General features: G+C 62.9%; 1 protein-coding gene and 1 long non-coding RNA gene across 7 annotated transcripts; both read left to right on the forward strand.

Moving 5' to 3' along the window:
* The first annotated feature begins 1,405 nt into the window (after positions 1 to 1,405).
* Positions 1,406 to 5,880, forward strand: LOC147912088 (uncharacterized). The gene is made up of 3 exons (XR_015550175.1): positions 1,406 to 3,012; positions 3,292 to 3,381; positions 3,755 to 5,880. It is a non-coding gene; the product is annotated as an uncharacterized LOC147912088 (long non-coding RNA).
* Positions 5,881 to 19,692: 13,812 nt separating this feature from the next.
* ADGRL1 (adhesion G protein-coupled receptor L1) lies at positions 19,693 to 60,678 on the forward strand. 6 transcript variants are annotated; one of them, XM_087425324.1, is made up of 24 exons: positions 19,693 to 20,334; positions 34,285 to 34,447; positions 37,399 to 37,612; positions 40,862 to 40,971; positions 44,449 to 44,466; positions 47,936 to 48,736; positions 49,593 to 49,907; positions 50,628 to 50,731; positions 50,999 to 51,184; positions 51,503 to 51,541; positions 51,687 to 51,870; positions 52,057 to 52,179; positions 52,662 to 52,876; positions 53,162 to 53,332; positions 53,779 to 53,988; positions 54,070 to 54,290; positions 54,436 to 54,502; positions 55,155 to 55,246; positions 55,795 to 55,963; positions 57,344 to 57,472; positions 57,658 to 57,754; positions 57,848 to 57,976; positions 58,119 to 58,136; positions 58,614 to 60,678. In XM_087425324.1, exons 2-24 carry the CDS (start codon positions 34,378 to 34,380, stop codon positions 59,351 to 59,353), a joined length of 4,422 nt encoding a protein of 1,473 aa, XP_087281450.1. In that variant the 5' UTR covers positions 19,693 to 20,334; positions 34,285 to 34,377; the 3' UTR covers positions 59,354 to 60,678. The 6 variants fall into 6 exon arrangements, with proteins under 6 accessions (XP_087281450.1, XP_014652368.1, XP_087281451.1 ...); XM_014796882.2 differs by having other exon boundaries at positions 44,452 to 44,466; XM_087425325.1 differs by lacking the exon at positions 58,119 to 58,136.
* Positions 60,679 to 60,977: the final 299 nt, after the last annotated feature.

Consider the following 60,977-nt stretch of genomic DNA (forward strand, 5'->3'; position numbering starts at 1 on the left):
CCACGAAGTGGGAAGAAGTGGGCAAGTTCAGGTTCTATTTGAAGATGGTCATCATCCTCGGCTTAGAGGGAAGTGAACCTCAGAGAGGTTAAGTGACCTGCCCAAGGTCACCCAGCTAGAAAAGGAGAAAAGGCCAGAAAATCCAATTCCGACCTTCTTTCAGTTACACAAAAGATGTCACGTTGTGGGTGGCGTGACCTCAGGAAACCTAGAGATGTGCGGATCCGGCGTGGTGGGGGGTTAGGGGGGCAGGGCCCTGCAGACCCAGAAAACCCACTGTCCTTATGGGGTCCCTACCTGCCCTGGGCCGCGGGGCAGGCAAGCGGCAAGCTGCAGTGTGCAGAGACCCAGCGGAGGGACCCAGCAGACACGGCCCGAGCTAGCCTGGACCCCGTGTGCCCAGCAGGGCCCACTGGGGGAGATGACAGGGGCCCTGGACCCTCAGGAGAGCCCAGAAGCCCACTGGGTCCGAGTGTGTGTGTGTGGGGGGGGTAGTGTACTTGGGGCCCCCCGCCAGCCCCGTTAGTGGCGCCGTCATTAGCCCAGATGTGTGTGTGAATCCCGCTCCCCACCGCCTCCCCGTCGCTCCAGCGTCGCCCCTGGCTGCACACGACTCCCCGGGAAACAGCCGCGCAGCCGCCTGCCGCCGGGCCCTGAGCGCAGGGGAGGGGCTGTGGCGGGCAGTCAGCGGGGGGGAGGGGGGGAGGGGGAGGGGCGGGGGAGGGCGGGAGTGAGGCAGCAAGATGGACGAGCAGAGGGGAGGCACAGGGCCGGAGGGGAGCGGCGGGGCGGGGGGCCCGCGGGCTCTGGGCGTGGGGGACACGTGTCCCCGGGGGCTCCTGCGCCCTTTCTGGCCACTGCCGAGGCCGGCGAGGGCGTCTGCTGGGCGCGCTCGGTCCAGGAGCCTCTAGAAAGCCGTGCGCCCAAGCCCTTCTCTGGGCCCCCGCGCCCCGGGCCGCCGGCCGGCCGGGCGAGCCCCCCGCGGGGCGGCGCCTGCGGACCCCGGGTCTGGGGGGCGCCGGCTGCAGCGCCCCACGCACCCTCCCCCGCAGCCCCGCCCCGCGCCGCCCCCCTATTCCGAGGGGGTCAATGCCGCGTGAATGCAAGACGTCCAGGCGGGCGAGGGGGGCGCTTCCCGAAAGAGGGGTCGCGTGCGCGGCCGCGCCCGCCCCGGCTCCCGGCAAGATGGCGGCGGCCCCTCTCCCGGCGGGGGGGGGGAGGGGGGAGAAGGAGGGGGGAGGAGGAGGAGGAGGAGGGGAGGAGGGGGCGGAGGAGGAGGAGGGAGGAGGCGGGAGCCGGTCAGAGGGAGCAGGGGGAGGGGGAGGGGACGGAGGCAGCCAGGGAGGCGCTCCGAGGAGGCCGGAGGCAGGCCGGGCCGGGGGGCCGGGGTGGGTGGGCCAGGAAGGAGGGGAGAAGGAAAAGGGAGAAACAGGCAGAGAGGGGAGCCGGCGGGGAAGGCACCCCCCACAAGCCGTCCGCAGGCTCCACCTCCTCCCGCGCGCTCCCTGCCCGGCTCACCCCCGGTTCCTGTGCCCCCTCCCCGGTGGGGACGAGCCCAGAGCGCCCTCCCCCGACACGCAGGCGGCGGCCCCCCTCGGCCTGCCTCCCCGCCCGCCTTCCCGCCCAGACACCAGGGGCGCCAAACCCAGAGGCTACAAACCTCCTCGTCCGTCCCCTTTGCTGCTCAGGCCTCTGACAGCCCCCCACCCCATGCCCGTGGCCCGGCTGCCCTGCCCAGGGGCTGGCATGGGGCAGACCCCCACTGTCCCCAACTCCAGGCCTCCAGGGTCGACCCCGAAGAGCCCCCCTTTCCTTAGCAGGGACGGAGGTTTGTGTATACCTGCATGGGTCCTACCTTCCGGAGAGGGATGCAGAGGTTTAGAGACGGGAAACTAAGGCAGAGGAGAGCCGAGAACACAGGATAGGTCTCCTTACTCCCCAAACGTCCCACCCTTGGTCCCACACCACCCTCAGTACCCCTCCGCCTGGCCTATTCCTCTGTCCTCCATCGACAACCACGATGAGAGTTTCAAGCCCCCCCCCCATTCCAACCTTCTTGCTTCACGGCAGGGGAGCTCCCAGATGCCTGAAAATATCTTTAAATTAGGAAAAAGAGCTAAGCCGCCAGGGTCCTTTGGTCTATTAAAGGAGGAGCAGAGGCCACCGGCACCCCCACCCCCCTTTACTCTGGGCTCGCATTTGAAGCCCAGACAGCGGATCCAGCCGGAACAATGGTGGGGCTGGGGCCCCAGCTGCTTCCCTTTCAGTGGCCTGGGCCCCCTGCCAGGTGTGCCAAAATTAGGACGGCTCCCTTCTAGGGCCCTTTCATCCCCGCGGGGCTGCTGGGGCGTCCGCCAGGCTAATGAAGCTCCCGTCACCGCCTTCCTTTTAGGCCGAGCTGGCCGGGAACTGGAGGCAGGGCGGTGCCTCGAAATCTGTCCTCGAGGAACTGCCCACAGGAATGTATTCCTGTGCCCTGCTCACTGAGGGTCTCCAGCAGCACCTGCCCGTCCCCCGCCCTGCTCCTCCCACCCTCCAGGCCCTGGTGACATCCGCCTCCTCCAGGCAGCCCTCCCAGCCTGCTGCATTTGCTCCGACTGTTTCTCTTGGGGTTGGGCACTGGGGTCAGATCCTAAGCCCCTCCTCTTTCTGGCTGTGTGCTCCCCCGCAGCTCAGTTAACTGCCCAGAGCCTCAGTTTCCCCATCTGTCAGATGAGGACAATTACAACAACCTCTGTCATGAGACTTTTACGATCCTGAAAGGAGGCGATAGGTGCAAAGTGGGTGCAACAGTCCCTAGTCCTGTGGCTGCGGCCACACTGGCCCCTCCCTGAGCCCCACACATGCCTGTGGGCTACCCACCACAGCGCCCTCTTCCCTTGATTCACGTCTCTGCTCGGATGTCACCTCTTCAGAAGGAACTTCCCTTGCCGCCTAGCCCACGTCACCTGTCTTACCGCCTCTGACATCGCACTGATGACCTCAGCACAGGGTCTGGAGCCGGGGGCCCAGGTTCAAATCCTGGCTTCACAGTTATTGGCTGTTTGACCTTGGGCGTGTTACTTAACTTCTCTGAGCCTCAGTTTTCTCATCTGTAAAATGGGACGATGGGCTCACAGGTGTGGAGGGTTCCACGGGACAAATTTTAGAAATGTTTCACGCCGGGCCTACAGCATAGTACTCACACTTGGAGGGCGCTCGATAACCTCATCTGGATGGAGAGGTGGGGAGAATTGCGGGACACGCCTTACTGCCTCCAACGCTCACGCTCGCTTTCTCCTTCGCAAATAGGGTGCTCGCCCGCTGAGTGACCGTCCCGCTCTGTCCTGCCTCTCAGCCTGCCTTGCTTCTGGGCGCGGCCGCGTGACACGCTTCCAGCCGGTGAGACCCAAGCAGAAGTCAGCAGAGGGACTGGGGGAAGGAGAGGGGGCTTGTTACTATCCGAGCCTTAGTTGCTGCATCTCTAAAGTGGGGATGAAAACAGCCACTCGCCGTGGTGAGGGTCCGTGACCTAGAGGGACATCCAGGGGACCAGGGGAGCCTGGTGCCATGGAGCTGCTGGCGGCCCACAGCTGCAGGCGCCAGACGCCGGGTCGTTTGGTGAGGAGAAGGCCAGCTTTCTGTTGAAGCCTCGGCCACTGCGGTGTTTTGATACTTGCAGCCCGATGATTCCCAAACGACGAGACTGAGGTTCTCCGGGCCTCTGAAAGTGCTCGGCACCGGGAGCTCGCCACTGGTTTTTGTTAACTTGCAGATGCAGACTGAGGCTGGGCCCCACGGCATGAAAACACGGGAGCGTGGATGCGCTTAACTGCGCAGCCCAGGAAGAGGCGACAAGAGACTGCACAAGAGATGGAGAGTGTTGTGGGCTGAACTGTGTCCCCCCAAAAGACACGCAGAAGTCCTAACCTGTGGTGTCTCAGAATGTGACCGTGTGTGGAAATGGGGTTGTTGCAGACGTATTTAGTTAGGACGAGGTTATACTGGACTAGGGTGGGCCCCTGAACCGATGTGACTGGATTGTGACTTTATTCTAAGAGAAGAGACACAGATGCAGATGCGCGAGGGGAGAAGACCACGCGACGGTGGAGGCAGAGAAGGGAGTGATGCGCACACAAGCCAAGGAGCACCAAGAGCTGCTGCGCCCCAGAAGCCCGAAGAAGAAGGGCGGATCCTCCCTGGAGCCGTCGGGGAGTGTGGTCCTGCGCACACCTTGAGTTCAGACTTGTGGCCTGCGGAACGTGAGAAAAAACATTTCTGTGGTTTTAAGCCCCCCAGTTTGCGGTCCTTGGTTGTGGCGGCCCCAGGAAACGAATGCAGGCGAGTTCACGGCACTGAGCAGTGCAGAGGCTCACTGCATGACCTGCAGCCAGTCACTCGCCTGGCCTGTGTATGCTCAGCAGCCTCCGCAGGCGCAGGACACAAAGATGGACAGGAGGGTCCTCGTCCGTGGGCGCAGCATCTCTCCATGCCCGGAAGCCCTTGCAGCCTTCCAGAATCTCCCCAGGGGGAATTATCCATCCAGGGGCCCTCAGTGCAGGTTGAGGTGGCTGTGGTCATGACCGTGGATTTAAGGTTACCCATGCCCCGGGCTCCCCAGCCAGGACGCAACCTCCTTGAGGGCAGGAGCGGCCTCACTGGTTCAAGACAGGACGACCTTCTGGACAAAACCAGGGGTGTAACCCGCCTAGGTCTCCGGGCACTCAGACACATCAGCAGGTGGAAAGCGAGGGAATGCACACATGGGACACGAGCTCCGAATCTCAAGGAAGACCCCGGCGCTGGTGTTGAAAGTGCCTGGGATCGAATCCCAGCCCTGCCAGGGACTGGCTGAGTCACCCTTGGGCCACCGGCTTCGTTGTGCTGTGCCTGTTTCCCTGACTCTAAAATGGGGACAATGACAGCTCTACCTTGTAGGGCCACTTCAAGGATTAAGTCTTCAATCCGTTTCGAGTTAACTGTTGTGAGTGGGGTGAGAGAGGGGACTGGTTTCATCCTTTGGCTTGTGAATATGCCAATCTCCCGGCACCCTTTATGGGGAGCCTGTCTTCTCCACTTGGCTCCCCACTCCTTCTTGGCTCCCTTGTCAAATATTAGTTGACCCGAAATGCACGGGCCTATTTCTGGGCTCTCGGTTCTGCTCCGTTGGCCCCTGTGTGCGTTTTTCTGCCAGGACCACGCTGTTTTGATGCCTGTAGCTTTGTAACAGAGTTTGACACGGGGATGCGTCACGCCTCCAGCTTTGTTCTTGCCCAGGCTTTCTCTGGCTCATGTCAAGGATTAAACGAGATTCTGCCTGTCAGGGACTCAGAAGTCAGGTGCAGACAGTATGTGCTTAACGAGTGTCCGTCCCCTGGCTGCGCGGCCCTGGCTGAGCATGTGCGTGGAGGAAGACGCCGGAAGAACTGCCCCCTGAGATCACTTCCCTCCCTGTGCGTGTGCTGGAAGGAAAGGGTGACCAAAGGCTTCTGAGAGAGACCCAGTCTAGCCAGCCTCCCTCCTGAATTCCTTTCGTTATTGAGCACCTACTGTGTGCTGGGATCTGGTTTGTATTCGAAAGCCCTCCCTGGCTGTGGAGAATCAGCTGGATGGAAACTGCGGTGGGGGAGAGACCCTTGCTTTTATGACAGTGACAGATGAGGATAGCTTGACCTGGGCTGGTGGCAGTGCAGGTGGTGAAAGGTATATGGATTCCGTGTCCTCTTAGAAGGACACCCGTCTTTGGTTTGGGGCCCACCCTGGATCCAGTAGGATATCATCTCAAGATCCTTAGCTAATGATGTCGGCAAAGACCCTATTTCCAAATAAGGTCACCTCCCGAGGTCCCAGGTGAACGGGGAATGGGGGGGGCGTTATTCCACCCACCACACCAGTGGAGAACAGTGGTGCCATTGGCTGAGATGGGGAAGACGGGGTGGGGGGCAGATCTGGGGTGAGCAGTGGGGTCGAGAGTTCTGTTCCCCGCGTGATACTTGGGCGTGCCCACCAGGTTTCCAAGTGGAGACACCGGGGGCAGCTGCAGGTCAGCGGAGAGGCTGCAGCTGGGATGTCATTGGGAGATGTCATTGTCAGGCACGAGTGGCATTTAAGTTCTCGAGACTGCTTGAGGTCACCAGGGAGGTGAGTGTAGCCGCAGGGGAGGAGAGGGCCAGCTAGTGGCTCGCTCTCCGACACCAAGGTCAGGGGACGAGGAGGAACCAGCAGAAGAGCCTGAGAAGGGGCGGCTGGGGAGGGGGGGACTCGGGGAGCACAGGGCCCTGGAGGCTGAGAAAGGACCATAGAGTTTGGCGGGATAGAGCCCTTTCCCTGGCGGGGCGGGGACAAAACCCACGTGGAGAGGGACGCAGAGAGGACGAGAGGCCACCAGCAGAGCCGGGAGGAGGGACGAGTCTGGAGGATTTGCAGAGAGAGGGAAGGCACCTGTCTCCTGCAGCTGCTGTAACAAACAGCCCCGGACTGGGTGCCTTGAAAACAACAGAAAACAAACACAAAAGCCCACAGAAGTGTATCCTCTCACGGTTCTGGAGGCCAGAAGTCCAAAATCAGTATCACTGGGCCGAAATCAAGGTGGCCCTCTGGAGGCCGGGAGAGCCCGTTCTCTGCCTCTTCCAGCCTCTGGAGGCTCCAGGCGCCCCCTGCGTGTGGCTGTGTCTCTCCTGTCTCTGCCTCCACCTCCACGCGGCCCTTCTCCCTGTGTCTGTGCGTCTGTCTCCCTCTCTCTTCTCTTCAAGGACGTTTGTCAATGGATTTAGAGCTCCTCCTAATCCAGGATGACCTCATCTCAAGATTCTTAATTTAATGAAACCTACAACCACCGTTTTTCCAAACGAGGTCACAGTCACGGGTTCTGGTGGTTAGGACGTGGACACATCTTTCTGGGGGGCCACCATCCAACCCGATACAGGGAGGAGGGGACCAGGGTCGGGGAGGGGGAGGGGTGGGGGGTGACCTCCCAGGGCTGCTGCCCCAAGTCAACAAAACAAGGACTGCGTTGGCCTTGAGACTAAAGGGCTGAATGTGCTCAGGACAGTCAAGGCCGAGTCTCAGTGCAGGAGGAAACTTCTCTGCCCAGAAGCAAGGGAAAGCCGCCAAGGCTCTGGCCGCGGACCCAGCCCCCAGACGCACGCGGTTCCTCGGCACCCAGCGGGCCCCGTCCACACTGGCCCCGTGCTTTTCTCCTAGGTCTGAGCCTGCCCTGCACTCTTTCACGTCTACAGATGTTTGTCCAGAAGTTCCCTCCAGCCACACGGCCTTCCCTCCCACCACTCTGTCCATCTGTCTGTCCCTCACATTTCAGCGTGAGGGTCTCTTCCATGGGGGGGGCGGGGTTTAGTTATGCCAAGATCCCATTATCTGTTCTGTGCAACGCACACTTCCTCCAAACAGTCTCCATAATTATAAGTACATAGTCTTGTGTGATTACTTTTTAGTGTCACTCTCTCCCCTCCTAGAACATGAGCCTGGGGAGGGGGCGCGTGGGAGGCCACCGTGTCCCTTGCACCCAGCTCAGACATGGCACCTAGGAGGTGCTCCATAAACGTTCCCAGGCTGTGTCCTTTGTCCAGGTGAGGGGATGTGCTGGGCATGCCCCACACAACAGGCCACTTGGTGTCTCAGCAGGATGTTCCGGAATCTTCTCTAAGGTGCTGGGGACACCGTGCACGCACATGCACAGAATGAGCCCCCTCCCCCCTCCTCGATTTCTCGATGGAATATTTTTCCCCGGGGCAGAAAATGAACCATTATTAAAACAACACGGTGACGGCCGGGAAAACCCATTTGCAGCGACTGATAACGCAGCTGCGGCCTGAGGACGCGGCCGGAGAGCGGGCTTCAGCGCCAGGAAGAAGCAGCCCCGTCGGAGGGGACAGGCGGGCCTTCTCCCCTGTCTCCCCCGCTCGGCTCCAGGCAGGGATCCGGGTCAGCCACGGGCTTGTTCCTGGTGGTGTCACCAGGGCGACTCCGGAGGAGGCCGGGCAGGCGCTGCGGCCGGGGTAGGGGGGGCGGCTGGGGACCCACCCAGGCCCGTCCCCTGCCTGCGGCTCCGTCTCCCGCGGTGGCCGCCTGATCTAGCCCCTTTCCCCAATCACCTTTCAATTTTACATCTTCTTCTCACCCCTGGGCTTCCTCTCCCGGCGTCCTCCCTCACCCTTGTCCCTTCCCTTGGAGGCAGGGCCACGTGCTGTCCCCGCACCATGGCCGGAGCACCCAGCAGGGCTGGAACAGCCGCAGACACGAGCCAGCCCCCACCGCCCTGGCCCCCACCGCCCACGCCGTCCTCCCCAGGGCTGTGAGCCGCTGGAGGAGGGGCTGGTCCCTGTGCCTGGCTCGTTTATGGGTCCACAGCCTTCATCCAGAGGAAAGCCATGGCCCCGCCCAGCGTGGGGGTGAGGAGAGGACACGGACACCACTGGCTCACCCGGCTCTCAGAGCCATCAGTGGGTCGCGTGGCTCCAGTGCCCGTCCCCATCTAGACCCGAAACACCTGCTCAGTCTCACCCGCCAACACCCCGCACTTGCCCCGGCCCGGGCACCTTCTCCTCACGCCCGCTGGCCCACCTGTGGCCCCATCTCACCACGACGCTTTGAGCAGCCGCCTCTCTGAACATCCCGGTTCACACCTGGCGGCCCTGCCCTCCGTGTGCACCTCCTGAGCCCAGTCTTGACACCAGAGCCCAGTCCAGCCACGCATGTGATTTGATTGGCCCAGGCCAGGTTTTAAAAAATTGTAATGAGTTGCTAGCTTTTAAATATCAGACGATTGTTGCATAAAAATCTGGATTCCTGGCTTTCCGTCAGAAGACGCAGCCTCTGCAAAGGGGAGGCCACACTCCCCACGGGCTGCCCCCCGCCAAGAGGGCACGGGGTGCCAGCTCTCGCGTGGTGAGTGGTCAAGGGGATTCTGGACCTAGACTGCCAGGGTTAGAATCTCTCAATCTTCCTGTTCTGGAATCTTCCGCTTCCCCACCTGGAGCCATTCTCCTCATTTCTCCACCTCGCCTGGTGTCCTGGGAGCTGGGCTGTGGGCCCCGCCAACGGGCTCCTGGATCCTCCAGCTCAGGTTGGGTTCGGCCAGTAAGGACCCCTGTGGAGGTGGGGGCAGTGGGGGCATTTATTCCCCAGTTTTACCCCTTCACCCTGTGACCCCTGTGGGTGGGCTGCGTCCCTCTCAAAGGTCATGGGTCCTCGTCATCCACACAGCTGTGATGTTTCCACACTCTGGTAACTGCCCCCTCCCCTCGCCTCTCAGACCTAGGGGTGTTAATGGCTCCCCATTTTTACTAGCCCAAGGCGTGGCATTATTCCTTGTGGTTCCCTACATCTGTCCACACTTGGTACGTTTGTCCCTTCACTGACTCTGCTCAGATGACCCAATCTGAAGTATCATCTGTTTCCTGCGGGGGCCCTGACTGATAACAGCCCCCAGCCCTCAGTTAACCCGCCTGGTAAATGGGGACAATGGTAGTTCCTGCCCCTAGAGTTGAGGCAAGGATTCAGTGAGTTTTTTTTTTTTTTTAAAGATTTTATTTATTTTATTTTTTACCCCCAAAGCCCCAGTGGATAGTTGTGTGTCGTAGCTGCACATCCTTCTAGTTGCTGTATGTGGGACTCGGCCTCAGGATGAACGGAGAAGTGGTGCCTCGATGCGCACCCGGGATCCGAACCCGGGCCGCCAGCATCGCAGCGCGCGCACTTAACCGCCAAGCCACAGGGCCGGCCCGGATTCAGTGAGTTAATACCGTGTAAGGAAAGGGCTTAGGAAGAGCTGACAAATGTTAACAATTGTCATTGTTCTCCACCACAGTCCCCACCACTCCTTATTGTCTCCCTGACACTGAAGCTGAAGGTCACCGGCGCCATTGCTGATGCAGTTGGCCGTCTTGACTTGGCTGCTTGGCGTGTTTACATTACTGCTGTCGCCTGTAGGTGGTGGCGTGCTGCAGGCCCAGCTCTGTGTCATCACCTCACTGTAAAGAGTTCCCAGGCAGCCCTCCACCCCGCTGCATATGCGTCCCTCCACGCTCTCCTCCAGCATACTGGAATGATCCATTTGCGTGTCTGCTTTCCCCACTGTACCGCAAGCCCCTCCAGGGGCTTCGTAACGTTTGCAGAATTGAATGCAGGGCCTGTATTAGTTTCCTGTGGCTGCTGTAACAAAGGACCATAAACAGGGGGGCTTAAAACAAGGAATTGATTCTCTTACTGTTCTGGAGGCCAGAGGTTGAAATCAAGGTGTCGGCAGGGCTGCGCTCCCTCCAAGACCCTGGGGAGACCCTTCCTGCCTCTTCCAGCCTCTGGTGGTCCTTGGCTGGGACCGCGTCACTCCAGCCTCCGCCTCCGTCTTCACAGGGGCCCCCCTCTGTGTGTCGCCGCCCCTTCTCTTCTCTTCTGAGGACACTTGTCATTGGATTCAGGGCCACCCTCATCCAGGCTGAGCTCCTCCAAGATCCTTAACTTGATTAGGTCTGCAAAGACCCTGTTCCCACGGAAGGTCACATGCACAGGTCCTAGGCAGACATACCTTGTGGGGGGCCGCCACAGCCCAGCCCTTGACCCCTGACCCCTGGGGGTGGGCAGCTTCCCTGCCAGGGGGGAGGCAGAGGCCCAAATGCCAGCCCTTGCCCTCAGTTCCCACTGCAGGCCGAGCCCTCAGGAAGCCTGCTCTTCTCAGGCTGCAGAGGAGCTTGGGTGAGCCCTGCCCTCCGCAGCTCACAGAGAACACCCCGGCCAGCATCGCTTCATCGTCGGCCGGGCTGCGCGGTTGTGGTTCCCTCCCCCGCGGTCCCTGCGCAGTCCGCCGCTGGCCTCTGACCTGCCGCCGTCCTTCCAGGCCTGAGGGGCTGGGCCAGCAGGGAGTGCTCCCCGGAGCCCAGCCATGCTTTCTTGCCTCCAAGTTGCTTCCACTGCATGAATAGACCCCAATTTATTTTCCATTTGCTGGGCCATGGCCATCTGGCTTGATGTCCAGTGTCTGGCAATGACGATGAAGCTGCTATGAACATCACGTGTGTGCCTTTGGTGACCAACGTGCCCCTTCCCATAGAGAATCAACTGAGGAATGGAATTGCTGGATCGTCGCAATCGACATAGTCAATCAGCGTGTGAGAGTTAGAGCTCAGGAAATTTTCCATAAAATCCCTGACTTCTCTTGCAGAATCCATTCTGGTGACGCTGAGCCTGACTTCCCACACGCTAGCTCTCAGCTGGAGCTGAGGAGTAGCAAGTGGCTGCCAGCTTTAAAGGGGGTGTGCCTCCGGCCCCCCACAGCTGCCGCCCCTGCTCCTCGCTGCCTCACACCTGCCCCATGTCTGCATTTTGTTCCCTGGTCGGCATTTGGCTATGCGGCCCCTGTCCTGGGCCCACGCAAGGTCTACCTTCCTGTGGCCACAGCCTTGACCTCCACGGACCCTCACCTCTCTTCTCAACCCCCTTCCCAAGTCCACTCCATCTCAGATCCTGCAGCCCCTTTAGACCTGGCAGGCATTTCCAGGCTGCCTCAGGCCCCACCACTCCCTATTGCCCTGCTGCAGCCGGGCCTCTGCTGGCATTTTTTTTTTGGCGACTTCCTCAGAACCTCCTCTCCGGCCCAGACCGCCTGGGCATGCAGGTTCCTGCTCTCTGCTTACAGGTCACTTCCCCAGGGCAGCCTTCTCTGGGCCCCCAGTTTTACTCATCCACAGCCCCGCCCTGTCTTCCACCCCTCACATAGCCAGCAGGGACTGCCTCGGTCTCGTTCACTGCCTTTTGCCCACCACCCAGCTCAATGCACAGTGCATACTGGCCACGGGGCTTGAGGGAGAGAACAGGAGCCCTCGTGCCAGGTCGAGCAAACCTCTCACCTGGCCACACGTCTGCAGAAGCAAGCTGGGCCCCAGCGTGAGCCTGACAGGCTCACCTCCCTCCCCAGCAGCTCTTTCCCCACAGCAGGCCCAAGGGGTCAGGGTCTGAGGAACTATCCTCCCCTCCCTGCCCCCACAGTCCACACTAGAGGAGGCTGGCAAAGCGCAGGGCCCCTGCCCTGGGGTCCTAAACCTCCCACAGGCCAGGCCCACCCCCCACGCACTGTCCCAATGCCCCCAGTCAAGTCCGCTCCACCTCCAGGCTCTCCCTGACTCCCCAGCTGCTCGCCTGTCTCCCCTCCCCCAGCTCTGCCCTGAGCGCTTTCCTCCAAATCCTCTCCCCGAGACCCCTCGGCTCACCCCACCTCCTCTCTCCCTAGCCCTGTCTCCTCCTCCTCACCTCTCCACACCTCCCACCTCCCCACGGCTTTTCTCTTCCCTTCCCTCTTAGCAGCCCCCACCTCGGGCACGCTCAGCCCTCTCCCTTCACCCCGATTGCGTCCCCTCACCCCCACTCCCCCCCAGCTCGGGCTCTTCGCAGCCGCCTGGCCGCGCCTCCCGCGCACCTGGGGAAGGGGCGGGGCCTCCTCACCTGGCGCCGCACAGGAGCGGGGCAGCGGCCCCCAGCGGCCGGGGAGGGAAGCGCAGCCCAGGTGGGCTCCCCTCCCAGCTGGTGCCTAACTGGGAAGCGACCACCATTCCCGCCCGCCTGCGGGGCCCCGGCGGCTTCCCGGACTCCTGCTTCCCGGGAGTGAGGAGGGCGGGTGTTTGCAGCTTTCAGTGGTGTGGTCAAGAGGGGACCTTTGAGCAGTCCTGAAGGCGGGGGCTGCACTGGTGAAGGGGTCCTGTCGGCTCTGCCTCCCGGCTATGCCTGCACTCTGACCACCTCTCCCAGCATCCTGGTCCAGGCCTCCATCGCCTGTCACCTGGATTGACGGTGGCAGCCACCTCCCCAGGCTCCTGGTTCCTTCTCAATTCCCACCCGTAATTTTGGGTTTTTTTGCTGAGGAAGACTGGCCCTTGGCTAACATCCGTGCCCATCTTCCTCGAGTTTACATGGGACTCCACCACAGCATGGCTTGATGAACGGTGCGTATGTGCACACCCGGGATCCACTACGCCACCAGGCTGGCCCCCGTAATTTTCTTTTAATTGGGGTGAAATTCACAGAACATAAACTGAACCACTAACCGTTGTAAACTGCACAATTCAGTGGCATTTGGTACATTCACATTTAGTGCAACCACCACCTCTGTCTAGTTCCAGGACATTCTCATCACCCCAAAAGGAAGCTCCATCCCCAGTGGCAGTCATGCCCCATCCCCCCTCCCCAGCCCCTGGCAGCCACCAATCTGCTTTCTGTCTCTATGGATATGCCTGGTCTGGACATCTCATATCAATGGAATCACACAATATCTGGCATTTTGTGTTTGGCTTCTTTCACTCAACACAGTTGTTTCAAGGTTCATCCACGTTGTAGCAGGTATCAGAGCTTCCTTTTCGTGGCTGAGTAATATTCCATTGCATGGATATATGACATCTTGTTTCTCTGTTCATCCACTGATGGCCATTCGGGTTGTTTCCATTTTCTGGCGCTTGTGAATAGTGCTGCTGTGAACACTGGCGTGTATCTGAGTTCGTGTTTTCAGTTCTGTCAGGTATGTACCTAGGAGTGGGGTTGGGGGTCACACGGTAACTCTATGTTGGACTTATTGAGGAGCTGCCCATATAATCTTTTAAACGTGCAAATATGATCATGTCGACCCCTGCTCCAAGCCCTCCCTTGGCTCCCTCTGTCACTGAGAATCTAATCCAGACCCTTCCCACAGCCTCTGAGGCTGAGCTCGGTGGTCCCACCACACTGGTCCTCGTGCTCTTCAAATAGTCCTGCCTGCTCCAACCGCAGGGGCTTTGCACCTGCTGTTCCCCCTCCTTGGATCACACATGATGGGCTCCCTCTCAGCTATCAGGTCTCAGCTCAAATGTCTCCTCCTCAGAGAGGCCCTCCTGGGCCACTCTAGCCTAAATCATAGGCCCTGGCACCCTGCCTCATGCCTCTTCATTGTTTTTGTCTTCACAAGATTGATGGCGCTCTGACATTTTCTTCTTGTTCCTAGCAAACCGTCAGCCTCCCTGACAAAGTGGCAGCTCCAGGGGGACAGTGATGTGTCTCATTCACAGTCATACCCTTGGCTTCCAGAACAGGGCCTGGAACCAAGGTCAGGACCAGCCCGAGGCACACGAGGTGGAACAGCTGGCAAGATAAACTATATTTTAATGCAATATTTTAAAAGATCAAAATTCATGCAAAAAAAGTCCATGATGAACAAAATGTGGCACTCTTCAATAGAAAGAGAGCCTCGGTGTTCCCCATTCTCTCTTTTCCCCCAGGCTCCAACACAGCTCCTCACAGCGTGCTTCTCCATCCCGCCTTTACTTACAAAGTGGATTGTTTTGGTCATCGAGGATATTTTGCATAACTGTTGGGTTTCTTAAATATTGCATTGCAGTCTTATTTCTCTTGATCACTGGTTTTCCGCCATCCTCTCAGCCTCTGAGGCCCAGGAAGTGCCTCACTCACCCCCCCACCAGGCCAGCCCTGGGTGGAGCCCAGGGTTCACTCTCCAGAGGGAAGTGGGGAGCCAGGGAATGCCAACCTCGCAGCCCCGGCCTTGGCCTACACAGTCGGGCAGTGGCTCCATGGGGCCCCTGGGCAGACAGGCCTGGCTCAGAACCTGACTCTGTTTTTTAACTATTTGGGTGAGTTATGGAGCCTCAGGTTCCACATCAGTAACATGGGGAGAAATTACCTACCTCTGGGGTCCTCACAGCGAGCAAATGAGACTTAGTGTCAACTCAGCCCTGTCTCAGCCAGCCTGGGCCTCTCCCCGTCACCAGCCTGACACCTCTGCTCGACCCTCTATTAAACCAAACGGGACTCCTGGATCTGACCTCCAACACCGCCCCTCCCGCCGTGGTCCCCATCCTTGCAGATGCTCAGGCCACAAACTGCCTCTCTCCGTCACATGCCACTTCCAATCTCTCTGCTCCACCTGCAAAATACACCCAGAATCCGCCCTGCTCACCTCCACTGTCACCTTCGTGGTCCCAGCCCAGCGGCGACCCCCGGGGCCAGTATGGTCACCTCCCCCCTGGGCTCCCAGCTTCTGCTCTCGACCCCCACACTGTCCCCCCACAGTGGCCGGAGGGCGCCTGGAGCCCCTGAGTCCGGGCCGTCCCTCCTCTGCTCAGAACCCTCCAGGGCTCCCAGCTCACTCCGGATTGTGGGGGCCAGCACGATCTGCCCCACCACCCCCGCCCTCGCCTCCTCCATCCTTCCCCTCCCCCACTCCCTCCAGCCACAGGCCCTCTCATGGAGCCTTGGGACACCCAGTATTTTCTGCCTCGTGACCTTTGCACAGGCTGTTCCCTCTGCGTGGAACACCCTTCCTCCGGATCCCCCCATGATGCCTCCCTCATCTCCTCAGGTCCTATCCAAACACCACCCTCGCAGAGAGGGCCTCCCTGACTTACTGATCTAAAACTGCACCCGTCAACACACCCCCCCGTCTGCCTCCCTCAGTGTTCTTCCGCGACGCTCATCATCACCTGACATCCCGGGTCTCTGTCTGATTTCCCTTCTCTCCTCCCGATTACACCGTCAGCCCCAAGAACAGAGAATCTTGTCTGCACTGTTCGTCGCTGTGTTCCCAGACCTAGCACAGCCCCTGGTACCCAATAGGTGCTCAATAAATGTCTGTTGACTGACTGAATGCACCTCCCCCCACAAAGACAGCAGCAGGAATCCCCGCCCCCACCCTATCTTCCCAGCCCAATTCTGACACCTCCATAGTTTGCTTTTCACTTGGGAGAGGGCCTAGGATGAGATGGGGCTCAGACGTTGCCCAAGGTGGGGGTACAGGGGGCCTCCAGAAGGGCTCAAGCCTCGGACAGGTTCACCATCCACTCCCCCAGCACCCTGCTCACGTTCCAGGCCTAATTGCCTCATGGCTTCTGAGTCTGCCTTTTCCACGGGCACAGGGGTGCCCCTGAGGGGGCTTCCGGTCTCGTTCTCGGGGCAGCGGGCATCCTCAACACCCAGCACAGCGCCCCACTAAGGGCACGTAAGGGGTGCTCTGTGCTTGAGGAATACACGGGAGGAATGAATACAGGAACCGAATAACATGCCCCGCACGGCTGTGCATCCCGCGCGGAGTGGGCTCTAGGAAAAGCCGGGCTGGGGCGCCTGTTGGGGGGCGGAGTTCTGGGCTTGCCCTGGTTCCCCCGAGTCCCAGAACGTGTTTCATCCCCACCCCGGCCCCCCTGCCCGCCCGTGTTACAAGGTCTGGCGCCAAACGCAGGACCTAAAGAGCCTGAGGCAGGACCCCCGGGACCGAGGGCTCTAGGCCCGAGCCAAGGACGCGGGGCCTGGGGACAGGGGACGGTGGCGGAGCGCAGCGCCCAGGACGCTCGGCGTGGGCGCAACACACGGAGCGCAGGGCGGGGGCGGAGGGCACAGGTGAGCTGACCCGTCTGAGGCCGGGTGCCCGAGGTGCTAGGTGCACAGAACAGAGGGTCCCCGAGCCGCGGGGGGATCAGAACGAGGGGTGTGCCCGGCGCGGGACGCCCTCGGCGTGGGGGTGTTCTGACACTGGGTTCGGAGAAGGTGGGGTGCTAGCGCGCAGGGTGCACAGGACGTGGGGCATCTAAGCTCGGGGCACACTGGGCGTGGGAGTCCCGAGGCGCAAGGTAGGATGCCGGAAGCGAGGAGCGCCCCGGGAGCAGGGAGTGGGCATGCGAGGCGCGGGTCCCGGCCAGCGCAGCCGGGCACCAGGCACCCGGGCGAGACTGCGCGCGCGCGGACGCGGCGGTTACCGGTGCCCGGCTGCTGGCGCGGCCTCCACTGCGGCTGCGCAGAAGAGGGCCTGGGGCGAGGAGAGGGGGGTGCCGGGGCTCATTGCGCCCCCAGCCTCTCCCCATCCTTTGCCTCTGAGCCCCTCGCCGGTGAGGCCAGAAGACCCGGATGGAATGGAGGCTGGCGAACGGATTCCGGTCGCGATCCGACGCGGTCCGCGGACCATGGGGTTGGAGAGAAAAAGGAGGGGCTGGGAAGGGGTCCTGGCTGAGATTTTTCCAAACTGAGCTGGGGGTCCCTTAAACCATACCACCCCTCCCGTTCATATAAGTATGTAAAGGCCACCTCTTCTCGCAGCCTCTGGAGAATGCAGGTTAGAACCACCCCCTAGGCACGCTGATAGGGCTGGGGAAGGTGGGTGGGCTGCTCAGGGCCGGAGGGTGGGGTGGTGGTGGGGGACTTGGAGCCAGAGGGCTCCGGAGGTGCCCAGCTTTCCCTGACTCCACGTTCTCTCCTCCTGTCAGTTCTGCTGGGTGTATAGAAAGCTGGCTGTCTGGATGTGTCCCCGTTACCCCCTGAGACACCGCACCCACTCCCCAACACCTCAAAGGCTTCCGTGGGTCCATATATTTCAGAGTGGGAAACTGAGGTGTGGAGAGGTGCCCCCCCCACCCCATAGATCCGCAGTCAACCACAGATGGATGGAATCCTTTCTGCACCCACCAACCTCTGCTTCATTTGTATTTGGTCCCCCAGATCCAGCTGTCAGGCCTGGTCACCCAGATTCAAGGCCGGAGCTCTGCAGCCGTGGAGCCCTGGGCGTGAAGGGGAACAGGTGGCCCACCTATCCTCCCTACCCCCTAAGTTTGGGGGCCCGATCTGGCCCAGGTTCTGGGCTCTGAGCATCCCTGCCCATCCTGAAATGAAGGCTGTCCACACAGAGGGTGGAGGGCCGTCACTCCCAGTCACCCAACCAGCCTGGCAGTCCGGGGCCTGCCTTTCCCTCAGTTCAGCCACCAGGACACGCTTCCGAAGGAGTTGTTAGAGGCTAGCTTAATTCACTTGCAGATGTTCAATTTAAGCTTTCTTAGATACTCAGTTCCCATTCCAGTCGGCCCCAGGTTTTGCGTATTTACCACCTCAACACTTCCACGGTCTTGCCCCATTCCTCACCCATTCTGCAGAGCCAAGCTTGAGTGGCAATGCATTCTCTTCCCAGGAAACACAGACGGGGTTTGCCTCCCTCCCCAAGCTCAGCCCGTCCCCTTCCTCTAGAGTCCCGACCCGGATTTGTCTGCCCTACTCCCTCCCACACCACGAATGCCGGCTCTGAGTCGGCCAAGATTCAGCCCGGACTTGGGACTCCGCATAAGCTGGCTGCTTTACTACCTATGCCTCTCTGGATGGACTTCCTTCCCCGAGGATCCCAGCCCGGGATGTGCTCCTCCCCAGCCGTCAGTCTCCGAGTTGCACCCATCTTTTATAAAATGCAGCCGGCAGCCAGCTTCCAGGTCCGGACTCCGCAGATCCTCACCGGGTCTTACCTCTCAGGACTTTCCCCCTCCCCTCTCCTCCAGGATTCTGCCCCCCCCCGCCCAATTTCCCCCCAGCCCCCACTCTGCACCGAGTTGTCTGTTCTGCTGAAGTGCTTATTTTTGGCCCGAGGCCCAGATTTATACCCCCACCCCCACCGCCTGCTGTGGGTCTCAGCAGTCACAGCTCAGGCTCCGGGGATCCAAGCCGGGTCGGACATCCTTCCCCGCCCGGGAGAGGGGGTGCGGGGCTCCCTCTGCAGCCTCACCATGAAACCTGCCCCTAGCCTTAGTCGGCCAGATGCCCAGGAACCCGCTGGCTCCTTGCCCTACTTCTTCGAGTCGCCCGGCTTTAGGATAGCTGCTAGGCTGTGGGAATCCGTACCGGGTTTTTGCTCTTGCCGAGAACCTAAAAGTCAATTTTTTCTCTCTTTCCTCGCCCCCGCCCCCCCAAAGCGAGACGTTTGAGGCGTTTATAGATACTAACCTCCCCCTAACACTGCCCCCCGCCGCTGCTGTCCGGTCGGCTCCGAGCCGTTGTCCGGTGGCCCGCGATCTTGCGTCGGGGTGCGGTCCCGTCCGCGGACTCCGGTCCTGGCTTTGCGGCCTCCCCGCCCTTTATTGTAGGGCCGGTCTCCCGGGGTAGCGGCCGCCTCGGCGCGTCCCCTTCGCAGCGCCCCTGGGTCCTGAAGCGCTTTTACCTGCCCGCCTCGGCGCCGCCGGCGCTCCGGACCCCTCGGTGGCCGAGTCCGGCCCTCCTTTGGCCCCTCCCCCTCGCACGTCGCTGCCAGGAAGATGGGGGCAGCCCCTCCCCGAGCCCAGGTCCGGGAGCTCTAGGCCGGGTCTTGCTTGTGCCCACTGCATTAGGCATGACGCATTACTCCGTCTCCTGAGGAAGAATCCGGCCCGAAATTCGCGTGCTCCGGGTGCCTTTGGCCCTGTCGCAGCTCCCCCGCCTCCCGTCTCCGTGTAGTCCAGCCCGGGTTTTGCGTACCCCTTCCAGATCTCCCCGGTTGCTCCCCTCCCGGGCTCGGCGCCCTTCCCTTCCTTCGCGGCCCGCAAAATCCGCTCCGGGTCTTCCTCGCGCCCGCCTCCCCTCCCCCACGCCCGTTCCGACTCGGGGATCCAGCACGTCGCCTCCCCGCTCCCGCTCTCCAGAGCGCCGCGGAGGCGGAGGGGGCAGTCCAGCTCGGGTTTTCGCGCCGGCCCCGCGCGCCGGCAGGTTGCGGCGGCCGGTCCCGGGCGGCGTCCGGGCCGGGTCTTGCGCGCGCCCGCCGCCCCCCTCCCGGAGCGGGTGCGCCGGGAGCGGGCCGAGCAGGCGGCTTGTCATTGCTGGTGCCCGGCGCCGGCTCGGTCCGCGCGTCCTGCGGAGCCCACGGCCCGGCCCGCGCCCCCGCCGCCCCGGGGCGCCGCGCCGCCGCGCCCGCCTCCAGCCGCGCCCCCGGCCGCGCCCCCCGAGCCCCCGCGGCCGCTGCGGGGAGCGCGAGCCGTCGGCGCGGGAGCTGTAGGCGCTGCGGCGCCCCGCCCGCCGTCTGCCGAGGAGGCCCCGGCGGATGGGGCCGCGCGGGCCCCGGAGCGGCGCCGGGCGGCGGGGGGCTGCAGGGGCGGCCCCGCTGCCGCGCTAAGCCCTCGGCCGCCGCCGCCGTCCGAGGGGGCTGGGAAGTCGCCTGGGCGCACACGTGCCGCCTCCGTCGGGGCCGCGGAGCTGCGGGGGAGATGCGGGCGGCCGCCGGCGCCGCCTCGGGGGGCTCCGCCTCGCCCCAGCCCCCCGAGCTCTGACGCCGCCCCCGCCCCGCCGCCTCCGCCGCCTCCCTCCCCGGGAGGGGCGCGGACCCGCTCGCCCCCAGGCCCCAGCCCCCGCCGCCGCGAGGGGGCCGCCTTTGGAGCGGTGTAATCTGGTTTTTCTTTTTTGTTTTTAATTAATTTTTGGCTGGTGGCGGCGGTGCTGGGCCCGGGGAAGGAGGGGACACGGAGGCCGCCCTCGTCCCGCCACCCCTCACCCGCTTCCTCCCCGCCCCGGTTCCGGGAGATGTGCCGGGCGGGGGGCCCGGGTTCGCGGAGCCGCGGGAGAGACGCGCAGGGCCGACCCCAGAGCGGCGCTGGACAGGTGAGTGTGTGCGGGCCCGGGGCGAGGGGGACGCCGCACCTGGGCCAGGTGTGCGGGCCGGGGGTTTAGGGAGGAGAATGGGAGCCGGGGCCTGTCTTGGCCGCGAAGGGGGAGGGATGCTGGAGCCCGGGTCCCGCAGCTGAGCGGGAGGGGAGTCGGGAGCGGCCTGCTCACCCCCACCGGCGAGGGGGCCGGGAGGGGCAGCCCCCACGGAGCGCCGGGGCGCGGGGGTGCGGATGGACGGCTGCGGGTGCTCGGCGGGGGGAGGGGACCGCGAGTGTGCCCGCGCGTGGCTGCGTGTGCCCGCGCGCGCGCCAGCCTTTGTGGGGAAGCGGCGCGGCGGTGCCTGCGTGTCCCCGGTGCGTGTGCGCGCGGGTGCTTGGCGCCCTGTTTGTGTAGGTGTCTGGGTGTGAGCGGAGACGGTGCGTGTGCGCGCCGCGCGCGGGCCCCGGCCCCCGAAGGAGCCGTCTTGGGGGCTGGCACCGGAGGATGCTGGGCTGGGGGTTGTTTTTCTCCGGGAGGAACAGGCGCGGGGGATGCGGGGTCTGTCTGAGTGTCGGGCCGGCTGCAGCCCGGGGGGCGCCGCTGTCAGGAGGAGGAGGAGGGGTGCAGGCCGGCAGCATCCTTTCTCAGTGGTACCCGGTTAAGCATGGCAAGCTGTCGGGTTTGATCCACCCGGATTCGGGCTTTGAGAGCGAGAGCCCTCCCCCTCCCCCAGGTGAACGTTCATTGGGTAGAGCTACGGGGTTTCGACTGTCACCCTGCCATCTGAGGGTGCCGGGACAGGGGTCCGGGCCAGAAGAGGGTGGGGAGTGCTGCGTGTGCTCCAGCTGTGGCCACCAAACGCCCCAGAGGCCTTACTCCAGTGCACCCCTGGCATGCATCTGGAGACGGCACCCTGCCCGCGCCAGTCCCTGCGCACATCCCTGTCCCTACTCTTCCCGTCTATGTCAGCACTCAGCCCCGTCCCTGCCCAGCACCTCACTGTACCTTCTCGTCCCCCCCCCCAGCCATGGCAGCTGCGTGGGGGCCCCTCCATCCCAGCCTGGAGGCAGGGCCCCCTTTCCTCCCGGCTTCTGCCAGACCCCGAGCCTGGGATTGTCTGCCCACATCCAAACATGTGGTGTGCCTGGGGGAGCAGGGGGAGGGGTTCAAAATGGCTGCCAAGATGGCTGGTCGCCTCTCCGCCTCTCCCCCCCCCCACCCCGTCTGGTTGCCCTGTTGGCTTAGCTGCTATGGAGTCGCCGTGGAGAAGAGTTGGACAGAGTGGGGACAGGTGTGAGGACACCTGAGGGTGGATGTCTGCTTGGCCCGTGGACCTCGATGCTGCGTGTTGGTCTCTGCTCGCTCTCCAGACCCAGCCTCTGGGCCGCTCACAGCCCGGCGGCTGCCCTGCCCTCCACCTGCTCTCGTAGGCGCGGCACCCTGACTTGATCACTGGGTAGATCCCCGTCTCATCTTCTGCGTCTGCTCGTGGCCGGGGGCTGAGGACTCGGGCTGGGCCTGGGTCAGGCCCCAGCTGTGGGGGCAGGTGACTTCTCCTTCCTCCCCTTTTTCTCCCACTAATGCCGAATTTATTACTTACAAGTAGGATAAAAACAAGGAGAATAAGAGAAGGAATACAACCTTCATTATCATATCGAGAAAATTATCTGTGATTTTCCTAACTAGCAATTTGCCTGCCCTGCGGTTCAGAACTGACTTGCCCATTAATTACAGAGATGAAAAATCATGTGGAAAGCGGAAAAGGGAACTGATTCGGTCCCTGGCTGGCGGCAGTGGCACCCGTGCCGGAGCCGCAGACGTGCGCGCGTGTGAGCGCGGCCCTCCTGCTGGCGCGGCCGCCTTGCCTTCCTCCTCCTCTCCCTCCGCGACCTCCCGTGGCGTGTCGCTCTTGCGCTCCGGGCCCCCGCTAGGCCCCCTCTCCCCCCGCGGGCGCCGGCTAAGGCCCATCGCGCCTGACCCTGCCCTTGGGCGTGGAGAGGGCCCAGGGTCGGGGGAGGCGGGAGCTGGGAACCGGGCACCTGGGCCGTGGGGCCTGCAGGCGGGCGGTGGCAGGCGGGAGACTGGAAGCCCGGTTTCCATTTCCAGCCGGCCCTGGGGAGCCCCTTCTGGGGCGCCTGGGGGAGGGGCCGGCGGCGCCCCGGCTGCTCTGGTGTCTGTGCGTCCAGCGGTCTGGGCTCCTGGCGGTGCGGCTTTGCCGTCCATCCCAGGCTGGCGGGAGAGCGTGCGCCTCAGCTCCAGCGTGGGCATCGGGCGCGGGGGTGCAAGGGGGGGCTGTGCTGCTCCGCCCCGGAGCCGGCACCCTTCCTGGGGAACAGGAGGAGCGTCCGCGCCATCTCCGCCTGCGGGCCATGGGGAGCTGGAGCCAGGTCTCTGCCCGCTCCTGCTTCTCCAGCCAGACGCGTGGCCAAGGACACGGGGGGCTCTAGTTTCTGTGTGGCTCCTCTCGAGGATCCGGTTTCCAGACGCCAGACACTTCCCTCCTCCAGGTCCCTCCGTGGGGAGGCGGGGGAGGGGCTCCAGAGGTGGGCTTCCCTGGGTGTGGGACTGGGGCCTGCCTGCGGTGACCTGTGGTCATCTGTCTTGGTGTGATTTGGTCGGTGACCTGGCCGAGCCGGCGTGTGGCCACATGTCCAGCAGGCTGGTCTCCTGGGTGCTGGTGTTGGTGAGTTTTGCAGAGAAGCAGACCATGTGTGTGTGTGTGTGTGTGTGTGTGTGTGTCTCTCCAAGTGTGAGCAGCTGTCTGCATCTCGTGTGCACCTGCAGGCGTGTGCCTGGGTGTGTGTATGCAGGGCTTCCTGGAGTGAGGCTGGGTGCCCTCTCCACGCAATCCGTGAACACTAGCAAAGTGTTGGGGACGCTGTGGGGACAGTGCTCTGGTTCTGTCCTCAGGGAGCTTACAATCTAGCGACACAAACGTGATTTCAGTCAGGGGGCTCGTACCATAGGAGTTGGGGAGAAGGCTTGTGTCTCCCTGTCTAGAGCGGCCAGGGTCCCAGCTGGGGAGGGGCAGCCCCAAACTCACAGGGCAGCAGCGCCTGCGTCCCAGCCCCACTGCAGTCCCAGCACGGTCTGGCCCTGCACCATCTTCCCTGTCACCTTGTCCGCCTTGCGCCCTGTCTCTTTGCTGTCTGTCCAACATGCTGAGCACGATTCTACCCCGGGGCCTTTGTACTGGCTGCTCCTGCCACCTGGGACCCTCACCCAGACATCTGCAAGACTTTTGCTCCCTCACTCGCTTCAAACGTCACCTCCCCAGTAACCTTTGCCCCATGCAGCCCGTTTAAAATTCTAGCGGCCTGCTAGGCTCCCAACGGACGGCCTCTCGCACACTCTGGAATTTCCTGACGTATCATGCCTGTTTGTGGTCCGTCTCTGTGGCCAGGACCCAGGCGCTCAGGGAATTTGTCGTTGGGTCTGCTTTCGGATGCTAGGGGCCTAGACTCCTACCTGGCGGACAGTAGTTGCTCAGGAAGTCTTATCTCAAAGGACCGGAGAGCCTTAGGTGGCTCCCTGGCTGTGCACAGTGAGGGCTGCCCATTGACCCGGCCCACTTGGGGGGCTGGAGGGCTGCCCACTGCGGGCCGGACCAGGCCGGCGCTGTGCCTGTCCCAGGTGCACACCTGTGGGGCCTCTTCGAGGTGGCCGCATGGTGCCCATGGGTGCTCCAGGTGCAAGGCTGTCTGCGGGGCTGTGTGCGCCGGGGTTTAGACCTCAGAGGGGGAACGTGGGGGCCCCCGCCCTTGCCAGGGGGTAGGAGCCCCAGGGTCAAGCCTGAGCAGCCCCTCCTTCCCGGGACATTGACCCAGCCTGTTCCCGTGGGATGGGCCCCTCACCCTTGTTCTGTCTGCCCTGGCCCAGGCAGCTGGCCAAGCAGAAGTCCCTCCTCCCAACTCCAAAATTTGGGGAAGGTGAAAATTGCAGTAAAATGATGTGCAGGTTAAAAACAGCCCTGCCCCCCGCCCCAAGCTACAAATAGCCAAGGCCCCTCCCTGAGGGACTAAAATCCCTAGCAAGTCAGGACTGGGCGGGCCGGGAAGGCAGGTGGGTGCTGCCTTTGCGGTGGGGAGGAGGTGCCGCAGTGGAGGGCCCGGGGCAGGGGCTCCAGCTGGGGCTTGCTCTGCGGGGCAGCCTGTGTTGTGGGCCCTCTGGCGGCCTGGCCTCCACCCTCTGGATGCCGTGCCTCGTCCCTCCCTCGGCGTGATACCTGGAACTGTTTGCAGGCATTGCCACACGGCTGGGGAATCGCCTCCCCGCAGTGACAACCAGCGCAGACCCGGCGGCCGACTGCTCTGAAGAGCCACTGCAGTCCTCCTCTGCCTCTCCTCGGCCCTGGGGTGGACGAAAACAGTGGTGGCCCGGCCATAGGCAGCCAGCTCGCCCCAGAGCGCCCCCAGTTGTCCCTAGTGGTGGAGGCTGGGGTACCATGGATGTGCCCACATCAGCAGACAGGCAGCCCCGTTTGGGACGTGCTTGTACACTTAAGTACGTGGTGAGTCCGGTGCAGTCTGTCCCCGTCCCCCCCTGCTCTCACCTCCTTCCTCTCCCTTGTTCTCACTCCCCAGCAGTCACACCGGCCTCCTCACTGGTCCTCAAATGTGCAGGCCCGGGCCAGCCCCAGGGCCTTTGCACGGGCTGTGCCCTCAGCCTGGAACACTGTTCTCCTCCCTGGGTATGGCTCGTTCCTCACTTTCGCAGGGCTCTGTGGAGGTGTCCGGCTTTTTTTCCTCATTCCTCACCCTATTGAAAACTGCACACACACACACACACACACACACACACACACACACACACACCCGGCTTTTTTTCCTCATTCCTCACCCTATTGAAAACTGCACGCGCGCACACACACACACACACACACACACACACACCCCCGGCTTTTTTTCCTCATTCCTCACCCTATTGAAAACTGCACGCGCACACACACACACACACACACACACACACGGCTCCTCCTCCTCCACAACACCAGTGCACCACAGCACCACAGAATCCACCTGTTCGGTGCTCTTGGTGTCTAGCTGCCCACGGCGGTCTCTCCAGCACCTGGCGCAGCAGCTGGCACACAGTAGGCGCTCGAGCAAGGCTGCGTGGAATCACTGGATATATCTCTGAGCCCCACAGCCACCTCGGGAGGCTTCCGTCCTGTTTCCAGAGGGCAGAGAATGCAGAGGAGGAACGTGGGGCCTGAAGGGGGCAGGGCCGGATTCGACCCCAGGACCCTGGGGCTAAGGCTGCGATGCCCAGGGCCCCTTCCTTCTTGCCTGCTGGGCACCGTCCCCCACTGCTGTCTCTGCATCCCCCCGCCCCCGACAGTGTCTGGAGGCCCAGAGCCGCCTTCCGCCCTCTGCCCTTGGCCTCGGGCCTGGCTCCTGTGAGTGTTCTCAGCTCTGCTCTGCAGCACCCAGCGCGTGAGGCTCAGGGCCAGACACTGACCGTGAGACGTGGAAGCACACCATGGGCCACCCTGGTACCGACCCACCTGGTGGGGAGCGCGGAGGAGGCGCCTGGCCCGCCTGCGAGTCAGGGCGGGCTTCCTGGAGGAGGGGGCTCCCCAGCAGGGCCTGAGCGGGGGAGGAGGGATAAAGTGGAGGGGCCACCCTGAGGAGCAAAGACCATTCCGGGTGTGGAGCGACGAGGCTGGAGGCTGGTCTTGGGGCCAGAGCACCGTGAGCTGGCATTTCTGCCGTCCAAAGGGCCTGTGATGGTCAAGACCCACGAGGCGGTGGGAAGGTCCAGCCTGAGCCCCCTCTGGCTGCCACAGGGAGGGACTGCAGAGGCGGGAAGGGGGCCAGTGGCGGGAGCCTCTGGGGGTCAAGGGGAAGGCTGCAGGGGGCCTGACCTTGGAGGCGGCTGGCGTGGTTTTCGGGATGCAGTTGATGTGGTTTGTGGATGATGGGCGGTGGCCGAGAGCAGGGCTGGGAGAGACTGCGGGTTTCTGGCTTTGACAGCTGGGTGGACAGAGAGAAAAGGCGGGTGGGGTGGGAGCGCCCACCGCTCTCAGCAGCCCTCCCCCTGCCCCCCCAGTCTCATCTCCCCCAAAACCCTGGCAGCAGAAGCAGCCTGAGCACTGAGTCGGTCCCATCTCTCCTGTGCCCAGGACCTCCATGGCTCCTGTCTCACTTGGAGAAGAAGCCCAAGTCCTCCCCTCTGCCCTCCGGCCCTGCTCCCTCTGCCCCGTAAACCTGCCCTCGCCTCTTCCCGCTCTCCCCTGCTCTCCCCCTCGCTCCTTGGGCCGCAGCCACTCTCCAGCACATTCCTACCTCAGGGCCTTTGCACGTGCTGTGTCTGCTCCCTGGGCTACCCTTTCTCTGATACTTGGACGGTCACCTCCTTGAGACCGCTGCTAAAACGTCAGCTTCCTGGTGAAGTGCTCCCCGACCGCCCCGGCTATACCTGCACCCACACATGTCCGCCACACACTCTCTCCTCTTTGGGCCTGTTTTCCTCCAGAGCACTTGTGACAGCTGTCCGCTGTTCTCTGGGTCTGCTTTGTCTTTGTTTGGTAAAAAAAAGTGACAAGTACCCGCCCCTTGCCCGGAGCTAGGCCTGCACCAGAGAGCCAGGCCGGCCTGGGTGGAACTCTCCCTGCGGGGCCCCAGCTCGGAGGAAAGGACGGTCAACAGCAGAGTCCAGGTCCAGCTAAGGGAGCCAGATGAGGCCCGGCGTGCTGTGAGTGTGGGTGCAGGAGAGGCCAGTGCAGTCCCACGGGCAGAGCCTTTTGCAGGAGGGGGGTCAGAGGCGGGAGCCCTGACACTGTGTGTGTGAGAGAGGGAGGGAGGTGTGTGGGGGGACAGGCACCGTGGGAGGCCAGAGCAGACAAGGTGATGAGGAGGTGGCAGGAGACCTGGGTTTGAGACACCACGTTAGGGCGTCTGAGGCAGTAGGGAGCCACAGAGGGGTGTAGGCAGGGAGGACGTAACTGGGTTCTCATTTTGAAAGATTACTCTAGCCGCAGGGTGAGAATCGGATGGGGCTGGAGTGGCGGATAGATGGGCGAGACCAGGAGGGAGACATGGGGCGGACAGGATGCTTTGAACTGCCCCCATGGAGTGACATTTTAAAACTTGTAAGACATGTCCCCCCCACCCCGTGATGCCAGCACCTAGTGGGAGGGAGATATTAAGCAGATAAGTAACATGCATGGCGGGGGTGCCAGCCACGAGTGCCGTGGGAGGCCAGGACGGGCTGTGGGAGCGCTGGGGCCAGCAGTGCCTCCCAAGCAGGCCCTGAGGGAGGCCAGGGAGGAGCTGTGCAGGTGTCTGGGGAGGAGGGAACAGCCTGTGCAAAGGCCCTGAGGTGGGTCTGGGCCTGGAGCTTTGGAAGCTGAGTGACTGAGGAGGAGTGGGCAGGGAGGGGCGAGGCGGAGCGAGCAGGGCCTCGTGGGAGAGCGAGGGCTTGGCTTCTGCTCTGGGTGAGGTGTGAGCCACGGAGGGTCTGAGCCACAGGGGGACTTGCCCTGCTCGGGTGCTCACAGGCGCCCTCTGGCCGCTGTGGGGGGAACAGACTGGGCAGTGAGGGCGGGAGCCTGGAGACCTGGGCGCGGGTGCCAGCTGGTCCAAGGGGAGCCAATGGGGCCGGGCCGGGGAGAGGTGCCCAGATTCTGAAGCAGGAGCTGGGGTTGGATGGCGGCGAGAGGAAGAGAGGGTCCAGGGTGTAGGGCTCTGAGCGCCTGGCGGACCCGCTGCCTCTGCTGAGACCGGGGAAGATGGGGTGGGGCGGAAGGTTCTGCAGGGCCCTGCCCTCCCTGAGCCACAGTCCCCTTCCCAGACTCTGGGCACTCGCTCCGTCTCTCTCAGGTAATCTGTTAGTCCTCCAGGAGAGATGGGGAAGTGGGCTCAGAGAGGCCTAGAGCCCTGCCTGAGACCACACAGTGGATTCAGACCCAGGAGCCAAGTCCTCTCCCAGAGCCTTCCCGTCCCCACTTTGCCATGCCTGAGGGCTTCCTGGAGGAGGTGGGTCTGTGCAGCTGGGCCCTCAGGCCACTGGGTTTAGGGAGGACTCTGTTAGCTGGGTTGAGGGCAACAGACAGGAGACTCTTGTCTGGAGGGGTGGGGTGGGAGGGACCCAGAGCCCCCCTGTGGGTGCCCCCCCAGGCATTCAGACTCTCACCCACTCAAGCAGAGGGTTGCCGTGGCAACGGCACTCTAGGGCAGGCTAGAGGCGCCCCCTCTCCTCCAGCAGCCGGCTCTCCTCCTGTCACCCTCCCTGCCCGTCCCAGGGCGCCTGAGGACAGAGCCGGGCCGCGTTGCCCGCCCCCGGGCCCCCGCTGCACCCCCCCTTGACTTGAGACTGATGGGAGCTGGGTCGCAAACACAGAGGCGGGTGGGCCGGCCAGTGGGCAGCCACACGGCCTGGGGATCAGACACGCCGGGTCCAGCCCCCATCGCCGAGCCCTATTTCCCGGGGAGAGCTAGAGGTGGGGACGGCCATGGTGCGGGCTCACCCGGCCTGGGGGGCAGCGCCTCCGGGGTGTCCAGCTCTGAGGATGCTCCAGCGTGCAGGCTGGGGGGGCCCTGGACCAGGGGCTCTCCCTGCCCCCGTCTCCCCAGCTCCCGCCCAGCCACTGGGCGCCCCGGGGCCTCCCTGGGCTCAGCTGTGAGCCGTGGGTACCGCCCCTCACCGAGTCCCCAGGAGGATCCACTGAGGTCCGGCGTTTGTGAAGGTTCCCCGAGGTTGTGCAGCTCAGGGCCCTGCCCCGCCTCCTGCCCCCGCGTGCCGACCCCCTGCCAGTCTGCTGTGAGGAGCACCCCAGACGGGGCGGCTTTGACGACAGACACCCATCGTCGCACGGTTCTGGAAGCCAGAAGTCCGAGGTCGGGGTGCAGGCGTGGCTCCTTCTGGGGCTCTGAGGAGGACCTGGGCTGGCCTCTCCCCCGGCGTCTGGGGGCTGCCGGCCATCCTCGGCGCGCCATCTCTGCCTCCGTCTCCTCGTGGGTCCTCCCTGCGTGTGTGTCTGGGTCTAAATGTCCCCTTTTGATAAGGACAGTGGTCATGTTGGATCAGAGCCCACCCCCAAGGACCTCACTTTGACCGGACCACCTCTCTTATAGACCCTCTCCGTCAGGTCCTGTTCTCAGGTCCCGGGGGACAGGACTCCAGCACATCTGTTTGGAGGGAACAGAATTCAGTCCATAACACCCCCCTCCCAGGGCCTCAGGGGTGGTCGGCCTGGGTTTCCCAGTGGTCCCAGCGACCCATGCCTGGCCTCCCCGCCTAGGGGGACACCAGGTAGCAGGTGACACGCTCCAGGGCAGGGTGGGCACGCGATCAGGCAGGAAGGGAGGAACAGAAGCTGCAGTGCCCAGCTCCTGCGCTGGGGCTGGTGCTGGGGGTGCCTGGGGCTTCCTGGGGGAGCTGCTCCAGGAGGGGCTGCAGGGAGTGGCAGGCAGCCCTGGGCTGCTCCTGCGCCCCTGAGGCAGTGGTACCCAGCCGTGTGGGCCAGGCTCGGCCCCCGGGTCGCAGGGCACACACCCGTGTCCAGCTGCCCCACCCCACTCACCTTGTGTTCACTGGGTAAATATTTGTCTGAGGACCCACTGCGTGTCGGTGCCGGGAGACGGCCTCGGGAGCTTCTGTCCTCCTGGGGCTACAAAGGAAATGCACGGGTGGACAAGGCGGGTCACAGGGCAGTGACGGGATCGGAGGTGACAGTGGAGGGAGGGGACACTGCATGCACCAGCTTCCACATGTGGCCCCAAGTGTCTCACGTGTGAATCCCTCTCCTTGTGCAGCTGCTGGATGAGGTACCCGTGTTACCAAGAGAAGGCGGAGACACGCGGGTGATGGGGTGGCAGGGTGCCGGGATGCAGGCGCTGGCTGCAAGGCGCCCGCCCGCGTGTCCGAGGAGGGCACCTCTGAGCTGAGATCTAAGGGGCACAGAGCTGGGGACACAGGCCGAGGTCGAGTGGTGGGAAGCGGGTGGCGGGAGCAGGGGGAGGGGCAGGAGTCGGAGCGTGCCTGGTTCATGGCCATGGAGCGGGAGCCAGCGCAGGGCGTGGAGCGGGGCAGCGAGGTGGCGACGTCTTTAAAAAGATACCTCTGTGGGGGCCAGCCCCGTGACGTCCTGGTTAAGTTCACACACTCCACTTTGGCGGCCCGGGGTTCACAGGTTTGGATCCCAGGCGCGGGCCTACGCACCGCCTGTCAAGCCACCCTGAGGCAGCGTCCCACATACAAAACAGAGGAAGATGGGCGTGGATGTTAGCTCAGGGACCGTCTTCCTCAGCAAAAAAAAAAGACGCCTCTGTGGAAACAACCCAAGTGTCCATCAGTGATGAACACACACACAAGATGTGGTCCATCCGTACAGCGGAGTGTTATTGGGCCGTAAAAAGGAGTGAGGCTCTGATACATGCTACAACCTGAGTGAACCTTGAAAACGTGATGTGCGGTGAAAGGAGACAGTCACAAAAGGCCACAGGTTGTGAGATTCCCTTTATAGGAAAGGTCCAGAACAGGCAAGTCCATAGAGACGGATGCAGATTCATGGTTGCCAGGGGCTGGGGAGGGGAGAGGGAGGTCTTGCTTATGGGTACAGTTTCTGTTTGGGGTGATAGAAAGTTTGAAGACAGATCCTGGCGGTGGTGGCACAGCATTGAGAATGTAATTAATGCCACTGAATTGTACACTTAAAAGTGGTTAAAATGATAAATGTTGTTATCTATATATATTATACCGTAACTTTTTCAGGAGGGCCCTCTGGCTGCCAGGGGAGCCCGGACTGTGGGCTATGAGGGACTGGAGGGCTTTGGAAAGAGTCAGGGCCGTCCGAGGGGGACAGGGATGCCCAGGACTGGAGGGACAGCTGCTGAGGACGGAGGGACAGACGGACGCTGGAGTGCTCTGGAGGTGCAGCCCAGGGCTTACTCCTGAACTGGATGTGGGGTGAGGGAAGCAGGGACCAAGGATTTTGACTGCTGGGGTCTTGGCCCAAGGGCCGGGGAGGAGGGTGGGACCATGGGCGGATAGGGGGTCTTTGTTTTGGTCTGGTCAGGCTGTGGGTGATGTGGAGACCCCGACAGAGGTGGAGATGGTGGGGAGAGAGGCAGGGCCGGGGCTCGAATGTGGCAGGTCATGGTATAGACGGTGTCTAAAGCCATGAGGCTGGTTGGGGTCCCCGAGGGGGGTGGGGACGGGGGAGAGGCCCGGGGACTCCTGCTGGGGTCCCAGCAGCCCGGGGTACAGCCCGGGAGGAGGGAGGAGACACGCCGTGCTGTGGACAGCCCCTGGGGGGCTCCCATGCGGGCTTATGGTATAGTGGACTCCTGTCCTACCAGAGCCCTGCGGGTGCCAGGAGTTGGGGGCCCTGGAGCGGGGCCGGGGGCCTGGCTCTGGGTCACACGCACGTAAAAGGCCGAGTCAGGATCCAGGCTCAGGTCGGCTGCCCCTGGAGCCTGGCGTCCGGCCACCCCTCCAGTATTAACCAGCCACTAACCAGTTCAACTCCATCGGGGAGAGCTGGGGAGGGGGTGTCCTGGGGTCAGGGCCTCTCCGGAGCGTGACTGTGGCCGGGAGATGGGGTGGGAGGGGGGGAGACACAAGGTGGTGGGAATGTTCCTCCTGCCCCGACCGGAGAGTTGTAAACTTCTGTGATGCACCGCCAGTGCCCCGTGTGCCCTCTGGTCGGGGCTCTGGTGAGGCGGTGGGGGGGTCCTGAAGGCTGGGCGCGGGGGCCACGCAGGGCTGCCCTGGGGAGTTACGTTCCCATTTCTCGCGGGAGACTGAGTCCTGGGGGTGTCTTGCCCGTGTTGCGCTCTGATCTTGATGTCTTGTGAGCCTGTGCGGGTCCCTGCCCTGGGGGCTCACGGTCTGGTGGGGAGGGCTGACGCCGGCCTGCTGATGGGAGCAGGTCATTTCAGTGCAGCTGAAAGCTGTGAATTACAGCCAGGGCTCGGAGGGTGCGGGAGGGCTCGGAGGGCGCGGGAGGGCTCGGGGGGCGCGGGAGGGCTTGGGGCGGCCGGGGCAGGTCGCTCTGCTGGCTGACCTGGGGTGGAGCCCTGGACAGGGAGAAACTGCGGCAGGTGTGCAGGGACCCTGGGAGGGCGTTCCAGGCAGAGGGAACAGCCCAGGCAAAGGCTCAGGTTCGACGATGGGGGGAGGGCAGATTGGAGAGCGGGTGGCCCCAGGTCAGCCGCGGCCTCCAGGCCTTGGTGAGGAACGAGACCCCGTGGAGAGCCAAGGGGAAGGCTAATACTCAGATCTACGCATTAAATGATCCCTTAGCACTGAGTGGAGGGTGGGCCTCGAGGCAGGGAGGCCGGGACGGGCAGCCGGGTGTAGCCAGATGGTGGCTTGGTCCTGGTGGGTGGCCCGGGGGCCAGGGGAGTGGGCAGGTTAGCGAGATGCTTTGGAGGCAGAGCCCACAGGAGCTGCTGATGGAGCCTGTGACGGGGAGGGGAGAGGAGGGGCGAGGAATGGAGGCGGATTCCCAGGTTTGGGGTCTGAGATTCATTCAATGAATATTCGTTGTTGTGTGCCAGCCCTATTCTAGAAGCTGGGGATAGGGCCGTGCATGAAACAGTGCAGTGATCCCTGCCTTGTGCAGGGGCCGTTCCATACACAGGATAGTTACATTTGAACAAAAGCCTGAAGGAGGCGAGGGAGCAGAGGAAGTGACCATATGGATAGCTGGTGGGCAGAAGATGTGTGCAGAGGAAGTGACAGGTGCAAAGGGCCTGGGACAGAACCTATTGCGGCCGGAGCAGAGGTGGGGTCAGGGAGCTAACTGGGCCTGGAGGGTCACTGCAAAGGCTTTGGGTTTGGGGGGAACAACAGTGCTGAGAGATTCCAGACTGGAAAGAAGAGATTGGGGAAGTATTGGCTGGTTGATGGTGTTGAGGCCATAGGACAGGCTGGGGTGACAACGGGAGAGCACAGAGCGGGGGTTCAGACATTGGAGGACCAGGTAAAACACGGGGTGCTGGCTCTCCCCAGAGAATGTGCGTTTCTAGCAAGTTCCTGGCCAGGGTGGTGCCCCTGGGGCGGGGCCCCCCTTGGAGAACCGGGGTGTACATGAAGCTGAGAGTGGAGACCTGGGCTCACAACCTTGAGAGCATGCGGGGGAGACCGAGGCAGCGAGACGTGAGGAAGAGCAGCCATGACGAGGAAGAAACGGATCAGAACCGAGCTGTGTGCCGGGGAGCCGCTGTGCCCCGGGGATGGGCAGGCAGGGTGGGGCGGCTGGCAGAGGAGGGCATACAACACCGCCCCTCCTCCACCCCTCGGCCCCCTGGGGGGCAGCACCCCCTCCCACCCCGCCTGCCTGTCAGCGGCTTACCCCGAGGGTCCCCCGGAGGGGAAAAGAGGACTCAGTTGTCCCTGGTCCGGATCTGTGGCGCCAGCCAGCTGGATTCTAGTTAGCTACCAGAGCTCGAGAGGCAGGAAGCAGGGGCGGGGGGGCCTGGATTCCTGCCCAAGATGGGGAGGCTGCAAGTCAGGGCCGGGACGCCGGGGTCCCCCACCCGGGACGCCGGGCCTCAGCAGCCGCCTCGCTGGGTGAGGAACCTAGCTGGGGCCAGGAGACGAACGGGCAGGGTCTGGATTTCGGGATGGCAGAGAGGTTTCCGGGGGGTCCTTCTCCTGTGGTGGGGGGTCTGCGGCCTGCCTGGGTGCGGGGGGCCTTTTGCAGCTGTGACATCCTGCTCAGCTGTCCCTGCCACCCGATGGGGCTGTGAGACCCCAGGAGGGGCTTCCAGGAGGTTCCGTTTGGTCCGAGGTGCCCAGACGGGTGGGTCTGTCTGCTGGGTGGTGTCGGGGTGCAGGGTGAGCCCCAGGCCCTGGAGCGGGTCAGCCTCGGGGCGAGGGGTGCAGCTTCATCAGATACAGCTGGCTTGAGGGAGGTGCCGGACGTCGACTGGCCCCTTGGGGCTGGGACAGGACGGAAGGGGACTGGCCCAAACGCCCCTCCTGCTGGGCCCCGCTCACTCTCCCTGTCCTCCCCAGACTGGTGGGCCAGGCCGTGGTGCCACCGGGTGATGCAGGGTGAGGCCCCGTGCCCAGGCCACTGAAAGCCCCGACCGCGCCCCCGACCCCGCCATGGCCCGCCTGGCCGCCGCGCTCTGGAGTCTCTGCGTCACCGCCGTCCTCGTCACCTCGGCCACCCAAGGTAGGTAGTGCGGGGCCAGGGAGGGCAAGCAAACTTGGGAACAATCCCCACCACTCGGGAGAGAACTGCAGCCCCCAGCCCGCCCCAGGCCTCGGCAGAGCCAGGTGGAGAGGACTCGGCGGGGACAGGCAGCCCTCACCCTCAGCCCCCGGGCACGGTGGCCTCCCGGGACCAGGCGGGCCTTCTCGGCGAGCGCTGCTGTTCTGTCTCCAGTGTGTGTCTCTCTCTGTGATTATATCTCCGAGGCTCTCACTGGGAAGAAGGCTTAATTAAGGCATGCCCGCTGACGTTTATTTAAAAACAACTAATTACCCAGCTCGGCCCTCTGCCGGCCCGGGATCCTGCGCACGCCACAATCACACAATCAGTGCCCCGAGCCTGCCCGCCCACCCTCACCGATGACTCAATTACGGTCCCAGGGCTGCCCGGCGGGGCAAGGGCAGAGCGAGAAGAGAGGCAGAGAGAAGGGGCCGCCGGCCTGGGCCCCCGCCCTCCTCCTGTCTGGACGGCACCTCGGTGGACGCTGCTCCCTGCCCCTCCACACAGCCCCACCCTCTGGAAAGCCACAGAGGTGTGGGGAGTGTTGTCGAGCCGTGCCCCAGGGCCTTGGCTCTGCTCTGGCCAGCTGGCACTCTCCGCTCCCCCAGCGCCCACGTGCCCTGCCCTTCCAGGTCTTGCCCCACGGCCCCAGTGGGGCCGGGAGGGCTGTGCTTCCACCCCCAGACCCATCGGAACCAGCCCCCCGCCCCCAGCCTCCCTCCCGGGCCCGGGGAGGGCTAAAATTAGCTGTGGAAGCAGATGGAACTAGAGGAACACATGTAAAACTCGCCCCCAGTGGGACTCGACTCAGCCAGAAAAACCCCAGGGGCCTTGCTGCCGTCCTCCCTGGGTTCCCAGCCGGCTGGAGGGGCCGGATCACGGGGAAGGGGCCTGGTGGGCTCGTCGGCCGTGACGCACTGGTAACTCTTCTCCATCTACAAGCAACAGTCCCCACGTTGGAGCCTCCACGCCACTCTGTGCATGCCCACCTCCCTCGGGCGCCCCGCAGGCCTGGCGGGGACCGGGGTCTGAGAAGGTGCCGCCAGCAGGCATGCCGCAGGGCCTGGCCGCCTTAACCCCAAAGATGACAGCGGTGATCGCTGTGTGGTCTCACTGGGCACCGCCGCCCCTGCTGACACTCTGCATCCCTCTCGACGGTTCCGTGAGGCAGGGCCATTGGCTCCCGGGGCAGGAATCAGGCACGGAGATGGTCGTGATGGTCAGTGACTGGCCGGGCTGGGATTCGCCCCCGCTGTCTGGCTCCGGAGTGCGAGCCCTCAGTCCCTGTGTGGCACAGGATGGGGACTGACATGTGACGATGCCACCCCAGCCAGAGCTGGGCCTGCCCAGGGCTGTTCTTGCATCGCCATGGCGACACCGGGAGGTTTCCCGGGTGACAGTCAGGAGGCCCTCCCCGTGGTGCCCTCACTGTGCATGGCACCACGTTCGGCGCTTCCTTCAAGAACATTTTCTAGGGCATGGAATCCTCGCAGTACAGCCCTGGGCTGTGAGTGCCCATTTTACAGATCCAGAAGCTGAGGCCTGGGGAGGCTGTAGCAGTGGCTCAAGTGTGCATCAGAACTGCGGGTGGGCGCGTGGATCCAAGGGCTTGTGGCTTCACCCGTGAGGTTCTGACTCAGCAGCCTGGGTGGGGGGCCCAGAATCTGCATTCTGAAGCAAGCACCATGTGAGGCTGCCAATCCTTGGGCCACAGCATGAGAAGCCCTGGCCCAGAGGACACGCCTGACCTGTCAGCTGGGAAGTGGCAAAGCCAGGCTGTGGTTTTTTCCAGAACATGAGTGCATCCCTTCCCACACCATCTCTGCTCCCCTCGTGGGGTGGGGTGACGTTAGGGAAGTGCCCACGACCACCCTCACTTCTGACCCAATTGCAAGTTCAGGGTCCCCCAGACCACGCTCAGATTTGATGCCTCGCCGGAAGGAGTCGTCGTACTCCCGGTTACAGTTTATTACAGTTGAACAGAAATGGATGAAAATTAGCCAGTGGGCAGCGTCCAGGAAGGTTCCACGCACGGAGCTTCCCATTGTCCCCTCCCAGTGGCGTTGTGGGCAGTGTCGACTCTCCCGGCGACAACACACATGCTGTACTGCCACCCTGGGAAGCTCCCCTGAGCCTCGGTGTCCAGAGTCTTTACTGGTGCTCAGTCATGTAGACACGGTTGACCCCCATTCGACTGACCTCACTCTCCCGCTCCTCCAGAGGTCACCCGGTGCCGTGTGACCCCAAGCTCCCACCTGAAACCAGACTGTTAGTGTCCTTATTTGCTAAAGTACCACAGCCTGGGGGCTTCAACAACAAACTCCAGACGCTAGAAGTCCAAGATCAAGGTGCGGGCAGGGTTGGTTCCTTCTGAGGGCTGGGAGGTGAGGGTCTGTTCCCCGCCTCTCTCCTTGCCTTGCAGCTGGCCGTCTTCTCCCTGGGTTTCCACGTCATCTTCCCTCTGGGCGTGTCTGTGTCCAGATTTCCTCTTTTTGTGAGGACACCATTCACGCTGGATTAGGGCCCCCCTTAATGGCCTCGTTTTAACTTGATTACTTCTATAAAGACCCTGTCTCCAAATTCGGTCACATTCTCAGGCACCAGGGGTTAGGACTTCAGCATAAATTTGGGCAGAGCGGGGACACAATTCAGCCCATAACAGCATAGACTGTCTGGTGTGGCCCGAGGGCCCCACATAGACACGGACACTTTTATCAGGCAGGACACTCTCAGGGCCGAGGGCAAAGCCACGCTCCCTCTAGCCAGGCTAGTGGCCTCACTGCACAGGCAGGCACGCCGAGAAGCCCGTTTCACAGATGAGCAAACTGTGGTTCCTGTAGGAGTCCGGATCCAGCGCCTCCCGGGCAGGGTCTCCCTCCCTCCGAGCAGTGACGCCCCGCCCCTCCCCGCAGGCCTGAGCCGGGCCGGGCTCCCGTTCGGGCTGATGCGCCGCGAGCTGGCGTGCGAAGGCTACCCCATCGAGCTGCGGTGCCCGGGCAGCGACGTCGTCATGGTGGAGAACGCCAACTACGGGCGCACGGACGACAAGATCTGTGACGCTGACCCCTTCCAGATGGAGAACGTGCAGTGCTACCTGCCCGACGCCTTCAAGATCATGTCGCAGAGGTGAGGCCCCTATACCGGCCCGTCCTCCACACGCACCCCGTTCCCCCCTCGGTCTTCCTCGTCTGCATCCACACGTTCCCTGAGCGCCTGCAGGAGGCCCGCCCTTCCACCCGCAGCCTGTACCCCCGCGAGCTCCACGCCGCCAGGAGCTCACTCCAAGAGGAGTGGGCCTGCTGCGCAACAGCAGTGGAGGGCAGGGTGAGGGTGTCGTGGGAGCCGAGGGAGAGCCCAGCATCTCAGGCTTCCCCGAGGAGGGGACCCGTGAACAGATGACAGGAGTGCGTGTGAGTGCCTGAGTGTGCAAGGCAGTTTCTCTGTGTGTCCGTCAGTGTGCAGGGGTGTGCCAGGCAGAGGCACTGCGTTCAAAGCTGGAGAAGCCTCTCTCACACCCACGGCCAGGCCACTTAGCTCTGGTTGGCAGTTCCTTCAAGTTACACCCAGACCTGACCCCTGCCAACTGCAGTACTGGCTGCCCGCTCTCCCTACCCGCTCTCGCCACTCCGGTCTTCCCCGCATAGCAGCCAGAGGGCGCCTCCCTCCTCTGCTCAGACCTCACTCAGAGCGAAGGCCAAGTCTTGCCCAAGCCTCACAAACGCTGTGCGCCCCACCCCGTCCCGTCTCGTCCTCTCCCTGCCCTCACCTCCTCCTCACTCCCCATCGCTCACGTGGCTCCAGCCACCCTGCCTGCTTCTTACACACATCAGGCATCTTCTTGTTCAGGGCCTCCTCTGGGCCTTTGCACTGGCTGTTCCCCCTGCCTGGAATGCTATTCCCCGACACTTGCATGGCTCCCCTCTCCCCTTACTCAGGGATTGTTCTCCCAACTATCCTCTGAGCATGGCCTGCCTCACCACCCTCTCTAAGATCCCAGCCCTTCCTTGCTTTCTCTCTCTCCTAACCCCGACTTCCATGCACAATTCCTCGGATATTTTGCCTCTTAATCGTCTTTACTCTGTGTCTTGCCTCCCACAGGGACAGGGAGTTTTGTCTGTCACTGCTCAGTCCACAGCCAAATACGCAGCAGGCATTCACAGAATTTTTACCAAATGCCTGAGAGAGTGCAGGGTTCATTCCAGGACCCAAAGTGTAGATCAGGAAGAGGGGAGGGCCGGGCCAGCTCTGCAGCTCCTTGAGTGCTGGCAGAGGATTCTAGAATATGTCGCTGGGCGGGGTCACTGAGAGCCTCTGGAGAGTTTTGGGAGGAGATGGGAGTGGTCAGGGGGCTTAGATGGGTGGGAGGGCTGGAGCTGCCTCACACCCTCCCTCCCACCATTTCCTTCCCAAAATTCCATCCCCCTCCGAGGATCCTGCCTCTCTTCCCCCTTCCGGTGTCCGACCCCTGCATGGGTGGTCCCTCTCCTGCCTCCCAGCCTTTCCTCAGGCTGCACCCCCTCCTTCTTGGGCGTCCTTTTCCTCCACATTCTCCCTGCCCCCCTCCTTCAGCACTGGATTCCAAGTCTGTGGTGTCCTCCACGGTCCCCCCAGCACCCAGCACTGCAGTGGGCCCAGTTCCCACACTCACGAGTTCTCAGTTCTAGAACAGGGGCACTGGGGCCGAGAGCATGATGGGACCACTGCTCCACCAGCTTAAAACCTGGAGGCCTTGTAGTAGTTAGGGTACAGCTCTGCTGCTCTGACAGGCACCCCAGAATAAGTACAGAGACCCAAACAAGATGGGAGTTGAGAAGGCCCTCGCAGCCGCTTCCCTCTGTCCCGGCCTCCCCGTGTCCAGGCCACGTCTGCCCATCACTCACCCCTCCCCGGCCAGAGCTTGGACCTGCACCTCCCGGGCAGGGGAGGCTGGGACGCGCTGTCTCCAGCTGCAAGGCCAGTGGTCTTCTCTTGTCTTCTTGATATGGACGTGAAATTCACTAACGTAAAATGCCCATTTTCAAGTGAACAGTTCGTTGGCATGGAGTACATGCACAGTGCTGTACAACCATCTTCTCTATCTAGTTCCAGAACATTTTTGTCACCCCGAGAGAAAACTCTGTCCCCGTTAGCAGTCACTCCTCGGCGCCCCCCCCCAGCCCTGGCAACCACTCATCTGCTTTCTGTGCTGGATTTGCCTGTTCTGGACATCTCCTAACAGTGGAATCACACTCTGTGACCTTCCGTGACTGGCTTCTTTCACTGGGCATGATGTTTTCAAGGTCCTTCCACGTGGTAGCGTGCGTCCTTTCCTTTATGGCCGAATAATGTTCCACGGTGTGGATGGAGCACGTTTCTTTGTCGGCCCATCTGTCGGTGGACGTTCGGGTGGGCTCTGCCGTTTGGTGGCTGTGAGTGAGGCTGCTGTGAACGTGTGTGTACGAGCAGTGGTCGGAACACCTGGCGTCGGTTCTTTTGGGAATACACCTGGGGGTGGAATTGCTGGGTCGCAGGTAGCTGTCTTGCCCTCCGAGCCCACTGTTCTGTTTTTAAAGAAGGGGGGTGGGCACGAGCAGACCCTCGTTGATGAAGGGCAGGATTGAAGAGAAGACTCAGGAGCCCCCCTGCCTCATGCCTGTTGGGAAGCCCCTAGACAGCCTCCTGCAGGCCCGTGGGTCGCTGTCCCGCCGGGCTGAGACCTGGCCCACTCCAGGGAACAGTGACCCTGATCGTAGGGACGGACAGCAGAGGAGAAACGTCCTTTTGTTGTTGTTCAGTAGGCCTCCCTTTACACGTTAGCCAGATTCCTGAGAGGTTCACGGGGATGGAGCTCCCCATGGGGCATGGAGGCTGGCTGCGCCATGAGGTGGGGGCTCTGCCCTGTCCTGGCTGCAGATTCTCACCGCAGCTGTCCAAAGGGGGACACGTCTGATGCACGGTCTGAGGTGGACACAGCCAGACACTATGACCATTTCATTAACGGCACGTTTACACAGACAGCATCTCACGTGTGTGGCTTCATGTCTAACCCTGTGAACAAAGTGGGGGCTTTATGGTCAATTTAGGAAGAATACCAAGGACCTAATGGCACCAGTGACCCTCAGGATGAAAGTGAGGAACGGGGCTAGGGAAGCAGTCATGGGGCGCTGCCTCAGGCCCAGCCCTGGGCTTGATGCCGTGTGGGGGCTGAGAGTAGGAGGACCCTGTCTGGTGGGAAAGAGAGAGCAGGCGGCAAACAGAGAACAACGCCCAGGAAAGGCCCCTGGCCCTGGTCTCCACGGCTCCTTCCCAGTTTGGGGGTGTCCATTCCTCTCCTGACCCTGGAGGCCCCCCGGGTCTAGTCCGGTCTTTTCCCAGCTCCCTGTCTCTCCTCCGCAGGTGTAACAACCGCACCCAGTGCGTGGTGGTTGCTGGCTCCGACGCCTTTCCCGACCCCTGTCCCGGGACCTACAAGTACCTGGAGGTGCAGTACGACTGTGTCCCCTACAGTGAGTCATCTTGTTCCTCGTGCGGACACGGGCCCGTCCCCCTCCCAGAAGCCAGCGAGGAGGAGACACCTTGACCCGCCACACACACACACACAGCCACGTTAGGGCCAGGCACAGAGGACAGCGGGCCCTGCTGCCTCCCTCACACATTCTCTTCTCCCAGACAGCCTCGTCCACACTCCGTGCCTGCCCCGCCCTCACCCTCACCCTCACAGACTCTGTCCCTCCCCACGGGGAACCGTTACCCTGTCCTGCGCACCCTGCTTCACATGCCCCTGGCTTGCTTACGCACCTCGAGGCCACACCCTCGTCCTCTGCTTGGCCACTTACATCTCACCTGTCCCTCGACGTTGACCTCACCACTCTCTGATCCCTCTGCCCCCCTCCTCTTCTCACATCCCTTCCCTTCTTGACCCCCTTACATGCCTGTTCTTCTTCTCACTCACCCCCCTTCCTCTCAGCTCCCTCTCTTTTCTCTTGTCCCCCTCACACGCCCCCACTCCTGTCCCTTCCTAGTCCTGGAAGCTGGACTCTATACCCACAGAGGCAGACCACCCTCTGAGGCCTGGTGGCAGATCTGGTGTGAAGATTCATATGTCCTGGTTGGTTTGCCTATCGTCATGATAGCACTTCCTGTCTGCAAAGGAAGTGCTGCCATGTTGGACTTTTGGAGGCCCCCACGAAGCCTGAGGAAGGTGATCTGGGGAGCCAGGGGCCTGGCTTTCTTGCATCTGGCCAAGGGGAGCAGACGAAGACAGGGTCTCTCCTCCTCAGCAGCCTGCCCTTGACATTGCCCTTTTTCCCTGCCCTCACTCTTCCCTCCACCTCACCATCATCCGTTCTCCTCTCCTCCCCCCCACCCAGCTTTAGCCAACCCGGAGGTAGGGCTTCCGGGCAGAGGGGGGAGGAGGCAGGGCCACCAGGGTGTCTGCTCGTGGGGGGCAGGGCCGGGGGAGCAGGAGGCCCTTTGACTCTCCCTCCTCTCCCCTCCCACCCCAGTCGTGCCCCCAACCTTTGATTTCTCCTCGCAGGTGACGCCCTACGCTGGGGGAGAGAGGATCGCTGTGTGCTTCTGTAACCTTCTTTTATTCCTCACCGTTTCCTTTCAGCGACCAAGGCCTCCAGCCACCGCCTGAGGGGGACACCCATCTGATCCTTGAAGCCTCCCCACAGCACTGGGGACACTGCCTACCCGCGGCTGGGGCGGCAGGGAAGGATGGTGGGAGGCGGGGGTGTAGCGAAGCGGGGAAGTCAGGCTGGGGTCGAGGCTCAGCCCAGCCCTTGGATTTTCTGGCTCTAAAACTTGAGCAAGTGACTTAATTTCTCTGGGCCGCTGCAGGAGGAGGCGCGAGTCCCGGAGATCATGCGTGCGAAGCGGCTGGCCCAGGCTGGCCACAGAGCCCACCCCCGGGGCAGGGTGCTGGGTGTCGCCTCCCCCAGGGCAGAGGCCTCGTCTTCACCCCCAGCGCCTAGACCCGAGCCTGGTTCAGGATGTGCTCAGTCATGGTGCCGGTGCCCTTTCCAGCCGGCCGAGCCAATCTTCATCTGTGATGGCGGGAGGGGATCGCGTGCCTGCCCTGGAGTGCTGCCAGGAGTAGAGAACACCGGTAAAGGTCCTCATGGGCCCGAGCCATAGGTGCGAAGGAAACAGTGCCTGTTTTTGCCAGCCACGTCGGCTTGGCCACGTTGCTTCATTCCACTAACCTCAGTCTCCCCTCCATAGGCGGGGATCTGGAAAGACTGCCCTCAAAGTGCCTAGCACAGCTCCTGGCACCTAGTAAGCACTGGGCTCGATAGCCATTGCTTTTGTTGTGACTACTCGTGGTGATTCTTACCAATTATCAGTGTTGCTGCTGGTAATCAAAAGTAAAACTAATGACAGATGACAAACCCAGTTCCTCCTGAGGCAGGTGAGATAAAGGGCAGGGAAAAAATCCCCTGGTCCAAGTGGAGTCCAAAGCAAGTGGACGCCGTGCAGGTCCAGAAGCAGGACAAGGGTTGGAGGTCCCGGGGAGGAGAAGGGGGCCAAGAGACCTCCTGGAGCTGACCCCCCGGGTGTGGGCGGGGCATGACCCACGGAGACCAGGGGGCTTTGGGGATGGAGGGCAGGACAGCCTGGGGAAGGCAGGCACTCACACAGGGCGGGTGCGTCTGGGGCACAGCCGGGCCATGCGTGCCCTGGACAGGCAGACGGGGGCCGGGGGCCGAGCTGGCTGCTGGTCCCAGAAGGAAGCTGGAGTTACCAGGGTGACGGAAGCTAGGCCAGGGAAGCGGGAGGCCGGGCACCCACTTTCCCCCCACGTTCACTGAGCACTTCCGTGTGCCAGGCCCTGGGTGAGGCGCTGGGAAGGGAGCCAGAGGCTGCCCTGCAGAACTCGGCTTGTGCCTCCAGAGAGGGGGCAGGAGAGCGAGGCCTTGGTCAGAGGTTCCTGAGGGCCAGGGACGCAGAGCCTGGAGGGGAGCGGCCTGGGCAGCCGTCCTGCCCCGGGCTTCCGAGGCTGGGGTGACCCCAGTGCTGGTGCGGGCGGGTCAGGGGTGGGTGTAGGGGCCACTGTGGAGGGGGTAGGGGGTGTGTGGGATCCCCCCACACACACACACCGGACAGGCCGACTAACGCTGGATTTGCTTTACAGCTGAGCACAGTCTAACCGCGCCCCCTTTCCTCCCCAGGTGCTGCCCGCCCACTGGGGGACCGGTTCCTGGGCCCCTGGGGGAGGGCTTGCCCCAGGGGAGCGTGGGAGCGTGTCTGTGGCCCCACCTGCTGTCCCGCCCTGTCTGTGACATCCCCACCTCAGCCTCTTCCCTCTCTGCCTCTGTCTCCCCCACCCACTCTCTGAGGCCCTGGGCTCTGCCTGTCTGCCTCTTGTCATTCTGTGTCCTGCGCTGCCGCCCTCCTCTGTGTTGGCTTTTTCTGGGTTGTGAGGGCCTGGGGGAACCCAGCTGGACTGGGCAGGGCAGGCGAGGCCAGCGCAGAGAGGGAAGGAGTTCAAGGTGTTCCCGGAGGCACTGAACCCCAGCCCCTGGCCCCTGGTTCTAGCAGGAGGGCAGCAGGCAGGGCGGGAGGGGATCTGAGTGGTTCCTCCACCCCGCCCTCCCTGGTGCCCCCCTAACCAGAGCCCACCTCCCAGCTGGGGCTCCCCCTCCCTGCCCTGCTGCACTGAGGGTGCCCCTTCCCACCTGAGGGCTCTGTCAGCCTGCCTGCCTGTGGCCCTCCCACCGTGTCTCTCTGGGTCTCTGTCCTCCCCGTGTGTCCCCCTCTTGTGACTGTCTCCCTGACACCCTCCCCAGAAGAAGGGACTTGGGGGGGAGGCTGAGCTGATGCACTTCGGGGTTGGGAAACCAGGAGTGAGGAAAGAAAGGAAAAGGGGGCGTGTTGCCAGAAAAGAAACGAAAGCAATTTAATCTCTTTTTTTTTCTCTTTTTTTCTTGCACATTTTTTTTTCAATTTGTTTTCTCTCTCTCTTCCGATGCTTAAAGTAGAAGTGGAGCAGAAAGGTAAACGCACCTGTTACCAATGCTAACCCCTAACTCACACTTCGTTCCGCCTGTGCCATACTCATGTGACCCGCCCTCCCCTCGGCCCCTTCTTCTCCCCCACCCCAAGTTGGTCCAGTGGCTCTCCCCCACCCCGGGTGACCCCCCGTGGGGCCAGCCCTGGTGCGGCCACGGGCGCCTCCACCCTCCAGACACCCAAGGAAGCTCCTCTCTGAGCACGGGCAGGACCTCTGTCTCTCTCTCTCTGCTCTCCCCGTCCCTCCTTCCTAGTCCCTGGCCCTTGCGGGGGGACCTGGCCTTCTCTCATACTTCTTTTGCCTCCTTCAGGAGAAGTGTGTAAGCATCCAGGGTGGGTGGGGAGGAAGGGACCCCCTTCCCTAGCTCCCAACTGGGGGCAGGAGGCACAGGGTGAGCCGTCTCTCTCCTCTTCTTCCTGCCCCAACTTTTGTAACCTGTGTCTGGTTCAGGGGAGGCGGGATGGAGGGGACACCTTGGTTTTCCTTTTGGGGAGCAGATTCCTCCTCCTGTCTCTCTCTCGGGCTCCTGGTGGCTTAAGTTCCTTCTGGTTTGGCGTTTGCAAGGCCCAGAGCTGTTTTGGAGCATGGAGCACCAGTTTCCCTCACCCCCAAACCCCACTCTCGACCAGCTGGGGGCCCAGCCCTGGGGAGGGGTCGAAGCTGTCCCCAGCCCTGGGCGAGGGGGCGGGGGCGGGCCTCACGGTGGGGGGAGCGCAGGGTGGGGGAGCGTTTGCTCTGGGTCTGAAACACTTGCGAAGCTGCAGTCAGGGTTCCTTCTAGGCTGTTGTGGTTAGAGGACCAGGGAGAGGGGGCGGGGGAGGCATAGGCCGGGTCTGGGGACTTCCACCAGCACCGTAATTTCTTCAGCAGGGGAGCGGAGAACTCCACGGTGGGTGGGGCTGCAGCTGAAGGGCATCGAGGGCGGGATGTTTGGGATGGGCGCTTCCTCTCCTGCAAGTTTGGGGAAGTTGACAGTGCTGAGGCTGGCAGCAGGGGGCAGGGCTGGGTGAGAGAGCCTTTCAGGACTGCTTTTGCCTTGAAATTACGGTGGTCTGTGGAGCATCCCCTTTGAGGGAGGTGGGGCGGGTCCCTCCGAGCTGCTCCCCTCCCCTGCCCCCTCCCCCATCTCAGAGAGGCCTGGGCAGCCAGCCTGTGGTCCCCCCTCACCACACCCCGTTACTCTCCGTCTCCTGGAGTCTCTCCCCCCAGCACCAGACGCTCTTCCTGCAGGCCCGGTGGTGGTGGTTTGGATACGGCAGCCCTGGATTTTTTCTCTTCAAGGGGCGGGTGGGGAGAGGGTGGAGGGGAGAGGAGGTGTTGGGAGCTTGGTGCTGGGGAGGGATCCTTGCTGGCAAAGGCCCCAGGCAGACCCTTCCTCATCTTCTCCCCCTTCCCTGGGGAACCTCTAACCACGTTTTCCTCCTCCGCACCCATCTGACCAGGTCAGGCTCTGAGACTTGCCACCGCCCCCCTCACACACTCAGACACATCTGCTCAGGCCTCACAGAGCTGGCAGGGGCCCCGGCTTGGGGAGAGGGGAGACCTGGGCACAGAGTAAAAGGGTGGAGGCCAGGTGTGCTACACAGAGGGTGCGCCGACCCCTCAGGGCACTGGGGACAGGGAGATGGTGGAGCCCAGGGTCCAAGCCAGAAGCCTTCTGGTTCCTGCCCACCTCTGTGCCCCAGGCTCCCCCCACTCCTAAAACAGGGCATGTTCCTGGCTGCTTTGTGCCTGGGACCCAGGGGCCAAGCTGTCCCTGATGCTGTGAAGGGAGGGGTGGAGATCCCCTACCTAAGCCTGCTGAAGAGTGAGGCCGGACGTGGGGGAATGGGGAAGGGGTCCTGTCCAAGCCGCTCTTGCCACCGGGGTGGCCCCCAAGCCGGCGTCGGGTCCCAGCCCTCCCTGTCCCCCTCGGGCCCAACTGCTTTGGTGACAGGCCCAGCAGGAGCAGAGAATTCACTGCAAACCCTCACCCTGGTCTGTCTGTGGGTCCTGCTAGTGGGGAGGGGAGAGGGAGGCCCCAGCCATCCTGGATGGAGGGGTGTCTGGATGTCACCACTCTGGGAGGAGGAGGAGGGGAGCCTGGCCACACTGACCGTGAGCGTCCAGACCCCCACCCGGTCAGCAAGGGGAGGCTAGGAGTAGGTGGCGCTGGGGCGTGATGGTTGGGGCAGGGTGGGCAGGCCAGCGGCGGCCAGCGAGATGCAGTTGAGGTTTTCCTCCTTTTCAGGGAATGGGGGGGTGGGGCGGGGCCCCCCACCTTTCTGACATCAGCGCTGCCTTGGTCCCTCCTCCCGAGCCGGGGATGGTTGCAGGTAAATCGGGGTCCGGGGCAGGGGAGGTGGGGGGCCTGTCTGGGCGGGCTGGGTCTTTATCCTAGCACCTGGTTCCCTCCCTTGCCCCCTCTGAGCTGGACCGGGGACTGCCCCCCGAGAGATCCTCGGTTGGGCCTGGGCCTTGGAGTGAATTCTCTGCTCACCCCTCTCTCCTCCGCCAGCACTAACCCTTTCTTCCCAGGTGGTCTCCAGCGCGCCTCCCTTGGAGCCAGGACCTCGCTGAGCCCCCCCAGATCTTGTCTCTCTTCCCTCCACGCAGCTCTCCTTCCCCCTCCCCAGCTCTCCCGGGGAGTCCCCTCCCTCCCCACATCTGCCCCTCGACCCTGTGCACCAGTGTCAGTGTCTGCTGCTGAAAAAACCCCATGAGAGACCCTGCCGGCTGGGGGCAGGGCTGGGCGCCCTCCAGGAGGGCTGCACTTTTCCGAAAACTCTTCCTTGGCTACTGATTGCGTGGGTACTGGGTGTGGGGGGGCCACGGGCTACATCAGGAACCTAGGGGTGCCTCCTCCACTCTGGAATAGGAGGGTGCTCCCGACACCCACAGTGGGTTTGGAAACATCATTCTACCTTGCAATTTTTGCAGGAGGAAGAAAGTGGAGTAAAAAAAAAAAAATCTGTGTCCTGGTGTGGTTGGTGAAGGATGGGACCCTGGACTCTAGCTCTTCCATAGCGGGTGGAGACGATGGCCAAGGGGCAGGGCACTGAGTCCCTGGAGCCTCAAAGCTGCCAGCAGCTGCTCTGAGGAGGTCTTTCCGCCCTGCTTAAGGCACAGAATGTATCTGGGAGGGCTCTTGCCAAATCCCTCATCCCCAGCCCGTGGGGTCTCTAGCAGCCAGAGAAGGAAGGAGGGACACCACCTCCCCCCACTAACCCTGCTCTTAATGGCCTCCAGGGTTGACATCTCCAGGGAGAGGGGCAGCTGGGCGGGGCAGGGGTCCCTGCCCGGAAACCCCCTTCCCATCACCAGCCCTACCAAGCAACCGTGACTGCAGCAGCAGGAGGGGACAGCCTGGCTCCCCCGGCCACGTGACCAACTGGCTTCTCTCTCCCCTCTCTCTCTCCCCCCCTCCTCCCTCGCCCCTGCTCATCCACTCCCCGCCCACCCGCCCGGCCCAGTCTTCGTGTGCCCAGGGACGCTGCAGAAGGTGCTGGAGCCCACCTCCACGCACGAGTCGGAGCACCAGTCTGGCGCGTGGTGCAAGGACCCGCTGCAGGCGGGCGACCGCATCTACGTCATGCCCTGGATCCCCTACCGCACGGACACGCTGACCGAGTACGCCTCGTGGGAGGACTACGTGGCCGCGCGCCACACCACCACCTACCGCCTGCCCAACCGCGTGGACGGCACGGGCTTCGTGGTCTACGACGGCGCCGTCTTCTACAACAAGGAGCGCACACGCAACATCGTCAAATACGATCTGCGCACGCGCATCAAGAGCGGGGAGACGGTCATCAACACGGCCAACTACCACGACACATCGCCCTACCGCTGGGGCGGCAAGACCGACATCGACCTGGCCGTGGACGAGAACGGGCTGTGGGTCATCTACGCCACTGAGGGCAACAACGGGCGGCTGGTGGTGAGCCAGCTCAACCCCTACACGCTGCGCTTCGAGGGCACGTGGGAGACGGGCTACGACAAGCGCTCGGCCTCCAATGCCTTCATGGTGTGCGGGGTCCTCTACGTGCTGCGCTCCGTGTATGTGGACGACGACAGCGAGGCGGCCGGCAACCGCGTGGACTACGCCTTCAACACCAACGCCAACCGCGAGGAGCCCGTCAGCCTGGCCTTCCCCAACCCCTACCAGTTCGTCTCCTCCGTGGACTACAACCCCCGCGACAACCAGCTCTATGTCTGGAACAACTACTTTGTGGTGCGCTACAGCCTAGAGTTCGGGCCGCCGGACCCCAGTGCCGGTGAGCACGCGCGCGCTCGCTGCCTCCTTGGGCCCAGGATGGGGGCACGCTCCCAGAGAAATTAGAGATCTGGAGGTGGGTTTGGGGAGCCCTGGAGGTCAGAGTCACACGGCCTGTGACAGGTAGTTGCTACCTGATCCAACCCTCCCAGTCTATGAGATGGGGATGGTTACTGCCCCATTTTACAGAGGAGGAGATGCACAGACTGGGCAGATGGGGGAGTGGGTTCCTCATTTAAGTAATTGGACCCAGAACTTTGGGCTCCTAACCACTAAGCTGCACTGCCTCTCCTAGGAGCCTGTGCGCTTTTAGCCCTGGCCCTTGTCAACCCCCGTCAACCCAAATCTTGGGTAGAAGCCCAAAATCAGTAAAACAGAAGAAACCCCAGCTGGTGATGGGGTGGTCAGCCTCCAGAGTCTCATCCCCTCAGCTGCCCTAAGCAGCTCTGAGCAGCCCTGGGTTCCAGGGATCCCCAGTCTAGTCCAGCTTCGTTTGCAAGAGGGGGAACCGAGGCCCCCAGGGAAGGGACGGAGCCGGATTAGAGAGCAGGAGGTTGGGAGGGGGCTGTGTCCGGCAGCCCCCAGACCACACCTTCCTGGCCTGTTCTCTCAGGTTGCCCTCTCAAACCTCAGGGTGCGCGAGTGAGTTTTGGCTGCCGTTTGATGCTTTAGAGGGTATGTGGGTGTGAGGGACCTCTGTGGGCAGAGAGGCCGGGGGAGATCTGCTCCCAGACCCAGTGGGGACCAGGACACTTTTCCACATCAGTAGCTGAGGACGATGCAGGGGTGCCAGGGCACGCTGTGGCAGGGCGTTGAACTTAGGGGTGACTCTGTCTCGTATCCCGTCTCCCTTCCAGGCCCAGCCACTTCCCCGCCCCTCAGCACAACCACCACAGCCCGGCCCACACCCCTGACCAGCACGGCTTCGCCCGCAGCCACCACCCCACTCCGCCGCGCGCCCCTCACCACGCACCCCGTGGGTGCCATCAACCAACTGGGACCTGACCTGCCTCTAGCCACGGCTCCGGCCCCCAGCACCCGGCGGCCCCCAGCCCCCAATCTGCACGTGTCCCCAGAGCTCTTCTGTGAACCTCGAGAGGTGCGGCGGGTCCAGTGGCCGGCCACCCAACAGGGCATGCTGGTGGAGAGGCCCTGCCCCAAGGGGACTCGAGGTGAGTGCAGAGATCATGATCACCTCCACTGTGGCTGGCTTGGGGGCCAGCCACTGCTGGTCTGGCCAGGGAAGGGATGGAGGACGTGCACCCCACTCAGCTTAGTGTAGATGCGTTTACCTGTCCATCTCTCCCACTGAAGCAGGGGCTCTGTGTGGGCTGGGGTCACATCTGATCTCTGCAGCTGTGTCCCCAGAGCCCAGCAGGGCTCCTAGATCAGTTAGTGCCCCCCACCCATCGCCTGTCGCCTCCTTCAACAATGAGCATCTGCTGCGAGCAAAGCTCTGGGCAGACCCTGCAGGGCACCCTCAGGAGGTGACTTGGGTCCTGGCCTCAGGCAAAGATGGAGCAGTTGGGAGCAGGACAGAGAGCCCTGGAAGTGCCGGGCGTGGACGACACACACACCCCGTCTCCAGGGATCCAAGGGGTGGGTCAGAAGAGGCTCCACGGAGAGTGAGGGCTTCCAGGATGGGCTTTGCTGGAAGAGTCTAATTCTGGCAGGCAAAGATGGAAGGGGCACCAAGAGGGAGGGCTTATGGGAAGTGAAGGGTGGCTTATGTCACCTCAGAGTGACACCTCTTGACTGTCCGGCCCGCTTCATGCCTGGTCTTCCACGTCCCCTCACCTCTCTCCTACCCACTCGTCTCCTCTGCTGTCTCCTTTCTCCTGTTTCGGCCATCCACCTCTCCTTCCCCGTGGCTCCCGTCTCTGCCCCTGCAGGAATCGCCTCCTTCCAGTGTCTGCCGGCCCTGGGGCTCTGGAACCCCCGCGGCCCTGACCTCAGCAACTGCACCTCCCCCTGGGTCAACCAGGTGGCCCAGAAGGTACCAGCAGCAGCCACCCCTCCCAGACAGGCACACGCACTCGTGCACCGGGCCCGGGCGGCCGGGCGCAGGGCACAGCAGGGCTGGCAGGGCTGGGAGCCAGGACTGTGGGGTCCTCTCCTTGGCCTGCAGAGGGAGCGGAGACGATGGGGAGGGAGAGGGCAGCGGGGAGAGGGCTGAGGGGCCAAGCAGGCCAGGCACATGCACAGGGAACGTGGGGGAAGCAAGGTGGTCCCTGACGGAGCGGGCCACTCCCGCCTCACGCAGATCAAGAGCGGGGAGAACGCAGCCAACATCGCCAGCGAGCTGGCCCGCCACACCCGGGGCTCCATCTACGCGGGGGACGTGTCCTCTTCCGTGAAGCTGATGGAGCAGCTGCTGGACATCCTGGACGCCCAGCTGCAGGCCCTGCGGCCCATCGAACGGGAGTCGGCCGGCAAGAACTACAACAAGGTGGGGCCTGGCGGCAGGGCCAGCGGGGGTGGGGGGCCTGCCCTCGGGGCTCAGGAGTATCCCGCCTGGGACCTCCCAGCTGGGCCGCCCCACGGTGGCCAGAGAGGAAGGACGGATGGACCCCAGGCTCGCTGGGTCTCCCTCCGGGGCCGCCCGGGGTGTCACAGGGATTGGGGATCCTTAGGAACGGCTCTTGCTGGTGGCCCAGCCCCGGGGCGGTGCCAGACGCAGAGGAGCAAGCTGTGTGAGCGTTGAGGTGCAGGGAGTGGGCCGGGAGGCCGGGCCTGACAGCGCCTCCGTCTCCGTCTCCTTCTCTAGATGCACAAGCGGGAGAGAACCTGCAAGGACTACATCAAGGTGAGGCCCCAGGCTCCTGCCGCCGAGGAGGGTGGGGCGGGCCTCGGCGGCACTGGGGATGGAGGCTGAGAGGAGGGGACACAGGGCCCAGCCCGAGGAGCGGGAGGCTGTGGGGCAGTCACGGCACCGCCCCCTGCCCGCGCAGGCTGTGGTGGAGACGGTGGACAACCTGCTGCGGCCGGAGGCCCTGGAGTCCTGGAAGGACATGAACGCCACGGAGCAGGTGCACACGGCCACCATGCTCCTGGACGTCCTGGAGGAGGGCGCCTTCCTGCTGGCCGACAACGTCAGGGAGCCCGCCCGCTTCCTGGCCGCCAAGCAGAACGTGGGTGAGTGCGGCGCTCACACTGGGGCAAGTTGGAGGCAATTCTTGAACCATGGGGCCCGCCCAGCCCAGCGACCACAGGGCTTCCCTGGCACCCTGGCCCTCAACCTCGGGCCTCTTGCTGCAGCCCGGGCCCCTGGACTTGGACAGCCCCCAACCACGTGTGCCCTGCCATCCCCTGTTCCCACAGTGCTGGAGGTCACAGTCCTGAACACGGAGGGCCAAGTACAGGAGCTGGTGTTCCCCCAGGAGTACCCGAGCGAGAACTCCATCCAGCTGTCGGCCAACACCATCAAGCAGAACAGCCGGAATGGTCAGTGCCCAGGCCGCGCGGGCCCCCCTGCCCACTTTGGACAACAGCGGTTCTTAACTTGCATCGGGTTGAAGAATCTGAGAAAAAGTTGGGACCCATAACAACACAGAGAGATGTCTTCCGCTCAAGCTAGTGTGACATTTCAGGGGACTCGTGGGGTCCCCCCCAAGGACCTACAGAGCCTAAGACGCATTGCAGTCTACAGGGTTCCCTCCTGGGCAGTAGCAGTCGATCCTCATAGCTCAGGGAGGATTGTCCCATTTGACATTAGGGCTCAGAGAGGTTAGCAATTCGCTTGGGATTACACAGCAAGTGAGAAGTGAGCCCACTGTGTGTCCTGGCCCACTGCCCTGCCATTTGGAACTGAGCAGTGGTCCCGTGGAAGGGCTCCCTGAGCCCCAGTCACCTGGGCCGCGGCCTGGCTTCGGAGGGCCTGGTGGCTGAGGGCTGACGGCACACGCTGCTGCACCTGTCCTCCCCAGGGGTGGTCAAGGTCGTCTTCATCCTCTACAACAACCTGGGCCTTTTCCTGTCCACTGAGAACGCCACGGTGAAGCTGGCGGGCGAGGCGAGCGCGGGCAGCCAGGGGGGCGCCTCCCTGGTGGTGAACTCGCAGGTCATCGCAGCATCCATCAACAAGGAGTCCAGCCGCGTCTTCCTCATGGACCCTGTCATCTTCACCGTGGCCCACCTGGAGGTGAGCTGAGGCATTCCCCTCCCTCCATGGGTGTCCCACCCCTTCCGTGTTCCCAGGCTGCGTTTCCCCCCACTGTGTGTGCACCCACCCCAAGAGCAACTTACGACCCTCCGCATTCCAGCCCCCACCTCAGCAGCTTGAGCCATTTGTCCCCAGAGCCCTCAGACTGTCACTGGAGCCTGAAGCCCCAGGCACTTCTCACACTTGTCGCTATCCCTGTAGTTGGGTGTGGGGGCTGGAATGGGACTCCCCAGATCTGACCACCTGACCACCACCATACAACAGGCCAAGAACCACTTCAATGCTAACTGCTCCTTCTGGAACTACTCGGAGCGTTCCATGCTGGGCTACTGGTCGACCCAGGGCTGTCGCCTGGTGGAGTCCAACAAGACCCATACCACGTGTGCCTGCAGCCACCTCACCAACTTTGCCGTGCTCATGGCTCACCGCGAGATCGTAAGCTGGCCGGCGCACCGCTCTCCGGGCAGGCCCGCGTGCTGGCCCGGCTTTGCATGGCGTCCGAGAGCGCGCTGCATGGGCGGTGCCGGGGAGCCAGCTTCGTGGGCGTGGGGGGCCACCAGTCTTGCCTGGGGCATGAGGCCGTACAACTGGTTCTCCCTGGTCACGGTCCCACCTTCTCCCAAGGCACTCTAGAGAAGCAAGTTGGTGTCACCTTTGTCATCTCTCCACAAGCCTTCCAGAGCATGAGGAAGTGAGCGCGCCGCCTGCAGAGGGGTGGGGGCCGGCAAGTTGGCCGGGGGGGGGCAGAGGCTGGGTGAGCTGCACCACGGCACCCGTGGCCCACGGCCTTGCCCGCAGCCGGCATCTGGCCGAGCCCAGGGTGAGCCTGGCCGTGCACAAGGCCAGAGGTGCTGAGCGCGCCCCCTGCTCCTGTCCCCCAGTACCAGGGCCGCATCAATGAGCTGCTGCTGTCGGTCATCACCTGGGTGGGCATCGTGATCTCCCTGGTCTGCCTGGCCATCTGTATCTCCACCTTCTGCTTCCTGCGGGGGCTGCAGACGGACCGCAACACCATCCACAAGAACCTGTGCATCACCCTCTTCCTGGCCGAGCTGCTCTTCCTGGTTGGGATAGACAAGACTCAGTACGAGGTGGGCTGTGGCTGGGGCGGGGGCCGCGGGAGGAGGCGCCCCAGCCGGGCAGCCCCTCACCTCTGGCGCCCCGGCCTCCAGATCGCCTGCCCCATCTTCGCTGGCCTGCTGCACTACTTCTTCCTGGCCGCCTTCTCCTGGCTCTGCCTGGAGGGCGTGCACCTCTACCTGCTGCTGGTGGAGGTGTTTGAGAGCGAGTACTCCCGCACCAAGTACTACTACCTGGGCGGCTACTGCTTCCCGGCCCTGGTGGTGGGCATCGCGGCCGCCATCGACTATCGCAGCTACGGCACCGAGAAGGCGTGAGTGCCCGTCTCGCCCAAGTCTCTCCTGCCGGGCTCCCTGCTCGCAGCACCCTTTGGGCCAGGACCCTTGGGGCACTGGGCTCCCAGGGTTGGAGGGAAGGGCCCCCTGCCTCTCTCTACTCTGGCCCCGCTTCCTTTGCAGCTGCTGGCTCCGGGTGGACAATTATTTCATCTGGAGCTTCATCGGGCCTGTGTCCTTTGTTATCGTGGTAAGTTGGAAGGCGTCACCCCCCCCAGTACTGCATCCCCATCCTTCATGCAGGCTAGCCTTGACCCTGAGACCCCCCCATTCTCCCCAAGCCCTTGAAAACCGTGGGAACTGAGCAGCCAACTAAGAGGAGGGAAGCAGAGTGGGTCTGCAGAGCTCCCCACTGAGGTCGTGCGTCCGGGAGCTGGGATTTGAGCCCCTGCTCTGTGTCCAGCCAGGGGCCCCGTCCTCCCAGCAGGGGAGCCATGCTAACACAGTTAATCCAAGCAGCGGCAGGTACCTGGGGGCAGGTACACCAGCAGAGGCCACCCTGAAGAAGTGGGGTCGAGACTGAGACTTGGCCAGGAGCTCAGGCCAAGAGGCGGAGATGGGGCCGGCCCGGTGGCATAGCAGTTATGTTCATATGCTCTGCTTTGGCGGCCTGGGGTTTGCAGGTTCAGGTCCTGGGTGCAGACCGCCACACTGCTTGTCGAGCCATGCTGTCCCATATAAAGTAGAGAAAGATGGGCACAGATGTTAGCCCAGGGCTGATCTTCCTCAGCAAAAAGAGGAGGATTGGCATGGATGTTAGCTCAGGGCTGGTCTTCCTCAAAAGAGAAAAAAAAAAAAGAGGCGGAGGGACCCAGGCCCAGCCCCGCCCCTTGGCCCCCCAGGTGAACCTGGTGTTCCTCATGGTGACCCTGCACAAGATGGTCCGGAGCTCGTCCGTGCTCAAGCCCGACTCCAGCCGCCTCGACAACATTAAGTGAGCACCCCGTCCCCACACCCCTGCCCGCGATACGCCCACACGGGCCCCGCCCCGCCCGGGCTTCCTAGAACATGGGGCTCTCACTTCTCAGGTCACACGGTGTGATTTTAAGGACAAGACAGTGTTTTATTGTGCTCATTTTGTATCTGCTTAAAAAGTATTAGACAACATGGCACTAGTACATCCAGCTTGTGGTTTTGGGGACATAAGTGCCTAGAGCAGGCTGAGTTCAAAAGGTGAATCCATTTTAGGGCAACTTAAATAGGCAGCAAAAGAGTTTAAGGGTCTGGAAATATGGCCAAAAAGATGAAGGATGCGGGGAAATGACTGCCTATTCTCAAAGCCCCAAACCCTGCCCTCTGCTACCCCGCAGGCCCAGGCTGGGTGAAGGTGCAGCAGGGCAGGCCACCCCCCAGCCAAGGCCTGCTCACCCCAAGGCGTCTTTGTAGACACGTCCAGGCCCACCCAAAGAGGGACACGCAGCAGGGCTGGGGGAAGCGTCTCTGCTGGCAGGGACTTGGACGGCCCTGCCCCACCCTCCCCAGATCCTGGGCCCTGGGGGCCATCGCACTGCTGTTCCTGCTGGGCCTCACCTGGGCTTTCGGCCTCCTCTTCATCAACAAGGAGTCGGTGGTCATGGCCTATCTCTTCACCACCTTCAACGCCTTCCAGGGCGTCTTCATCTTCGTCTTTCACTGCGCCTTACAGAAGAAGGTGAGGCGGGCAAGGCGCCCAGGCGCCCGCCCTGTGCAGTGGGACCTGTGTCCGCCGGGAGGAGGGCGTGGGCTGGGGCTCAGGGAGGATTTCACCAGGCGTGAAGAGGGTTCTGCAAAAGAGCAAGATACAGCGGCGTGAAGCGAGAAAGCAGGACGGGTTTGGGGAGCTGCAGAGCACAGGGCAGGGCCGTGGTGACGGGCCCTCCGCCCGCTGTAGGGCACGACCAGGCCTGTGGGAGGGGACGACTCTGGGCGCCTCCCAGACAGAACGTTGCCTACTTTAATAAGTTATGGGACCAACTGTGAGTTTTGTGGTGATAGAAGGTTTCCTTTTTAAATAAAACGTGTTAAAATCTGCGTCTTAAAAACATAAATAAAGGAGATAAGCAGAGGTCTGTGGAGAGGGCGTACAGGCGGGAGGCTCAGGACTGCAGCCTGGAATCTGAGCCAGGGCGTTGGCAGACTTCGTCCTGAAGGCAGTGAGAGCCCCAGTCAGACTGTTGTTGGTCTAGGGGGACAGTGAGGTGGGAAAGGCTAAGGCAGGGAGTGAAGGAGTCAGCAATCACAGGAGTCCTGGCTGCAAGGTTGACTGCATCTGTTCCATTCAAAACTGTCCCGTGTCCCCATCACACAGGGACAGTGACATCCTTACATGGCCCCCATGACACACAGTCAAAGCCAGCATCCTTGCACAGCACCGCCTCACGCTGAGTGACAGCAACATCCTTACAGGAGTCCCCAGGCCCACACAGAGCGACCTGGGGCCCCCTTCCCTCCCCTCCTTTCCCGCCGTGCTCTCCTCTGCTCTCTCGGACACCTAGACACGGACCCTCTGGACTTGTCCGCTGCTCCTCCCCAGACGGCTGCAGGGCCCGCTGCCTTATTTCTTTCAGGTCTTTGCCAAAGTGTCGTCTTCTCCGTGAGGCGTCCCCTGGTCTATTTGAAATCACAAACCACACTCCCACCCCCTGACAGCACAGCCTGACCCCTTTCCCGGCCATAGTTCTCTTCTCAGCGCTAACACCGTCAGACGTCCACATAATGTACTGACGTTTGCACCTCCGCTATGTCTCTGTCCACTAAAAGATCACCTCGGAGAAGTAGGGCTTCGTGTCTAATTTGTCTGGGCTGTCCCCGGGGGCTAAACCACACTTGGTGCATAGAGGATGCTCACTGAAGATCTGCTGAGTGAAGGAGTGGACGGGTGGGAAGCTTGGGGGAGGCGGATTAAGGACGGTGGCCTGACCGAGAAGAGAGCGCCTGCCTGCCCGGCTGTGGGGAGCCAGGAAGCAGTGTGGTTTCTGCCGCCTGCCGGGAGCCTGGTCTCTGGACGCCCAAGGCGGGGCGCCCGCTGCCCGCTGCCTGTCCTCGCCCCCAGGTGCACAAGGAGTACAGCAAGTGCCTGCGGCACTCCTACTGCTGCATCCGCTCCCCCCCGGGGGGCGCGCACGGCTCGCTCAAGACCTCGGCCATGCGGAGCAACACCCGCTATTACACGGGGACCCAGGTATCCGGGCCGGGGCCGGGGCGCCAGGCAGGGCTCCCTGGGGCTGAGTGTTGGACCCGAGAGCCCGAGAAGCGGGGCAGTGCTCAGCCCAGGTCCCTGGTGACGCTCATCAGGCGAGTGGTCTGAGAAGGGTCCTGGAGGGTGGGCGGCCCAAGGGCCCCCTCACGTCTGGGCTGTGTCCCCAGAGCCGAATCCGGAGGATGTGGAACGACACCGTGAGGAAGCAGACAGAGTCCTCCTTCATGGCAGGTGACATCAACAGCACCCCCACCCTGAACCGAGGTGAGCCGGCATCCCTCACCCCTGGCTCCAGGCCCTTGAGATTCCAGGGCCCATGTCTCCTGGCCGCCTTGTGACCTATGACCTCCTGGGCAGGTACCATGGGGAACCACCTGCTGACCAACCCCGTGCTGCAGCCCCGGGGGGGCACCAGCCCCTACAACACCCTCATCGCCGAGTCGGTGGGCTTCAACCCCTCCTCGCCCCCAGTCTTCAACTCCCCAGGTGAGAGCACTGTGGTGCTGGGGGGGAGCAACAGCTGTGCGTCCCAAGGGGTCTGCACTTGGGGTATCCTTGGGCCTCCCAGACTCAGCGTTCCAAGCCCACTCTCATCTTCTCTCTTTTCCTTCCTGGCTGGCACCCGCAGGGAGCTACCGGGAACCCAGTAAGTATAACTCTTTCTGGTAACATTTCCAAGGCCAGGAGAGGCCGCGACAGTGGCCTCCTCAGGTGGCCTCACTTAGGGAGAAGAACTCAGGCCCCCGCCGCCGCCCTCCCCCCCGCCCCCAGCCCCGTCTCTGGCTTGGCAGCTGGTGGATGGTGGTGTGTTTGGGCCTGCAGGTGGGGAGTGCAGGTGCTGAGGATCAGAGCACAGGAAACGGATCTGGGTACCCAGGGCTCCTCACACTGCTGAGATTCTGAGCCCCAAGCTGGGTGGGGACGCTGGGGGAACTGGTTCCACTAACTTGCTACTGAGCTGGTGTCCCCACTGCCACTGAGGAAGAGGGGGAACACGGCAGCCCAGTCCCCAGGGGCAGGGGTGGGCCTAGGGAAAACCAGAGAACAGCAGGCACCCCTCCCTGCAGTCTGCGCCCCGCTCACTGCCCGGCCCTCCTCCTGAGCAGCCCCTTTCGGCTTGCAGAGCACCCCTTGGGAGGCCGGGAAGCCTGCGGCATGGACACGCTGCCCCTCAACGGCAACTTCAACAACAGCTACTCCTTGCGGAGCGGGGACTTCCCTCCAGGGGATGGGGCCCCCGAGCCACCCCGGGGCCGGAACCTGGCCGACGCTGCTGCCTTTGAGAAGATGATCATCTCGGAGCTGGTGCAGAACAACCTGCGGGGCGGTGGCGGGGCCAAGGGCCCTCCGCCGCCTGAGCCCCCCGTGCCGCCCGTGCCGGGGGGCAGTGGCGAGGAAGAGGCAGGCGGGCCCGGGGGTGCTGACCGGGCAGAGATCGAACTTCTCTACAAGGCCCTGGAGGAGCCGCTGCTGCTGCCCCGGGCCCAGTCGGTGCTGTACCAGAGCGATCTGGATGAGTCAGAGAGCTGCACGGCGGAGGACGGGGCCACCAGCCGGCCCCTCTCCTCCCCTCCAGGCCGGGACTCCCTCTATGCCAGCGGGGCCAACCTGCGGGACTCGCCCTCCTATCCGGACAGCAGCCCCGAGGGGCCCAGTGAGGCCCTGCCCCCGCCCCCTCCTGCACCCCCTGGTCCCCCCGAAATCTACTACACCTCGCGCCCACCGGCCCTGATGGCCCGGAACCCCCTGCAGGGCTACTATCAGGTGCGGCGGCCCAGCCACGAGGGCTACCTGGCGGCCCCGGGTCTCGAGGGGCCAGGGCCCGACGGGGATGGGCAGATGCAGCTGGTCACCAGTCTCTGAGGGACCTCACGGACCAGGGGCTGGTGGCCCAGGCCAGCGAGGGAGCCCTGGGCCGCACTCGGGTGGGGAGAGGGAGACTGATGGAGGCAGTGGCTGGTGGGCCACTCTCTCCAGGCGCCCCTCAGCCATGGGCCCTCCAGGCCCCTCGGGGGCTCTGCCGTGGGGGCCTGAGGTGCAGGGTTCACAGACAGGGTTTCCCACCAGCCGCGCACACCAGCTCGACTTGGGGGGAGTGCAGTGGGGGGGGGGCAAGGGAAGTGAGTAAGGAGAAATTGGAAGGGTGCAGCCTACTCCTGACTTCCCCGTCCCCTACTCTTTCTCCCCCGAGGGAAATGGGGGCGTCGTTTCCCTGGGCCAAAGGCCCCGCTGGATGGCACCTGTCTGCTGCTCCTCTCTCTCTAGCCAGAAATGCTGCCAGCTGCACGGGAGGGAGCAGTGGGGGCAGAAGGACAGATGGACAGGTTCCTCCTGCACTGCAGCTCCCTGCTCCCTGGAGACTGGGGCCTCTGGCCCGGGCCGAGCAGGACGGGCAGTTGTGGCTGGTGGTTTAAAGGTGGACCTTTCTCCGAAGCTCCTTCCCTCTGCTCTCCGTCCTGTGTCCCCAGCAAGCCTGCCCCCTCAACCCTCCTCAAGTGCACCCAATGACCCCCTCCCCTGGGGCGACTCCTGATGAAGCACAACTCCCCGTGGGGCCCCCAGCCCACAGGGGTGGCCGTATTTGGGCAGTTCCCAGTCCTGTGGGCTCGGCTATCTGGGGAGCAGATTTTGGGTCTGGATCTCCCTGGGGAGTGGGTCCTGGCCTTGGATCTTTCCCTAGGGGGCCCTCTTACCCCTTCCTGTCTCCTCCTCCTCCCCTATTGCTGTAAATATTTCAACGAAATGGAAAAGAAAAAAAAGACAAAAAAAAAAAAAAAAAAGAAAATCTCATCACTTGAAGCCACCGGGAGCCGGCGGCCCAGCCAGCCCGGGCTTTCTCCGGAGCAGAGCGGCGCCGCTGGGCCCTGGCAGCCAGGACTTCTCCGTGTACGTGTGCATCCCCAGCCGGGGTGGGCGGGCCGCCAGAGCAGCTTTTTACAATCCAGAGACAGAACACAAAATCTAGAAGCAACAGCGAAACAAAGAACCCGTTTCCTTCCCGGCACCCGTTTCTGTCGCCTCCTGCCCTGCTCCGCCTGCCCCTGGCATCAGTCAGCCCTCCTGGGGCGTGTACCTCACTGCCTGCCCCAGGACCGGGGGCCCGTCTCCCCTCCCCTCCCCACTGGCCCGCGGGAGGCACCCTCACACCCAAAGATGCTTTTGCCAAGATGGCTGCGCTCTCCCTTTGAGTTCCTGCTTCTTGTATATTGCTTCTGGGACTCTGAGCTGGGGATGAAGGGGCTGGTTTTCCACCGAGAGAGGATGGGGGAGGAGAATGAGGGCAGCAGGGTTTAATGGTGGTGGGTATGACTGAGGAGGGAGGGCTGGGACTGGTGAGGTGGTCTCTTGGGGCGGGGGGCAAAGGTGGAAGACCACCTTCCCCACCCTACACCCTCCCGCAGGGGAGGCAAAGCCAGGTACCTGGGCCTGCGGTAAGGACACCCATGTTTGGGGGCTCCACCCCACTCCAGACTCTGGAAGCTCCAGG

Source organism: Ceratotherium simum, chromosome 39 (genome assembly GCF_057802395.1).
Source record: "Ceratotherium simum simum isolate JZ-2026a chromosome 39, ASM5780239v1, whole genome shotgun sequence".
NCBI lineage: Eukaryota > Metazoa > Chordata > Mammalia > Perissodactyla > Rhinocerotidae > Ceratotherium > Ceratotherium simum.

Coding starts and splice junctions, on each gene's coding strand:
- ADGRL1 (XM_087425324.1), top strand. CDS start 34,378: ATGGCCCGCCTGGCCGCCGCGCTCTGGAGTCTCTGCGTCACCGCCGTC. Junction 37,613..40,861: donor TTCAAGATCATGTCGCAGAG/GTGAGGCCCCTA, acceptor TCTCCTCCGCAG/GTGTAACAACCGCACCCAGT. Junction 54,291..54,435: donor AGCTACGGCACCGAGAAGGC/GTGAGTGCCCGT, acceptor CTTCCTTTGCAG/CTGCTGGCTCCGGGTGGACA.